Genomic DNA, 71,075 nt, shown 5'->3' on the forward strand with positions numbered 1-71,075 from the left:
CTGCCTCACGGATCTGGCTGCTGCTTGCACTGACCCCTGGAGCCTCTGCCAACTGCATCTACTCAGACCCCAAGAGTTTTTCTGTTCCCATTTTTCCAGAACAGACTGTGGGAGAGAAGCACATTGAAACCATTTGCCTGGCTATAGAACTTTTTATCATGATTAAACATGATTATGAGTTACCTGTACTCTTAAGCTCCTTAAATACATGGAGGTAGGAAACCACTGCAGAATGAAGGAACACATTTTGAGGTGACCCAGACAATTGGCAACTAGAAGGAGAGGTTATTCCCTGAAGGATACTAGAAGCATCATGATATGCCATGTAAGCATGGATAGAAGAGAAATAAAATCAGTTTTTCTCTATCTGCATCTTTGTCAATGTTTATCTGCATCTCTATCTCTCTGTGCTTCTTTTTTTTTTTTTTTTTTTATAAATTTATTTATTTTAGTTGGGGGCCAATTACTTTACAATATTGTAATAGTTTTTGCCATACATTGACATGAATCAGCCATGGGTTTACATGTGTTCCCCTTCCTGGACCCCCCACCCACCTCCCTCCCCATCCCATCCTTCTGGATCATCCCATTGCCCCGGCCCTGAGCCCTTGTCACATGCATCGAACATGGAATGGTGTTCTGTTTCACATATGATAATATACATGTTTCAATGCTATTCTCCCAGAACGTCCCACCCTCACCTTCTCCCTCAGAGTCCATAAAATTGTTCCATGCATCTGTGTCTCTTATTCTGTCTCGCATATAGGGTTATCGTTACCATCTTTCAAATTCCATATATATGCATTAGTATACTGTATTGTTGTTTTTCTTTCTGGCTTACTTCACTCTGTATAATGGGCTCCAGTTTCATCCATCTCAGTAGAACCGATTCAAATGTATTTTTTTTAATGGCTGAGTAATATTCCATTGTGTATATGTACCACAGCTTCCTTATCCATTCGTCTGCTGATGGACATCTAGGTTGCTTCCATGTCCTGGCTATTGTAAACAGTGCTGCGATGAACATTGGGGTACACGCGTCTCTTTCAATTCTGGTTTCCTCGGTGTATATGCCCAGCAGTGGGATTGCTGGGTCATATGGCAGTTCTATTCCCAGTTTTTTAAGGAATCTCCACACTGTTCTCCATAGTGGCTGTATTAGTTTGCATTCCCATCAACAGTGTAAGAGGGTTCCCTTTTCTCCACACCCTCTCCAGCATTTATTGCTTGTAGACTTTTGGATAGCAGCCATTCTGACTGGTGTGAAATGATACCTCATTGTGGTTTTGATTTGCATTTCTCTAATAATGAGTGATGTTGAGCATCTTTTCATGTGTTTGTTAGCCATCTGTATGTCTTCTTTGGAGAAATGTCTGTTTAGTTCTTTGGCCCATTTTTTGATTGGGTCGTTTATTTTTCGGGAATTCAGCTGCAGAAGTTGCTTGTATATTTTTGATATTAATTGTTTGTCTGTTGCTTCATTTACTATTATTTTCTCCCATTCTGAAGGCTGTCTTTTCACCTTGTTTATAGTTTCCTTTGTTGTGCAAAAGCTTTTAATTTTAATTAGGTCCCATTTGTTTATTTTTGCTTTTATTTCCAATATTCTGGGAGGTGGGTCATGGAGGATCCTGCTGTGATTTATGTCAGAGAGTGTTTTGCCTATGTTTTCCTCTAGGAGTTTTATTGTTTCTGGTCTTACGTTTAGATCTTTAATCCATTTTGAGTTTATTTTTGTGTACGGTGTTAGGAAGTGTTCTAGTTTCATTCTTTTACAAGTGGTTGACCAGTTTTCCCAGCACCACTTGTTAAAGAGATTGTCTTTTCTCCATTGTATATTCTTGCCTCCTTTGTCGAAGATAAGGTGTCCATATGTGCGTGGGTTGATCTCTGGGCTTTCTATTTTGTTCCATTGATCTATATTTCTATCTTTGTGCCAGTACCATACTGTCTTGATGACTGTGGCTTTGTAGTAGAGCCTGCAGTCAGGCAGGTTGATTCCTCCAGTTCCATTCTTCTTCCTCAAGATTGCTTTGGCTATTCGAGGTTTCTTATATTTCCATACAAATTGTGAGATGATTTGTTCCAGTTCTGTGAAAAATACCATTGGTAGCTTGATAGGGATTGCATTGAATCTATAGATTGCTTTGGGTAGTATACTCATTTTCACTATATTAATTCTTCCAATCCATGAACACGGTATATTTCTCCATCTGTTTGTGTCCTCTTTGATTTCTTTCATCAGTGTTTTATAGTTTTCTATATATAAGTCTTTTGTTTCTTTAGGTAGATATATTCCTAAATATTTTATTCTTTTTGTTGCAATGGTGAATGGTATTGTTTCCTTAATTTCTCTTTCTGTTTTCTCATTATTGGAGTATAGGAATGCAAGGGATTTCTGTGTGTTAATTTTATATCCTGCCACTTGACTATATTCATTGATCAACTCTAGTAATTTTCTAGTAGAGTCTTTAGGGTTTTCTATGTAGAGGATCATGTCATCTGCAAACAGTGAGAGTTTTACTTCTTCTTTTCCTATCTGTATTCCTTTTATTTCTTTTTCAGCTCTGATTGCTGTGGCCCAAACTTCCAAGACTATGTTGAATAGTAGTGGTGAAAGTGGGCATCCTTGTCTTGTTCCTGACTTTAGGGGAAATGCTTTCAATTTTTCACCATTGAGGATAATGTTTGCTGTGGGTTTGTCATATATAGCTTTTATTATGTTGAGATATGTTCCTTCTATTCCTGCTTTCTGGAGGGTTTTAATCATAAATGGATGCTGAATTTTGTCAAAGGCTTTTTCTGCATCTATTGAGATAACCATATGGTTTTTTTCTTTCAATTTGTTAATGTGGTGTATTACATTGATTGATTTGCGGATGTTAAAAAAACCTTGCATTCCTGGGATAAAGCCCATTTGGTCATGATGTATGATCTTTTTAATATGATGTTGGATTCTGTTTGCTAGAATTTTATTAAGGATTTTTGCATCTATGTTCATCAGTGATATTGGTCTGTAGTTTTCCTTTTTTGTGACATCTTTGTCTGGTTTTGGAATTAGGGTGATGGTGGCCTCATAGAATGAGTTTGGAAGTTTACCATCTTCTGCAATTTTCTGGAAGAGTTTGAGTAGGATAGGTGTTAGCTCTTCTCTAAATTTTTGGTAGAATTCCGCTGTGAAGCCGTCTGGTCCTGGGCTTTTGTTTGCTGGAAGATTTCTGATTACAGTTTCGATTTCCGTGCTTGTGATGGGTCTGTTAAGATCTTCTATTTCTTCCTGGTTCAGTTTTGGGAAGTTATACTTTTCTAAGAATTTGTCCATTTCTTCCAAGTTGTCCATTTTATTGGCATATAGCTGTTGGTAGTAGTCTCTTATGATCCTTTGTATTTCTGTGGAGTCTGTTGTGATCTCTCCATTTTCATTTCTAATTTTGTTGATCTGATTCTTCTCCCTTTGTTTCTTGATGAGTCTGGCTAATGGCTTGTCAATTTTGTTTATCTTCTCGAAAAACCAGCTTTTAGTTTTGTTGATTTTTGCTATGGTCTCTTTTGTTTCTTTTGCATTTATCTCTGCCCTAATTTTTAAGATTTCTTTCCTTCTACTGACCCTGGGGTTTTTCATTTCTTCCTTCTCTAGTTGCTTTAGGTGTAGAGTTAGTTGATTTATTTGATTTTTTTCTTGTTTCTTGAGGTACGCCTGTATTGCTATGAACCTTCCCCTTAGTATTGCTTTTACAGTGTCCCATAGGTTTTGGGTTGTTGTGTTTTCATTTTCATTCGTTTCTATGCATAATTTTATTTCTTTTTTGATTTCTTCTGTGATTTGTTGGTTATTCAGAAGCGTGTTGTTTAGCCTCCATATGTTGGAACTTTTAATAGTTTTTTTCCTGTAATTGAGGTCTAATCTTACTGCATTGTGGTCAGAGAAGATGGCTGGGATGATTTCAATTTTTTTGAATTTACCAAGGCTAGATTTATGGCCCAGGATGTGATCTATCCTGGAGAAAGTTCCATGTGCACTTGAGAAAAAGGTAAAATTGATTGTTTTGGGGTGGAAACTCCTGTAAATATCAATTAAATCTAATTTGTCTATTGTATCATTTAAAGTTTGTGTTTCCTTGTTAATTTTCTGTTTAGTTGATCTATCCATATGCGTGAGTGGAGTATTAAAGTCTCCCACTATTATTGTGTTATTGTTAATTTCCCCTTTCATACTTGTTAGTATTTGCCTTATATATTGTGGTGCTCCTATGTTGGGTGCATATATATTTATGATTGTTACGTCTTCTTCTTGAATTGATCCTTTGATCTTTATGTAGTGTCCTTCTTTGTCCCTTTTCACATCCTTTATTTTGAAGTCTATTTTATCTGAAATGAGTATTGCGACTCCTGCTTTCTTTTGGTCTCCGTTTGCATGGAATATGTTTTTCCATCCTTTCACTTTCAGCCTGTGTGTGTCTCTAGTTTTGAGGTGGGTCTCTTGTAGACAGCATACATAGGGGTCTTGTTTTTGTATCCATTCAGCAACCCTTTGTCTTTTGGTTGGGGCATTCAACCCATTTACATTTAAGGTAATTATTGATAAGTATGATCCCGTTGCCATTTACTTTGTTGTTTTGAGTTCGTGTTGAAACATCCTTTCTGTGTTTCCTGTTTAGAGAAGATCCTTTAGCATTTGCTGGAGAGCTGGTTTGGTGGTGCTGAATTCCCTCAGCTCTTGCTTGTCTGTAAAGCTTTTGAATTCTCCTTCATATCTGAATGAGATCCTTGCTGGGTACAGTAATCTGGGTTGTAGATTGTTCTCTTTCATTACTTTAAGTATGTCCTGCCATTCCCTTCTAGCCTGAAGGGTTTCTATTGAAAGATCAGCTGTTATCCTTATGGGGATCCCCTTGTGTGTTATTTGTTGTTTTTCCCTTGCTGCTTTTAATATTTGTTCTTTGTGTTTGATCTTTGTTAATTTGATTAATATGTGTCTTGGGGTGTTTCGCCTTGGGTTTATCCTGTTTGGAACTCTCTGGGTTTCTTGGACTTCTGTGACTATTTCTTTCCTCAATTTAGGGAAATTCTCAACTATTATCTCCTCGAGTATTTTTTCATGGCCTTTCCTTTTATCTTCTTCTTCTGGGACTCCTATGATTCGAATGTTGGGGCGTTTCATATTGTCCCAGAGGTCCCAGAGGTTTTCCTCATTTCTTTTGATTCTTTTTTCTTTTTTCCTCTCTGCTTCGTTTATTTCCATCATTCTATCTTCTACCTCACTTATCCTATCTTCTGCCTCCGTTATTCTACTGTTGGTTCCCTCCAGAGTGTCTTTTATCTCCTTTATTTCATTATTCATTCTATATTGATTCCTTTTTATTTCTTCTAAGTCCTTGATAAACATTTCTTGCATCTTCTCAATCTTTGTCTCCAGGCTATTTATCTGTAACTCCATTTTGCTTTCAAGATTTTGGATCATTTTTATTATCCTTATTCTAAATTCTTTTTCAGATAGATTCCCTATCTCCTCCTCTTTTGTTTGGCTTTGTGGGCATTTCTCATTTTCCTTTACTTGCTGAGTATTTCTCTGCCTTTTCATCTTGTTTAGATTGCTGTGTTAGGCGTGGCCCTTCTGTATTCTGGTAGTATGAAGTTCCTCTTTGTTGTGGAGGTTCCTCACTGCGGTTGGGGTTGGACAGTTGGCTTGTCAAGGCTTCCTGGTTGGGGGAGCTTGTGTTGGTGTTCTGGTGGGTGGAGCTGGATTTCTGCTCTCTAGAGTGCAATGGAGTGACCAGTATTAATTTTTGAGATGTCTATGGATTTGGTGTGCCTCTGGGCAGCCTGTATATTGATGCTCAGGTCTATGTTCCTGCGTTGCTGGAGAATTTGCGTGGTATGTCTTGCTCTGGAACTTATTGTCTCTTGGGTGGAGCTTGGTTTCAGTGAATATATGGAGGCTATTGGATGGTCTCTTATTAATTAATCTTTCCCCTGGCTTTCAGTCTTATTCTTGCAGTAGCCTGAAGACTTCTCCTTCCATACAGCCTCAATAATAAAACTTTTAGGTTAATGGTGAAAAGATTCTCCACAGTGAGGGATACCCAGAAAGGTTCACTGAGTTACATGGAGAGATGAGGTGGGGGGGGGGGGTGGATTGAGGTGACCAGGAGGGGAAGAGGGGAATTCAAATGTGGAGAGAGCAATCTAGCCAGTAAGCACTTCCCTCTGTGCTTTCCACAGTTTGGAACCCTCAGAGTGATTCACAGAGATACATAGAGAGGGGGGAGGAAGGTAACAGAGGTGAGCATGAGTAGAAAGGGAGGAATTAAGAGGGGAGAGAGAGATCTGGGCAGTATCCTGTTCCTGAAGTGTTCTCCGGTACCCAGAACACCCTCAGAGATTCACAGAATTGGGTTGAGAAGAGAAGGAGGAGGGTGGGAGATAGAGGTTCCCTGAGGGAGAAGAAAGAGCATCAATAAGGGGAGAGAGTGATCAGGCCAGTGATCACACTCCTGAGTAAAAATGGGTCCTAAAGATTGGGTTCTTAAATGTACAAAGTTGATATCAAATATGTAAAACAAAGATTAAAAATCTAGAGTAGAGGTTAGACTCTTATAAAACTTACAATCTAAAAAAAAAAAAGGAAACAGTGTAAAAAAAAAAAAACAGTAAAACAGTAAAAAAAGAAACAGTAAAAAAATGTAGAACAGGAAAAAAAAATTAAAAAAAAGAAAACACAAAAGGTATAAGATATATGTATGTAGTTTGCTTCAAAAATAGGGTTGTTTTTTTTTTTTTGCAAGTTAATAGTGGGTTATGAAAATGAAAGTTAAAGGTGTAATAGAGGACTTGAAGAAAAAGGAAAGAAGAGAGAAAAAAAATTTTTTTTTTAATTAAAAAAAACAAAAATTAAAAAAAAAAAAATAGTAAAAAATATATATATCCCGGACTTTCTCTGGAGCTGTTGTGAGCAGTGTGGGATCTGCTCAGTTTTAGATAGATCCTTATTCCTGCTTATACTTTTCAAGATCTATAGGTCCTTTTCAATGCAGTCGGTATTAACTACAGGGATCTTAATCTGTTGGCCTGTCCCTTCCAAAGCGCTTCCCTCTGTTTATTTGGCTTCTGTTTGGAGATCTCTTCAGTATCTAATTTCCGCCCTGCAACAAAGCGGTGGAGGTGTTCTCTTTAGGTTCGCTTGTTCAATCGTGCTGTGGGGAGGAAGGAACACTGCAATTCTGGCGTGTGTGTGGTAAGCTCGCAGTGTCTCAGCCGCACTGGGTTCGCCCCCGTTCACGGCGTGTGTGCTTTCCCCGTCTACCCTGCTCAGGCTTCAGGTTACTCGGCGGGGGAGCGGGCCCTGAGCTGCGAGCACTTCCCAGGTCTAAGCCGCTCAGATTCAGGCTCCCGGTTACTCCACAAAGGCGCAGACTCGGTTTCGCCCGCGGCTTGTGCCGTTCCCGGTCGGAGCTGCCCAGGCGGCCAGGAGTTTGGCGAGGGCGCTCTCCCCTATTGGGGCGGTGCGGCTTATCACCTCCCTGGTCCCCGCCTCGGTTTACGGGCGCGCCCGGCTCCGGTGTGCTTTGTGTCGGTTCTGGGGAGCTGGTCTCTGGCTGCGACCCTCCCGGCGGCTGTCGACCCTCCGGGATCTCAGGTAGTCTTTGCTTAGAAACTGGGAGCCTGTTTGTAGTTTGGTAGGGGGTGCCCTCTCTGGAGCGGAGTTTGCCCCTTTCCGGCTCTGGCGGGCCCCGCCTGCCCGCTGTGTCCGGCGGGGGATGGGGCGGTCCGCAGCCGGCTGGCTCTCCTCTGGTATCGCTCAGTCCTTTGTTCTGTGAGCGGGCCGGCAGTGCCTTAGAGTTGGGCTTTTCGCGGGATAGTTCTTTCTCTCTCGCTGTCCCACAGTTTAGGTTACTATCTCACGTTAGCTCCCTCAGATTGCCCTCGGGGCACTCGGGCCCGGTCCTTACCCTAGGCAGTGCCGCCCGCTCCTCTCCGTTCAGCCCCCACTTGCTGGTGGCGGATGATGCGAGCGTCTGGGGTTCTTTGCTGGGAGTTGCTTTAGGCACGTAATCTGTGGATTTTATTTATTTTTTCCTCCCAGTTACGTTGCCCTCCGAGATAAAAAATCCTCCCCCACACCCGCCGGTGAGAGGGTTTCCTGGTGCTTGGAAATTCCTCCTCTTTTACGACTCCCTCCCCGGGACGGGTCTCCGTCCCTAACTCTTTTGTCTCTCTTTTTATCTTTTATAATTTCTCCTACCTCTATTGAAGATAATGCGCAGTTTTTGTGGAAGCCTGACGTCCTCAGCCAGCCTTCAGAAGTAGTTTTGTGAAGTTTGGTCAGCGTTCAGATGTTCTTTGGATAAATTTGTGGAGGAGACAGTGGTCTCCCCGTCCTATTCCTTCGCCATCTTAGCCCCGCCTCCTCTCTGTGCTTCTTTCTGCATCTCTATTTTGTGCATCTTTCTCATTACCTCACAGCTTATCTGTGTGTATGATCCCATCTCTATTGTATGTTTCTAGAGTGTCTACCAGAGTTTTAATCATTTTAGGAAAGGTTCTGGGTGGCTCAGCCTGGGTAACACACACACCTCTCAGAAACATCATCTTGCGCATGGCATGCAGAAATCTGGCATTTGCCCAACCCCTTTATTGGGAACAGGGGCTGGATTTCCCAGATCCTTGTTACTGAAAATGAATTCCCAGCATGGAGATGTCACATGGAGCATCCCAGTCTCCAAAGCCCCTCAGTGTGGAGTGGCATAAAGGGCACTTTGTTCTTGTGGACCGCACAAGGATGAATGGCAAAGGTCCCTCTGGCTTAAGGGTCCCTCACTGAGTGCCATCTCACAACTCTCCCAACACTTGTCTCCTGCATGGTCGCCTGATGGCATTACCGAGCTGGAATTCTCGGAAGATGGAGCGAGCTCCTCTTGTCTGTGAACATAATCACCTATTGATTCATGATGACACTCTCTTCCCAGGTGTTAAGGACATCATCACTATACATTGTGACTCCTTAGACATTGACCCAGTCCAGAAAAATGGTCTTCATCCCAGTCTCTGGGATTTGTTTTTTAAGATGAGTGGCTGGGAGCTTATCTTTGAGGTCATGATGGCTATGCCACTGAGGAGCAAGCATCCTCTTTTCCCTGTTCTCTCAGCCACACACTGTACCTGAGGAAGTAGGCTTTCTTGGGACCTTTATCTCCCAGGCTGTACTGCACGTCATTATCCAGGGATGTTGTGCAGTGTGAAGACTCCAGTTTTTGCTCCCCAAGGTCATAGTCTGAATCTTTCCAGAGCAAGATGCTGAGTGGAGTCAGAAGTTTTGTGCTGACTTTGTCACTTTCCTCAAGGTAGGCATTGCCACTCACAATAGGAGTAAAGAGAGAGTGACATCATGGGGAAATTGGGAGGGCTTGTGCTGGGTGTCCAGGGAACCCTTGCCCTATATGTAACTCTTTGATTTTGACCCTGCAAAGACAAGAGGCAGGACTGGTGATTGAATCAGGTTCAGAGTTTAGGGAAACATCAAGATCTGACTTTTCTAGTTGAAATATAAGACTTATTATAGGAGTGAAAGGTCAGGCATATTCTATGATATTCTTATAGTGCAACATTGTCTCACAGACCCAGTGCTCAAAGATTCCTTCTTAATGAGAGGTTAAAGTTTTCTTTCCATCCTTCCAGTGCCCCCAGATTTCACTGGGAAATATAATCCTTTACTGAGAATTTAGTTAAAAATAACAAGTACGTCTTTTATAAACAAGTTTACTCACAAAACCCTCAAGTCTTAGTAGCCAAGTACCTTAAAGTGTATGGGTGTACTAGAAAACAACTTGCTTGTCACGAGCACTTGATCTTACCTTCAGTCATATCAGCCAAGGACAGTAGTGTTCACCAATATTCCATAAGCTTCTGTATATTTCCCAGCCTCCTCTGAAGTTGGGTTGGAGTCATGTGACTGGCACCAGCCAAAGAAACTTAAAAGTGAGTATAAGCTCTGCCTGCTTTCCCTACTACTGCAAGCCTGGAAACCATTGTTGAGATGATGGTGTTGCAAGGTGTTAAAAACTCCATAAACTCAATCTCTTGAATGACTGTGGAACTGAGTTGCCTTTAGTGAGTTAAGCCACTGAGATTAAACTTCTACTGCAGTTTAAGATGAGATGGTTGGATGGCATCACCGACTCAATGGGCATGGGTTTGGATAGACTCCAGCAGTTGGTGACTGACAGGGAGGCCTGGCGTGCTGTGGTTCATGGAGTCACAAAGAGTCGGACATGACTGAGTGACTGAACTGAACTGAACTGAAGATTTTACTGCAACATCAGTCCTTCCTGACTATACTTAAATGTTTAACTGAAGGAACAGAGTTCACAAGTTGAAAGATGAGTCAGTGGAGTTAATGGAAGTTAAGAGGTGATGAATTTTTAAAAATGTTTATTTATTTGTTTGTTTTTTTCCACCTGACAATATAAGTATTCCCAATGACTAGAACAGTGCTTCTGCAGGGCATGCTGTCCTGATCCACCTAGTCTCTGGGAATGTTGGGAATGTTTCTGTCTGACAGCCCTCAGTTGTTCGTTCTCCTTTGGAATTACCTGAGGGGAGAAGAGCTTTCCTGGTAGCTCAGATGGTAAAAGAACCTGCTTGCAATGCAGGAGACCTGGGTTCAATCCCTGGGTCGGGAAGATCTCCTGGAGAGGGAAATGGCAACCCACTGCAGTATTCTAGAAAACTCCATGAACAGAGGAGCCTGGCAGGCTACAGTCCATGGGGTCACAACGAGTTGGATACGACTGAGCGACTAACACTCACTCACTCAAGGTGAGGAGAACTGTCTCATCCAGTTTCATTCCCCTTCCCAGGGGAATTCACCTTCAATGATTGCTCATTGCAGGACTATAAAGGTCCTGAGCCCTGCTAGGAATTGGGTCAACTCTGGAGGGCTCTTGCAGTGTCAGAACTCCTTGTGGGTTATACTTTGGACATTTTTGTGACTGCATAACAGCCCAACTTCTAAAATCATGAGTCATGTAATTCTTCTTTCAGTTTTTATTGTAATTTAAATATATTTGTTTTTGTGTCTTCTTCCCTTCAATGTGGACAATGTTTCTCATCCCCCTTCTTAGAAGATGAAGATATTGGCATAACTATCCTTCCTTTTTCCTCCTTTATTTTTCCACTTGTCAAATGAAGGTGTCTGCACTTTCTAAAATATTGACATTCTACTGTAGCAATGATTGTCTCTGGGCCTTGCTATTAGCTTAATCCTAAAAGTTGCAAGTTTTTTTTTTTTAAATCACTTTATAATCATTTATGTGGTCTAGTATCTTGGGCTTCCTGTGGAGTTGCTTGCGGTAGTAGGGTCTCTTCAGTAACATCCTGGATTGAATCCACTGTTTCTTGGTTTCCCCTTCTTTCTATTTCCTGAACAAAAATTTCACTTTACTAAGTCAAATTTTTAATTAACATCAGTAAAATTATGTGTTTTAGGTAATTTATATCCTTTCATGTCTAACAGTATTTTTATTCTTTCTTCATGCCTATTAAGATTTTGAAAAAGGTATATGTTTATTAATTGAAGATAATTTTCAGTTAGAACCTTCTGATCTTTCTCATTATCTTAATGATAGAAGTATCTGGCAGTCTGACTTTTTGTCTGTTGTCAGTTTGTTTTATTTTTTTGCCTCCACTAGGATATTTTATGGCCTTCTGTTAAAGCTTGAGCTTTTGAAAAAATTTTAATTATGTATTTAGGAAATGAGGTTTTTCTTTTTTTTCCCATTAACTTTGCTATATATCTGACAGTCCTCTTTCATGTAAAGAGTTAATTCCTTTATATCTGGAAAATTTCCCCTTATTATTTGCTTTGGTGATATTCCCCTTTAATTTTCTGTTTCTGTCTCTAGCTTTGTTACTTGATGTAACAACAACAATAGATTTCATGGGTCTATTCTCTATGTCTTATCTTTTCTACCATACATTACATTTCTTTGACTTTTTAAGAAGAATTTCAGAGAGATTGTCTTAATTTAATTTTCTAAGTTTTCTACTAATTTTTTCATTTTAACCGTCATTATTGCTTTTATACATGCAATAACTTTTCCCTTCTAATACTTCTAATGAGAAAGACTTTAAAGTTTAAACAAGTTTATTTGCTCTTACACGAACCTCCTCTACTAAGTCTATGATAATTTTCATTTCATTCTCATTTTCTCTTTCATATTGCAAGATTTTCTCAAACATTTGCTCTGCCCTCCTTACCCTTGTTCTCCATATACTATACACTATCTTATTTCATCTCAAGATAGATTTCTTCAAATCTTCCCTAAACCCTGCCAAATTATACCTGGTGTCTGTGCAATACTCTCTTGTGTTATCTTTTTATTTTCCATTGTAAATTCTTCAGAGCTTGTGATTATGCCTTTGTGGAATTATTTTATATATGTACATTTCCTCCCACTGGACTGTGCATTCTTTGAAGACAATGAATGTGTCTGTTTTTACATTATTTTAATACACTGAGAACATAGTGGGGTATGTATTGCAGCACAGGTACTTGGCCATTTTTGCATTATTTATTGAATTAATTATTATATTGACAAAGTTTGGGGATTAATCCAGCCAATAATAAAGGAAATGTTACTTTGCTTTCTTTTGCTATTATTCCTTACTGCATACATATTCTTTAGGGTTACATTTCTGAGAGTTTCCTATAGTTTGGATTAGCATTTGTATACTCGAGGTATCCTCAGTGTTGTAAACCTGAGGAAAAACTTTAAAAGCCAATATAACTTCAAAGAGTGTGCTTCTCTGCCTACTTTTTTTTTTTTACTTTCCCAGAATAATCTTTAAAAAAACTTTGTATTATGGAAAATTTCAACTCTGTTCAGTGGTAGGGAGAAAAGTATTCTGTATCAATAGTCCAGTTTTAAAATTATCAAGGCACTTCCCTGGTGGTGCAGTGGGTAAGAATCTGCCTGCCAGTACAGGGGACATGGGTTCAATTCCTGATCTAGGAAGATTCTACTTGCCATGGAGCAATTAAGCCCTGGCAAGGCCTGTGTGCCACAACTACTGAGCCCATGCTCTAGAGCCTGGGAGCTGCAACCACTGAGTCCTCATACTGCAACTACTGAAGCCTGAGCATTTAGAGCCTGTGCTCTGCAACGAGAGAAGCCACCACAATGAGAAGCCTGAGCACCGCGGTGAAGGGTAACCCCCATTTGCTGCAACTACTGAAAGCCCACCCAAAGCAATGAAGATCTCGTGCAGCCCAAAAATAAATAAATAGAATTATCAAGTCATGAGAAATTTTGTAAACCCATCTACTTAATCTCACATGCAAACTGGATTATTTGGAAGATAATCTCAAAGTTGTATCATTTCATTCATAATATTTTATTATGAAAATATGAAATAAAATGACTTTTTAGAAACACAACTATAATAATGTCATCATTGCACCTAGAATCAGATAAATAATTCCTTAATATGTTCAGTGTTCAACTTTTCTGACTGTCTCACAATAATTTTTTAACAGTTGTTTTGTTTAAATATGAATATGAAACCCTAGCATTTAGTTGATATATTTCATTATTTTAATGTGTAGTTTCTCTGATCTTTATTTTTCCTTTCTAATTATTTGCTAAAGAAGTGCAGTTGTTTGTCCAGCTGTACTTCCCTTATGCTGGATTTTGTAGGCTGCATCCCTGTGATGTAATTCACCATGAGATTTGTGGTTTGGATTCTAGAAAATGACAGTAACACCAGTTGTTAGCACCTGTTAACTGCTTATTTGGGTTTCCCAGGTGGCTCAGTGGTAAAGAATTTGCCTGCCAATGCAGAGACATAGGGTCGTGAGTTCTGTCCCTGGGTTGGGAAGATCCCCTGGAGGAGGAAATGGCAACCCACTCCAGTATTCTTGCTTGGAAAATCCCATGGACAGAGGAACCTGGTGGTCTACAGTCCTTGAGGTCTCATAGAGTTGAACATGACTGAGTATGCACACACTGACTGCTTACTTTGTGCCAGGCTGTGTGTAAAGTGCTTGATTTGTAAAATTAAATCCTTCAAAATCCTTGTTTTGTATGTAGTAGCTACAAACCTGAAATATTGTATGTAATTTTCAATTATGTAAATTGAAAATAGAAGCATATTAAATAATAATAGTCATACTTCATGCATGCAATCTGAAATAATTTAAATAATACATATAATTGTTCAAAAATCACAAATTTAAACCATGAGGACTGATTATGAGCTTTTTTACAGTAATGTCATGTGGTGATACCACTTTTAACTTTTGATTGACAAAATTAAATATTTGCTGTTATCTTTTAGAATTAGTTTTAGTTTTGCTATTTTAAACTTGGGCTTCCCTGATAGCTCAGTTGGTAAAGAATCTGCCTGCAATGAAGGAGACCCCAGTTCGATTCCTGGGTTGGAAAGATCTGTTGGAGAAGGGATAGGCTGCCCACTCCAGTATTCTTGGGCATCCCTGGTTGCTCAGCTGGTAAAGAATCTGCTTGCAATGCGAGAGACTTGGGTTCGATCCCTGGGTTGGGAAGATCCCCTGGAGAAGGGAAAGGCTACCCATTCCAATATTCTGGCTTGGAGAATTCCATGGATTACAGTCCATGGGATTGCAGAGTCAGACACGACTGAGTGACTTTCACTTTCTTGCTATTTTAAAACTTATGTGAAGACTTCTTGAATAAATCTCTTTTATAAAATGCACTTACCAAAAATTTGCTTTTCTTAGTACATCCTGGGGAAGGAGTCTGTGAAGGACAGCACTTGTATATTTCTGGGACACTGGTAATAGTGATATTCAATATAACTTTATATTAATATAACACATATACATAAATATACAATGCCATCTCCAAAATTATGGGTTCTTACCTCATGAGTCATTGCCATTTACAAAACATTTATTTGAAATTCTATTGCCAAAAAAATTCTGAGCACATTTATGTATTTTTAGGTAACCCACATTTTTTTCATGCTAAAATTTTTATTTTACACATTTTGGATCATGATTGATAATCTTTTATATTATTGTTTTAAATATACTTATTTTAGAGCAGTTTTAGGTATTTAGCAAAATTAGATGGAAGATACAGAGATTTCCCACATATCCCCTGCTTTACTATGCATAACTTCGCCTCTTATCAACATCTCCTAACAGAGAATGTGGTATATTTGTTACAATTGATGGACCTACATTGACACATCATTATCACTTAAAGTCTGTAGTTTACATTAGGGTTCACTCTTGATGTTATACATTCTATGGGTTTGGAAAAATGTATAATGACATGGATCCAGCACTGTGGTATCATACAGAATGATTTTACTGTCCTAAAATCCTCTGTGCTCTTTTACCTACATTTTCATGTTGACCTCTGGTTCACGTTCCTTGTGTTTACTAATTCTTAGTCTGTATTTTAAATTATTCTCTTGCTTCTGCCTCATAGGAAGCTTTTAATCTTCCACCTGTTTTTCAAAGTAAGCATGGATAAAGATCTGTTTTATAAAGCATATAAAATAGCTTAACTAAATAATAACATAAAATAGCTTGGCTAAAACTTTATAAGCATAAGGAAAGTACATATATTTTATTAGAGAGTAAAAATTCAAAATAAAGTATTACAACTTGCCCTAAGAGTTCTTTTAACAACCCCTCGACCAATGATATATCACTGACCACTATATGCTATCTATTCTCTCAGCCTCTCTCATTCTGGAGAGGAAAAAATTCTCCAATAACATATGAAAAGAAATTAATCTTTATTTCCATGTTTGAATCTCAGAAGTCATTAAAGGACTCAGAGAAACAAAAATACGTTTCATGTAATCCATTATTTTAAATAAATTAATTATAACTGGCAATTTTTAAAATGTGTTTGTATACTATGTGTAAAAGATTTCCTACATAACAAGATTATTTAAATCCTGTTAATAACTCTGCAAAGAAAGTATCAATATTATCATTCCCACTTTATGGATATGAAAAAAATAAGACTCATGTTAGATACTTTGCCAGTGTTTTTAAATACTAACTATAAAGCACTGAGTCCTGGGTTTGGATTTAGGTTTCTTTGCTCCAAACTCTGGGCTTCTCAGGTGGCACTAGTGGTAAAGAACCCGCCTGTCAATGCAGGAGATGCAGGAGTAGTGGGTTCAGGTCCTGGGTTGGGAAGATCCCCTGGAGGAGGACACGGCAACCCACTCCAGTATTCTTGCCTGGAGAATCCCATGGACGGAGGAGCCTGGCAGACTACAGTCTATCAGGTTGCAAAGGGTTGGACACGACTGAAGCAACTTAGTATGCATGCAGCATGTCCCAAACTCTGCTGTGTCAGTTACTGTGTTCATATTGTGTCTTTAGTTCCCACTTAACATTTTAAGCTCACTGATACAGATGACGTGGGCAGATACAATCTCATACATTTCATAGCTGTTTTCACAATACCATCTGCAATGCAAAATATGGAATTAGTAACTGCAGAATGGAAAGACTGAGGCAAGTGCCTATAACATTTTCAAGGGCAAAAATGACTTCAAGCCAAGTCACATACACTTCCAAGAGTGAGGTCTTGGACACACGCAGGAGAGTCAGAGAATGGAGTTTCACTAAGAGGCAGCGACTCTAGAGGAGGATACAGTGCCCATAGCTGCTGCTACATTGCTTCAACTGTATTGTCCCTCCCTGGATTTCTCCCTTGTATGTTTATGTTTCCCTTAGCCAGGAGGGGTGAGGGGCAGGGGCTGGGGATATTGGGGTGTTTTGTTGCTCTTCAGGTGCACAGCAATGGACAGAGATTCAGTGAACTAGGCTTAGGTTATCTTCCTAGAAACATTCTGCAGCCATATTCACGCTACTGTCCTGCGCGTGCCATGTCTGGAAAGTCCATGTGGTTTTCTAGCAGGAATTCATGTAAGAGATGAAGCAAACTATACTTGTGTTCTTAAATATGTCTGTGGTCTCTACCCCATCCCTTTTCCTGTTGTTACTAACCCTAACTAAGGACAAAATATTTGGTCCTTCTCAAATACCTGCTTTATTGTATTATTCTAATGTTTTCCTAACAAACTTGCATTTGTTTGCCTGCCTAGATAATTCTTATCTTTTCAAGTGTGAGGAGAGGAGAAGAAAATTTCTCCTGTCACTATTCATTAGTTAAAAATTAAAAGTTTTGGAAACTAACTTTGACTCTTGATACTTTTGAGATTTAAAATTCATTTCTCCTAACATTCTTCTATCATAACTTTAAAAGTAATATTAAAATGAGTACAAATGAACTTAATGGTTTTTGATTTCTAACAAATCTACACCAAAGGTAGAGGGTATATATTACTTTCACTGATGCCCAAATTGGGGGGGGTGGTGGCAGTGACCAAGAATGGGAACAAAAGGAAGACAGAAATATTAACCTCAGATAAGATAGCAAAATGGGCTTCTCTGGTGGTTCAGTAGTAAAGAATTCACCTGCCAATGCAGGAGACACAAGTTCAATTCCTGGATTGAGAAGATCCCCTGGAGAAGGAGATGGCAACCCACCCTAGTATTCCTGCCTGGGAAATTCCATGGACAGAGGAGCCTGGTAAATGGAGTTGCAAAGAATTGGACATGACTTAGTGACTAAACAACAACAGCAACAAGATAGCTAAATGTTATCAGTCTATACAGGTCACTCCTCTGTTACTGGGTATGCAACATAATCTGGGAAATGAGATTAAACAAGCTTAAAGCGTAAGAGGCCATGGTCCTAGTCAGCCCAGAGATGAGAGATAGAAAAAAAAATAGCTAAAGACCCAAGGGATTTATTGCTTCCATAGATACATTAGCTAAAGGCCATTGGAGAATTAGGCTGCTGAGTGGGGTATCTTAGGGATCCCATAGTAGGTAATACTTGAAAAAAGAAAAAGTACTAGAAGGTCACAGAGAGAATTCTGAGGGTATGTGAGATGATATAGCATCTTAACTCCCAGAGGAAAAAAGTGCGAGGAGGAGTGTAGGAGGAGAGAAGGTATATGATGAATTTGGCCCCAAAATAGTTCTAGGTCATCTGGCGTATCCACTCTTCTGGCATATCCACATAGACGGGCAGTGTATCTGCAATAAGACAGATATGAGATCAAGATTGGTGGATCCTATGTGGCTTCTGTGCCATCATCTTGCCCTATCCCTATTCTACAACTTTTCAACCACATTTGTGTCCACAACCTGCTCTCACTTTCCTTCCTCATGTACAGTCTCCAGTTCTTAAAAGATCTGAATTCTTACCTGCTCTTCTGGAGTGTGACTCACAAGGGCCCCTGGTGTCTGGAAGGATGACTTGAGCGCAGGCCTTGGATGATGAAGATGGTGCCCACTATGATGCCCACGAGGCCCATGGTCAACCCCAGGGCACAGACCACAGTCTCTGTCAGCTCTGACATAGGGGCTGGAATCTCAGGCTCTGCAAAAGTGAAGTTTTGTGGAAGTCACAATACAGACTGTTTCTGAGTGTGTATGAGGGATGAGGTGAAGAGGGATTGGTTCTACAGACTTGGGGCATGGAGCTTAGGGAAGAGAGTGAGGTCTATCATTAGAATCCCTCAAAGTTTAAGGCCATGAGGATTAGGGGATAACAAACATGATGTTCTGGACCTGACAGAGAAAAGAAGGTACCAAAAGGGATGGAATCTCTACATACCCCAGTGTTTCAGAAGTGGCTCATCCAGGCCCCAGTGCTCCACTTTGCAGTCATAAACATCATCATCAGAAGGGAGGAAGGTGAGATAATTGATCTTGAGGAAAGAATAATCACTCTTGATGAGAAAGCTGGTCTCAGAAACACCCACTGTGACTGAGTGCCCATTCCTCAACCATGTGATGTTGATCACAGGGGGAAAGATGTTGTCCACATGACAGATGAGGGTGTTAGGCTGGCCCAGCGTCACAGGAGACTTGGAAAACACAGTCACCTCAGGAACCTCTATGGTGAAGAAACAGCATGGATGTGAAATAGGAATAGCTCTGCCGTGATTCTGCATTGCATCCTGGGGGAGCCCTCCCACTAACGTTTTCCAATCTGATAGTGCAGGAGTTCTTGTTTCCCTTCTGCTGGGAGCCAGTATGCACTGCCTCTGATTTATCCCCGTCCTCTTCTTTTTGAGGACTTGCCTCTGGGGTAGAAACTCTATGGGACCTCTCTTTGAAAGAGTCAAAGATTGCATTATGGGAGCAGGGATCATAGAAATATATATTGCACTGGCCAAAAGGTTCATTTGATTTTTTTTCTGTACCATGGTTCTAGTAGTGCTCAGTTGTCTCTAACTTCAGTCAGAACAATTTTGTTAGATTGTATCGTGACAGCTGTCATTGTTGTTGTCCAGTCCCTAAGTCGTATCCGACTCTCTGCAATCCCATGGACTGCAGCACACCAGGGTTCTCTGTCCTTCACCATCTCCCAGAGTTTGCTCAAACTCATATCCATTGAGTCGGTGATGCCATCCCATCACCACATCCTCTGTCATCCCCTTTCTCCTCCTGCCCTCAATCTTTCCCAGCATCAAGGTCTTTTCCACTGAGTCCGCTCTTTGCATCAGGTGGCCAAAGTATTTGAGCTTCAGCTTCAGCATCAATCCTTCAAATGAATATTGAGGGTTGATTTCCTTTAGGATTTACTGGTTTGATCTCCTCACTGTTCAAGGGATTCTCAAGAGCTGTCATATCAGTGTGCATTTAAAAAACTTATCAAAATTGTTGAATTTTTGTGTAGCCATTTTGATAATGAAGATGGAAGGAAAAAAGCAACATTTTTAATGTATTATGCTTGATTATTTCAAGAATGGTAAAAACACAACTGAAATATTTGTGCAGCATATGGAGAAGGTACTGTGATTGAACATGTCAAAAGTGGTTTGCAAAGTTTTGTACTGGAGATTTCTCAGTGGACAATGTTCCACAATTGGGTAGACCAGTTGAAGTTGATAGCGATCAAATCAAGATATTAATTGAGAACAATCAACATTATACCATTTGAGAGATAACCAATATACCAGAAATATCCAAATCAAGCTTTGAAAATAATTTGCACCAGCTTGGTTATGTCATTTGTTGCTTTTGATGTTTGGGTTCCATATAAGCTAAAAAAAAATCTTGACCATATTTCCGCAAGTGATTCTCTATTTAAATGTAATGAAAACATTCTGTTTTTAAAACAAATTGTGATGGGTAGTAAAAAGTGGGTACTGTATAATAATGTGGAATGGAAGAGGTTGTGGGACAAGTGAAATGAACCATCACCAACCACACCAAAGGCCAGTCTTCATCCAAAGAAGGTGATGTTTTGTATATAATGGGATTGGAAGATAGTTCTCTATTATGAGCTCCTTCTGGAAAACCAGAGAATTAATCCCAACAAGTACTGCTCCCAACTAGACCAACTAAATTCAGTATTCGAGGAAAACCAACCAAAATTAGTCAACAGAAAAATGCATAATCTTCCATCAGAATAATACAAGACTGAATGTTCCTTTGATGACCAGGCAAAAACTGTTACAGCTTGGCTAAGAAGTTCTGATTCATCTGCCATATTCACCAGACATTGTATCTTAAAATGTCCATTTATTTCAGTTTTTACAAAATTCTTTTAATGGAAAAATTTCAGTTCCCTGGAAAACTGTAAAGGATACTTGGAACAGTTCTTTGCTCAAAAATAAAAAGCTCTGGGAAGATGGAATTATGAAGTTTTCCTGAAAAATGGCAGAAGGTAGTGCAACAGAATGGAGAACATGCTATTCAATAAAGTTTTTGGTGCAAATGAAATAAATGTCTTTTATTTTTACTTAAAACACTGAAGGAACCTTTTGGCCAGCCTAATGATTTGTAAAATAGGAGAAGATGAGGTTCAGCAATTACTGTGAGAAAATCTAGAGACTCCTTGGAAAGGAGTAAAGGATATCTATCCTTAAGGAAGAAGGGAGTGAGGCCTGATATGAAGTGGTAGATCAACAAAGAGGGGCAGAATGGTGAACACGTACTATTGGTAGCAGCAGTAGAGTTGGAGAATTTAGTCAGGAAGTCCACGTGGCGTTTCATGATAGCTATGTTTCTCAGCGCACCCTGTGGGTCAAAACTTAACATTCTGCTAAATAGGGGCAGCTTCCAGACAGTCTCCTTCTTCTCCAGGTCCACATAGAACTGTTCATCTCCATCAAATTCATGGGTGTACTGGCCAGAGGGACCATAAGACTGATATATGCTTATGCCATAGGAGCCAACATGGTCAGCCGATTCGGGGTGAGGAGCAGGAAAGTGGAAAAACAGAGAGAAAAAAACCTTATTAAACAAAGTGACAGGAGAAATTGACTTTCAAACACTGGGCTTCATCTGTGGCACATTCTCTAGATAAAATCCCAGCACCTGCTTCCTCCCTGCTCAGTGTTGGTAGTTGTTTACTTAGTTAAAAGGCCTTGCAATGAAGCCTCCTTATCTCTGCAATTCACCTTCTTGACTCCTTTTTCAGACAGTAATATGTATGTAATATGGGTTTCCCAGGTGGCTCAGACAGTAAAGAATCCATTTGAAATGTGGGAGACCTGGGTTCAATCCATGGGTTGGGAAGATCCCTTGGAGGAGGGCTGGCAACCCACTAAAGTATTCTTGCCTGGAGAATCCCCATGGATGGAGGATCCTAGCAGGCTGAAGTCCATGGGGTTGCAAAGAGTTGGACATGACTGAGAGAATAAGCATGAGCACATATGTAATATCCTTTCTGTCTGGTACTTGTCCTGGGTTGCCAGCTGTTGCTAAAGAGCATCTCATCACTGGGTCAACTGGAACTAAGTCACTTTTAGTTTCAGCCTCAGCTGGATCCACTGTCCTGCTCAGCAATGGTCCTTCTGCTTCCTGCACCATTTCTATCACTAATCTGTGCATCCTGTAGGGGACAGAAAGCACATTTTTTATCTTTGAAAGTGAAAGTAGCTCAGTCTTTTCCGACTCTCTGTGACCTCATGAACTGTAGCCCGGCAGGCTCCTCTGTCCATGGAGTTCTCCAGGCAAGAATACTGGAGTGGGTTGCTATTCTCTTCTCCAGGGAATCTTCCTGACCTAGGGATCGAACCCAGGTCTATTGCATTGCAGGCAGATTCTTTACCATCTGAGGCACTAGAGAAGTCTCTTTTATCTTTGAATCCCTCAAATTTAGTTTTCTCTGTGCTATGGCTTTTCCAGTAGTCATGTATAGAGGTGAGAGTTGGACCATAAAGAAAGCTGAGTGCCGAAGAATTGATATTTTTGAACTGTGGTGTTGGAGAAGACCCTTGAGAGTCCCTGGGACTGCAAGGAGATCCAACCAGTCCATCCTTAAGGAAATCAGTCTTGAATATTCATTGGAAGGACTGATGCTGAAGCTGAAGCTCCAATACTTTGGCCACCTGATGTGAAGAAATGATTCACTGGAAAATAGCCTGATGCTGGGAAAGATTAAAGGCAGGAGGAGAAGGGGACGACAGAGGATGAGATGGTTGGATGGCATCGCTGACTCAATGGACATGAGTTTGAGCAAGCTCCGGGAGTTGGTGATGGACAGGGAATCCTGGCATGCTGGCATGCAGTCCATGGGGTCGCAAAGAGTCAGACACGACTGAGCGACTGAACTGAGCTGAACTGTGTGCTCAAAAATGTGTATTGAATGTCAAATGATGTTCTCAAGAATTACAGAGATTTGGGGAAAATCTGACAGACATAAAAGTAGTAGAACCATAAGAAATTCAGAATCAGTGGGGACCAGAGGGGCATTATGATTTGTGAGCCCTAAGCACTATTGTTTTTGCTAAGTCCCTACTTTTATAAAAATATTAAAAATGTGTTTTAAAACCATATTGGTACAAAGAAAAATATAATTTAGGTTGCATTAAAAACTAAAATATTTCCCCCAAGCCTAAAGCTTTTTCTTCTAATTTTAAGAGAAAAATAAATTTATGGGGCCCTATAAGCAATGCAGGCTCTCGGCACTGTGCCTATTGTGCCTAAAGTGTAAGTCAAGTCTGACAAGGGCACTTTTGTGTGATGCTGAGGAAATGTGGAAGTGCTCTGGAGAAGCAGGTGAAGCCTTCACTACCACAAAAGTTAGAATGGGAGCTGCCATGATTAGTAAAGTTGTTGAAGATTAAACTCCATTTCCTTTTCCTTTTGAATGACCTGGCTTTTTACTTTGGTCTTTTACAAACCCACTCTTCCTGTCTATGAAACAACAGAGGTATGAGCCAGGGATGGATCCTGGAAGGAAAGGAGAATAAAGGAATAGAAGAAGAGAAGGTGGAAAGAGGGGGACAGCAAAGGCAGAGGGGCCTAAGTCAGGTCAGTCGCTCAGTCGTGTCCAGCTCTTTGCGACCCCATGGACTGCTGCATGCCAGGCGTCCCTGTCTGTCAACAACTCCCACAGCTTGCTCGAACTCATGTCCATCGAGTTGGTGATGCCATCCAACCATCTCATCGTCTGTCATCCCCTTCTCCTCCCACCTTCAATCTTTCCCAGCAGCAGGGTCTTTTCCAAAGAGTCAGTTCTTTGCTTCAGGTGGCCAAAGTATTGGAGTTTCAGTTTCAGCATCAGTCCTTCTAATGAATATTCGACTAATTTCCTTTAGGATGGACTGGTTGGATCTCCTTGCAGTCCAAGGGGCTCTCAAGAGTCTTCTCCCACACCACAGTTCAAAAGAATCAATTCTTCGGCGCTCAGTTTTCTTTATAGTCTAACTCTCACATCCATACATGACTAATGGAAAAACCATAGCTTTGACTAGAGAGGCTTAAGGAACTATGTAATTAACTTGTTCTTAATCGGTTTCCCTCTTACAGGTCTTCCTTAAATGAATTGAAAGATAAGTAATTTGAGTTGACAATTTGAGAATAATATAATTTAATTCACCAAGTTTTCATCATAAAGTTCTCAATTTTAAAATAAAAATAGAGATATTCTCTACTTTGTTAAAGAAAAATATGAAGATACACTTGTGATACTAGCAATTTAAAAATAAGAATAGTCATTGATGTTTATGTCTTTAATACTTAGAAAGCATTTCTACACACCTATTTTATTCGATTATTTGTGAGGTGACATATGTAAACTAACGAAGATTAAATGATGACTGTGTGGTAAAATGCCTTATGTGAAGGCACTCAGCTGGCCCCACTCACCCATCCCCACCTGTGCCAGATGTCAGCATGGAAACGTATGTAGATCTGAGACTAAGAAAAGGTCACCCTTCTTTGTATCTGCACAGTATTCATAATTCATGAAATTATTTACCTCAGATAAACTCTAGGAGAAATATACAAAAAGCTTCAAAAGTTGTTCAGAGAAATTTAGGAGCAACAGCTCATGAACTTTTTGTAACAGAGCATCTACTTGTGGAAATATCTTTAGTGTTGGAGGTAATTGTGAACTCTCCAGGACATATTCACTGGATCCAATATCAGAAACTGAGTAATGACCTTGGTGAACTCTGCAACAGCACAGATAGCAAAGAGAGTGGATCTGGACTCTGATCTCCTGAAGGAGGAATGACTATAATTTTTAGATTTACTTAATAGTGAGAATACTTTAGGAGTCTCTACTATTTCTAGGCCAATCTCTTTTTTCCTCTGATTCCCTGTTCCACATCTCTAGTCCCCACATCCTTCAACCATGCACTCACCCACAATGTCTTCACCTCCACTGGGGCTCATCATGGTGGTCAGGGCTAGGGTCCCCAGAATCAGAGCTCTGTTCAGGACCATCCTCTACTCAGGGTAGTCTCAGTTGTTGTTCTGAGTTGCAGAGCAATGATGAGGGCTGACCTGAGAAGGAACTCTAAAGCGCACAAACCACACTCGGCCGGGATCAGGTTTTGGCCAATCAGAAAAATCCCCTATGTTGACACCTCAGTTGTCTATTGAAGACTTTGTACTAAGGGGCTGAAGGGACTGGGAAATCCCCTGGTTCTGACACAGCCTCCACTCAGAGTGGATGTGAGGGATTTTTATATGAAAGGAGGGAAGATGTTAAATCAGAGTCTTCTCACATGTGTGTATGACTGGAGATGACAGAGAACAGAATCCGTGAACTTGTGAATAGAGGAATAGAGTTTACTCAGTTTGAACAATAGACAGAAACTAGACCAAAAATATAAACAAAGACACTGAATCTTATCAAATAATAACAAAAGATCTAACATTTTAATCATGAGAGATGAAAAAGAGTCTAAGGTTGAAAAGTATTCCAAGAAATAATGAATGAAAAATTCCTAAATTTGAATAAAGACATAAAAATCTTACAGTTTCAAGAATCTGAGAAAAACCCAAATAGGATAAACCAAAAGAATTTCACAACAAGAGACACAGATTATTAAGCTTGTGAAATGCAAGGGGTAAAATGTCTTAAAGCCAGCCAGAGAAAAATGATACATGATGATAAAAGTGAAGTTACTCGGTCATGTCCAACTCTTTGCGATGCCATTGACTGTTGCCTGCCAGACTCCTCCATCCATGGGATTCTCCAGGCAAGAATACTTGAGTGGGTTGCCATTTTCTTTTGTAGACCTTGTATTTTCACCCTGTGAATTATTGTCTAGATCAATGTCAAGGATCTTACCACCCCTGCTATCTTCTAGGAATTTTATGGTTTCAGGACTTTAATCTGTTTTGAATTAATTTTTGAGTATGATGTTCAGTTTTTGCAATACTTTATTGTTGAGTCTCTGATTTCCCAGTGTATATGTTTGGCTCCCTTTCTTGTAAATTAATTGACCCATAGAAGCATCAGTTTAATTCTGGATTTTCTGTTCTGTTTCATTAATCTGGGTGTCTATTTGTATGCCAGTATCATATATTTTGATTAACTACAGCAACTAGTCAAGAAGAACTATACTACGAATACAGTTTTTAAAAAATATTTATTTACTTATTTGACTACGTTGGGTCTTTATTGTGTGACACATGATATTTTGTTGCAGCTTATGGACTCTTTAGTTGTGACCTAAGGGACCAGCAGAGTGGCATAAAGGCTTAGTTGCTCGGAAGCATGTGGGATCTTAGTTCCCTGACCAGGGATTGAATTTAAGGCCTCAGCATTAAAGGTGGATTCTTAACCACTGGACCACCAGGGAAGTCCCTATAAATATACTAATAGTTTTGAAATATAGTTTGAAATTAGGAGCATATGATGCCTCTAGCTTTGTTCTTCTTTCTTTAGATTGCTTTGACTATTTGGGGTCTTTTACAGTTCTGCACAAATTTTAGAATTATTTCTTCTATATGTATGAAAAATGCCATTAGAATTTTGATAGGGATTGCATTGAATCAGGTAGATTGCTTTGGGTAGTATGCACACTTTAACTATATTAATTCTTCCAATCCATGAACATAAAATATTTTCCATTTATCTGTGTCTTCATCAATTTCTTTTGTTGTTGTGAAAGTCACCCAGTCGTGTCCGACTCTTTACCACCCCAAGGACTATACAGTCCGTGGAATTCTCTAGGCCAGAATACTGGAGTGGGTAGCCTTTCCCTTTGCCAGGGAATCTTCCCAACCCAGGGATCAAACCCAGGTCTCTTGCATTGCAGGCAGATTCTTTACCAGCTGAGTCACAAGGGAAACCCAAGAATACTGGAATGGGTAGCCTATCCCTTCTCCAGCAGATCTTCCTGACCCAGGAATCGAACTGGGGTCTCATGCATTGCAGGCGGATTCTTTACCAACTGCAGCGTATGAGTCATCCAACTCCTTGGTTAAATTAATTCCTAGGTTATTTTATTCTTTTGGATGAAGTTATAAGTAGGATTATTTTCTTATTTTCTCTTTCTAATAGTTTTTTGTTATATATTTATATAATATACATTTTTTATTATATATTATGTATATAGAAATACATAGATTTCTGTTTATTGATTGTACAACCTACAACTTTACTGAATTCATTTATTAGTTCTAGTAGCTTTTTGGCAGAGTCCTTACCATTTTCTATATATAATATCTTGTGACATGCAAATTAGCAATGATTTTATTTCTCCCTTTCTTAGTTGAATGGTTTTATTTACTTTTATTGACTAATTGCTCTGGTTACTACTTCCAATACTACGCTAAATAAAAGTCGTGAGAGTACGCATCTTTGTCATATTCCTGATCTTAGAGGAAAAGTTTAAACTTTTTGCCATTGAGTATGAAGTTAGCTGTGGGCTTGTCATAAATGTCTTTATTATGTTGAGGCACATTCCCTCTATATTGACTTTGTTTAGCATTTTTATCAAAAATGGGTGTTGAATTTCGTCAAATGTTTTTTCTGCCTTCTAGTAAAATGATCATGTTTTTATCTTTCATTTTGTTAATGTGGTGTACCACATGGATTGATTTGCAGATGTTGACACTTGCATTCCCTAAATATATACTGTTTATCATGGTATACGATCTTTTTAATTCATTGTTGAATTTGGTTTGCTAATATTCTTTTGAGAGATTTTGGATCTATGCTTACCAGGGATGTTGTCCTGTAATGTTTTTTTCTTGTGTTGTCCTTGTCTGGTTTTGGTATCAATGTAATGGTGGCCTCATTTATATTTTAGAAGTGCTCTCTCTTTTATTTTTTTGGAAGAGGTTGATAGAATTAATACAGATTCTTCATTGAATGTTTAGTGAAATTCATCAGTGGAAGCATCCAGGTCCTGGATTTCTTTTTTTGTTGGGAGGTTTTAAATTACTGAACTAATCCATTTATTCAGTTCAGTTCAGTCGCTCAGTCGTGTCCGACTCTTTGCGACCCCGTGAATCGCAGCACACCAGGCCTCCCTGTCCATCATCAAATCCCAGAGTTTATTACTAATTGTTTTTTCAGGTTTTCAATTCCTTCATAATTCAGGTTTGGAAGATTCTACATTTCTAGGAATTTATGCATTTTTCTATATTGTCCAAACATTGTCATAAAATTGTAGTATTCTCTTATCATCCTTTATGTTCATGGTATTAGTCATAACAATTCCTCTTTCTTTCCTGATTTTATTTATTTGAGGCCTCTCTTTTTCTCTATGAGTCTAGCTAAAGGTTTCTCAGCTTTATTACTTCAAAGAAGTAGTTTTTAGTTTCACTGATCTTTCTATTGTCTTTTAGTCTCTATTTTCCTTATTTCTGCTCTGATCCTTGTTATTTCTAGCAACTTTGTGCTTTGTTTATTCTTCTTTATCTAGTTCCTTGAGGTGTAAAGTTAGGTTGTTTAGATTTTTCTTGTTTCTTGAGGTATGCAGTAAAAATGACTATTAACTTTCCTCTTAAAACTGCTTCTGCTGTATTCCATACATTTTGGTATACTTTATTTCCAGTTTCGTTTGAAAATTTTAAAAATTTCAGTTTTGATTTTCTCATTGATCCACTGGCTGTTCACTAAAATATTATTTAATCTCCACATATATATGTTTTTCTTCCAGTTTTCTTCTTGTTTTTGATTTCTAGTTTTGTACCATTGTGACCAGCAAAAATTCTCTGTTTCTGACTGCTTTGTAGTTTCTCTAATTCTTTCTTGTCTTGTTTTTATTGATTTTGATTCATGACTTTCTTTAGTAGTATGCTTAAATTCATTTATTTTTATCTTTTGTGTATTTACTATAAGTCCTTGCTTTGTGGTTACTATGAAGCTTATATATAACAACTTACATTTGTAACAGCCTATTTAAATTCGATAACAACTTAAATCTGAATGTATTCTAAAGCTCTACCTTTTTATCTCCCTCATGTTTTGTGTTTTTGATGTGACATTTTACATCTTTTAATCTCTTGCTTCTCAACCAATTATTGTAGTTAGTCATTTTTCTTTACTACTTTTGTCTTTTAATCTTTTTCCTTTGGGACTGGTGAATCAACTACTTTTACTGTATATTTGCCTTTACCATTGAGCCTTATACTTGTAAGTTTACACTTGTTTTCTTTTTATTAGTTAGCAAGAAGTCCCTATTTTATATATTTGTATATATATATATGCTTATATACATATACATACATACATATATATATATATTATATGTATATTGTTGTTAAGGCCAGTTTAGTTCTGATGAAATCTTTTAGCTTTCCTTGTCTGGAAAACTCTTTACCACTCTTTCAATCCTGAATGACAGTGGCCAGTAGAGTATTCTTGGCTGAAATTCTTATTTTCTTTCAGCACTTTGAATAACTTTTCCCTTCTAGAAAGTTAGCGCTAAAAAATCTGATTATCTTATGGGGGCTACCTTGTATGTAACTCTTTCTTTCTCTTGCTGCTTCTATGATTCTCTCCTCGTCTTTAACTTTTAACATGTTGATTATATGTGTTTTGATATTGATCTTTTCCCAACCCAGGGATTGAACCCAGGTTTCCCGTATTGCAGATGGATTCTTTACCAGCTGAGCCACCAGAGAAACCCACGGATCTCTAAGGATTGATTTATTTAAACTACCAGGTTCCTAGATCTGGATATCAGTTTCTTCCCCAGGTTAAAGAAATTTTTAGCTATTTTTTCTTCAAACAAAGTTGCTGTCCCATTCTCTCTTTCTCTCCTCCAGGAGTCCTAGAGGCAAATGTTAGTCCACCTGAGGTTGTCCTGTAAGTTCATTAGCTGTCTTCACTGTTTTCCTTTTTTTTTTTTCTCCTTTTGCTTCTCTGATTAGGGGAGTTGCTCTGGTCTTTCTCTCAGTTCACTGATTCTTTCCTGTTTCACCTGTTCTGCTGCTGAACCTCTTGCATGCATTTTTCAACTTAGATATTGTATTTCAGATCTATGTGTTCTGTTTAATTTTCTTCTATATATATTTTTATCTTTTCGTTGAAGTTCTTACTATGTTCATCTATTTAACTCCCAAGTTTATGAGCATCTTTTTTTTTAATGTATTTTAAGATGTGAGAGTATATTTCTGTATTTCTCGTAAGATTATTTTTTTCAGTGAGCAATAACCTCAGATATGCAGATGACACACCCTTATGGCAGAAAGTAAAGAACTAAAGAGCCTCTTGATGAAAGTGAAAGAGGAGAGTGAAAAGTTTGGCTTAAAGCTCAACATTCAGAAAACTAAGATCATGGCATCTGGTCCCATCACTTCATGGCAAATAGATGGGGAAACAGTGCAAACAGTGGCTGACTTTTTTATTTGGGGCTCCAAAATCACTGCAGATGGTGATTGCAGCCATGAAACTAAAAGATGCTTACTCCTTGGAAGGAAAGTTATGACCAACCTAGACAGCATATTAAAAAGCAGAGACATTACTCTGCCAACAAAGGTCCGTCTAGTCAAGGCTATGGTTTTTCCAGGAGTCATGTATGGATGTGAGAGTTGGGCTATAAAGAAAGCTGAGCGCCAAAGAACTGATGCTTTTGAACTGTGGTGTTGGAGAAGACTCTTGAGAGTCCCTTGGACTGCAAGGAGATCCAATCAGTCCATCCTAAAGGAGATCAGTCCTGGGTGTTCATTGGAAGGACTGATGTTGAAGCTGAAACCCCAATTCTTTGGCCACCTGATGCGAAGAGCTGACTCATTTGAAAAGACCCTGATGCTGGGAAAGATTGAGGGCAGGAGGAGAAGGGAATGACAGAGGATGAGATGGTTGGATGGCATCACCGACTCAATGGACATGAGTTTGAGTAAACTCCAGGAGTTGGTGATGGACAGGGAGGCCTGGAGTGCTGCGGTTCATGGGGTCACAGAGTTGGATATGACTGAGCGACTGAACTGAACTGAACTACTTTTTTTTATGAGTTTTTTCCTTTTTCTTTCATTTGGAACACATTCCTCTATTTCTTCATTTTGATTGACTTTCTGTATTGGTTTCTATGTATTAGCTGAAACCGCCACCTCTTCCAGTCTTCAAGTGTTCGCCTTGCGTAGGACATGAACATTAAAGCAATGTCATCACTTTACATAGAAAAATCTCAGTTTCTATTTATTTTGGCTCTCAAATCCTTTTAAAATTGCATTTTGTTTAGTCAAGATTTTAGAATTTTAAGGGCTCTTTTACTAATTTCTCTGGAGGATCAATTCATAAAATTTACAAAATTCAAGCAAAATGTTTTGAAACTATTTATGATATTTATTCCACTCTATATCGAAAGAAGTGTTAGTCGCTCAGTTATGTCTGACTCTTTGTCACCCCATGGACTGTCAAGGCTCCTCTACCTATGGGATTTTCCAGGCAAAAATACCAGAGTGGGTTGCCATTCCCTTCTCCAGGGGATCTTCCTGACCCATGGATCAAACCCAAGTCTCCTTCATTGCAGCCAGATTCTTTACCATCTGAGCCACTAGGGAAGCCAATTTATATTAAAAACATTTAAAACAACTTCTGAAGTTATCTGTGAAGTGTAATTGGCCTGTTTTAATTTTGTCTTTGCAAATACATTTGATATAAAGCTTCATGGAAACTGGAGCTGTTTGTTGACAGAAAGAGTGGAGTTCCAGGGAGCAAGAGAATAGGGCCCATGGGAGAGCAGGAGGGCCCCAGACGTTTGGAGGTCTACGATTCTCAGGCCTCTAATACACTTCCAGATATGAACTTATGTAAACACCAGGAACAGAAAAAAAGTGAAAAGAATTTAGGGTATGTTAATTTTGGTAAATTTACCAAACTGGTCATTGGTACATTGGTTCCTCTGTAAACCAGGTTTTAGTAGATTGGGTTCATCACATTAACCTGGATCTTTTCTGGATCACAGGAAGTAATCTACATGCCCTCTGAAAAGGTAACTTCCAAGGTAGCTCCATGAATAGAAAAGCATTTCATGGCACTCTACTGCTTAAATTCCTTCTGTTTTTCTTGTTAAACTGATGAAAATCCAGGCAACTTCCAATGGTACAATGATCAAATCTCACAGAGCATAGGGTACTTGAATCCCACCCTCTAAACATACCAAACCACAGGTTGTGAATGATCCCTGACTCCTCAGCCCCAGTCTTGCCAAACTTCTGTGTCTGCACTCAGGTTTGTGTCTTTGCCTGGAATGATCACAGCCTATCTTCCGAGCCAGCATTTCCTCTGAGAACTGCATCTGAAAAGCCTTTCTTTCAACCGTTTCATGACCTCTACACCATTAACTCCCCATCCTTATCATCTTGAAAAATTATTATTTGTGAATTAATTCACAAATAATCATCACCTCCTAGGTCTGTGTTGCCAACCCTTTCCAAGAGAAGAGAAAATAACTGAACCAATGGGTATCATTATCTGTAGTTTTAAATGTCCCCTGAAGCTTGAACACCACAGTCTTGTCTTTAGTCAGTAGTATCTGACATTCTCCTTAGTGGCTGTTGCAAACTTTTTTCTCTTTTATTTTTCCCATTTATTTCTCCCCTCCAATGTGTGGACTCCTAGAAGCCAGGATCTATGTATTTTCATCTTTGGAACCCAGGACATTAACTTTGGAGGTGTATAAAAATATTGGTAACTGACAGTAACCACCATCTAGGGTCTGCTGGCTTTTGGGGAAGGAAGACAAAAGTCACTAGAGACCAAACCACATAGAAGCGCCAGAGCTCAGACACAAGGGAACCCCTGATAATGTGGGCTAGGAAAGTAGGGCACTCAGGCATGTGGAACAGGACAGGGTTTAGACATTTGGAAGAAGCTACAGTGAGGAGTGGCCAGTCCCCCTTTCTCTATATCAAATCAAGATGTGTGACATACAACCCTGGACTCTGTCATTAACAGTCTGTGAAACTCACAAAGTTGCATTCACTTTCTTCTTTCATCAATTGTTGTTAGATTCTGTTTTGCACTCAGTTTCCACATTTATGAGCCCACTGAGAAGAAGACCAGGTTCTGAGATCTGAAATTATAGTTAAAATGGCAGTTCTTTGCAAGGGTACTAATGGAGTTCAGAGAGGGAAAATGCGGTGGATTCATGATCAAATATGGCTAATGATCTTTCCTCTCTGTTTTTCTCCATAATGAGGTAAGAGTTAGGGATCTGAAACCACCATGATTCTGTCATCTGAATAGAAATGAGAAATAAGACTTTGTTAATGACCTCAAGAAAGATGAACTGACTACTGTTATGTAAAAAATCAGTGTATATGCACCTCACCACAGTTTGCAGTGCACATCTACAAATTATATCTGTTTTCATGAAGTGGTCCTACGATGTGTGTATTCTTTCTGTCGATGAGGCAAAACTAAGTCTTTCAGAACTGAAATGGCTTATTCATGGTCACTCTGTTACTAATTTGACTCTTCCTTCAGATTCTGTAAAATGTGATTTTAAAGAGATAATTTTGTGCAAGTCCTTTGAGAAAGGACTTTCTATATATCATGGAAAAATTTTATAATGGATTACCTAAGTGTTCATATAGGGGACATATATGAGTAACTTCACAAAGATTTGGAAAAATTTAAGGATAATGGCTTGACAGTTTTATATTAAGGGGAAATAATATTCTGAGGAGAAATAATTCTAATTATCTTACTACTGGCATTAAGGAGGTCATGGAAACTTTCATAATATACAATGAATGTTGCTTCCTGAATTGAATGCAAAATAGGGTCCTGGATGGCCCTTCCGGACAAGATGATTATTACTTTCACAGTTAACCCCACTGACCAAGTACAGATTCCAGTGGATGCTGACAAAAGAAGATGATTTCTCCTTGAATTTTCACAAGGACGTAGTTCACAGTTTTTATCTTCCACTCTGAGGGAACAGAGGATGTACCATGAGAATTTCCCTACCCATAGAGAGTGACCCTGACCCGTATCAATGACTGTTTCTAGATCCCTCCATCTACCCAAGTGGGATACACACTGCCTCATCATAAGCTCCCTTCCTCCACAGGGTTATTCAGGTAAATACTTGGAATCAGACCAGGCCAGGCCAGCAGTGACTGCCCTGAGTAACTCAGCAGAGATACGGACAGTGCAGAGAACTCTAGAAGATGTAGAGAATGTTACCTGGCTTGGGGGAAGCAGCAGGCAGAAGCCCAAATTACAGCCTTGCAGATGAGGTTGTAGCCAATCAGAAAAAGGATTTTAAGCTGACACATGTTGCCAGTTAAAAAGTCTGTGTAAAGAGGCCTGTGAGAACAGGGTAATCCCCAGGTCTGAGGCTGCCTTCACTACACAGCCCCAGAACAGGGTGGAGGGAACTTCCTCCTTAGGACAGGAGGGAGGAGAAGGGCCAGAAGCCTCTGTTTATTCCTAGAGACCCTGTGGTGGGCTTGAGGGAACTGAGACACCTTTGGAATCCCTTTCTGACTGTTCTTTGTTGCCCCACAACCCAGTTACTGGTCTGAGCTTGATGTTCCTATTTTATCCTTTCATCCTACCCTGGAACCATCCTTATTCTGGAGCTACCCTGGTCCTGAGTGTACTACAGCAGGTGGAAGCCCAGTGACAGATTTCCCAGTCTCAGGTGCCCTGGGACTATGCACCTAATTCAGAATATTGAACTAACTCATTGCCTTCATGTGCAACTAAGGGAAACTTCTTGTCGTTGCCTCTTCCCTATTTCTTTTTACCTGGTAAACTCTTTATATTCTGCTTTTAGATCATCTCCTTTCTTCTGAAAGAAGAACCTAAAATTCAGGAAAGACAAAGAAGGAGAGAGAGATTAGAGGAAGAGACACTTATTTTCTTGTTCATTGATATATGCCAGACACTGTTCTAATTGCTCTATAACCATTTTATACTGTCCCTAGACATGGGCAAGACAAGTCTGATAAATAAGATATTTATTTAATAAAGCACATTGATACTTCTGCCATTGAGATTTGATTCTTAGGGCTGGCACGGCTCTCTAAACATCTGCTCCCTCATTAACAGAATTCAAGCCCCAGGAAATGCTTCTTCACAATTTTGCTCTCTGTCCTCAAAACTGAAGTTGACAATATCTTAATGCTTTTAATGTTAGTGGACTGTGCCTTTGCACAAACAGACTGTTTAGGAAGGATTTGAGCAGCTGAAGATATTTTAAGAGAAAAGTCAACTTAACTTTCCAAATACTTTAACACAAAAAGCATAAATGCAATAGATTCTTTTCTTTTTTATAAGTGTGTTAGTTGTTCAGTCATGTCTGACTCTTCGAGACCCCATGGACTGTAGCCCAATAGGCTCCTCTGTTCATAGAATTCTCCAGGCAAGAATACGGGAGTGGGTAGCCATTCCTTTCTCCAAGGGATCTTCCCAACCCAGGGATCAAACTCAGATCTCCTGCATTGCAGGTGGATTCTTTATCGTCCGAGCTACCAGGGAAGCCCTAGATTCTTATGTAATGAAAAATCACTTGAAAGCAGGGCTGGCTGTCAATTTTTTAAAGTTTTGGCTGTGCCCCATGGCATGCAGGATCCCAATTCCCTAGAGATTGAGCCCACACTTTCTGCAGTACAGGGCAGAGTTTTAATCACTGGACTGCCAGGGAGGTTCGGATTGTCAATTTATTTTTGCTTGTTTTCTTGTTCCACATATTAACCTGATATTGCCAATAGTTACACATGGCAGCTGAGGAACATTCTGTAATATTAAACAAGTCATATTACCCTTAAGTTTGTATCTATGAAGGTCTAGATATAAAATGCATGAAACATGATTCACATTTTATAGAGAAGTCTTAGGCAAAAAGGTTCAGTATTTTGTTGACTCTCATAAAGCACATCAACCATAAAACTGCGGCTCAAAACCATTTCCTTCGAGAACTCTGTTCTTCCCACCCACAGCTTAAGGATCTTCAGGGTCTCTAAGACAATAATAGTAAACATCTCTGTGACAATAATTTTCCCTCTCTGAAATATGATCCCCACTTATTTTCCCTTGTGGCTCAAATAGCAAAGAATAATTCTCTTGCAATGCAGGAGACCTGGGTTTGATTCCTGGGTCACGAGGATCCCCTGGAGAAGAGAATGGCAAACCACTTCAGTATTCTTGCCTGGAGAATTCCATAGACAAAGGAGCCTGGCGGGCTACAGTCCATGGGGTCGCAAAGAGTTGGACACGACTCATCAACTAACACTTTCACTTTTATTTTCCCTTACCCCAAATTCCAAGAACAATAGGTTTTAAATAAATATCACAGAAATATCTACTCTTGAATAATTTTTTTCATTCGTTAAACTCCTAAGGCATTCAATATTCAGATATTTTATAACTAAGAGAACATTTTCATCTCAATCCAGTGTAATTTGATTAGGACACAGTGCCAGGCATTAGATTAAGAACCTTCAAAAAAAAATGTCTACCCAGAAACAGATGAAGTTTTTCAGCTCCCCTGCTGATTGGTCCCTTTTCTAGGGACTCTCCAATCCTGCTATACATGGAAGCTCTCATAGGCTTTTATTCTGTGAAGTGGGCTCACAAGATCCACTGGGTTTGAGCTGTGTTGACTACCATTACTTCTTCCTTTGTTCTCTATTATGTCTGGGATGATGGCTCTGGAGATTCCCAGAGGCCTCTGGACAGCAGCTGTGATGGTGACACTGGTGATGCTGAGCACCCCAGGGGCTGAGAGCGGAGACTCGCCACGTAAGTGCAGGGCAGCTGCTCCCTGGAGCCACCACTCTGGGGAGCAGGCTCTGAGGGACCCTTGGGCTGGGGTGTGAGCTCAAGATACTGTCTTTTATCACACATTTCCTTTGGGAATGAGAGCTATGTTATACTCTCATTTCCACCCTCTGAGAAGGACAAGGTGAGGACAATTCCCCTCCCAAAGGTTTAACCCTGGGAATGTTATAACAGGGAGGAGGAGACAGAGTGTGTATCTACTACAAGTGCCAGGACAAAATGAGCATAGGTATTGTTTTTAAAGATGTGAATTTCTCCAAAGAAGGCACAGCAGAATTTATCATCTCAGGGTCCTCCAAGACCTTATCTGGACCTACTACTATGGGTTGGGGACGTGTAGGGCAGCTATGGTCCCTGCAGGCTCAGCATTTGAGGGGAAGACTGTATATTCTTGACTCTCAGTGGAGGGTTTGTGGAAGCAAACTTGTATTTCTTGAGTGGAGCTGCCTGGGTGACCACAGACAATTTTAATCTCAAGTTTCACTGGTTTGTCGTCAACTGGTGACTTGAGTGATATTCAGAAACTTGAGTTGAGGATGGACAGGATTTAGGACAAAGGAGAACATAAAAAGAGAAATATATATACATATATATTTGATTATATATTAGCTCTAATCTAATTTGAAAGTCCATACTCTTGTGGATAAACTGTCATTTTTAGGACTAGGGGGTTGCTGATCCCTTCAAACCACACAGGAGTCGGGTGCGGGTGGCAGAAACTCAAGAGTAAGCCAAGGCGTTGTAAGGACACTTTGCTGGGGACCAAGAGAATACACCTGTCAGGAGGAGGACAAGCTTGATTCTACAGGTCCTTTGTCATCCCGTGAACTCTCCTGCTCTCGTTTGTCTCTGAGGTTCCCAGGAGTTCAGGGTAAAATGGGATTTCATGTGAGAATCTGTAAGTACAGAGATGGATGCAAAATCAACCTACCGCCCCGTTTACTTGGTTCTGAGCCTCTAGGGATCACAGGTCCTAGGGCTCCCTCAGCGACAGGCCTCCTCACATCTCAGGACAAGGCATCCTGGGAGCCCTCAGAGGGGGCGGGAGGCCTGGGGAGGAACCGCTGGAGGACCTGGGTTCGCAGCAGAAGGCGCAGGACCGGGCTGGAGCGGAACCTGGGGTTGAGCAGCGGGTTTCAGGTTTACGGACCCGGCGGGCTGCAGCCGACACCTCCATGTCTGGCCGAGCGGCCGCCGCGTGGGGCTGTGGGGCTGAGCCCTGACACAGCGGCTGTCTCCCCGCAGAGGATTTCGTGTACCAGTTTAAGGGCCTGTGTTACTTCACCAACGGGACGGAGCGGGTGCGGCTCGTGACCAGATACATCTACAACCAGGAAGAGTACGCGCGCTTCGACAGCGACGTGGGCGAGTACTGGGCGGTGACCCCGCTGGGGCGGCCGGACGCCAAGCTCTGGAACAGCCAGAAGGACATCCTGGAGAGCACGCGGGCGGAGGTGGACACGGTGTGCAGAAACAACTACCAGGCGGAGCTCATCACAACCTTGCAGCGGCGAGGTGAGTGCCGGCTGCCCTCCGCGGGGCCCGCCCTCCACCCGCCAGGACTTCGCGCGGGGAGGGGGCTGAGTCCTCCGGGGCGGGGTCCCCAGACCCACGGATGGGATAGAGAGGCGCTGAGGGACTGGGGACCGAGGGCACAGCGTGTGGGGGTGGGGGTCGAATTTGGCAGCCTGGAGCCTTCTCTGTAGAGGTGGCCCGGCCTGCCCGGTGTGGGTCACCTCTCGAAGGCCCCGGCCTGTGCTGTTTCCACTCATTCTGCACCTCCCCGCCTGGTGCCTTGGGCGTATTTGCTTCCTGGAGGCCTGACAGCTCAGTCTGGTGGCCTTAGGGTTACTTGCGGGTGCTCTTAGGGCAACTTGAACTCGTGGTGATGTATTACAGTCATGAAATAATACATTTTCACTTTTTGGTTTCAAATTATTATTCACCGTAATCCTGGTTTCTCAAATGAATATCACTATATCACTGGGCCTGGACTTCTTTCAGCCAAGGGGCTGTCTTAATTATTCCTGACACACTGGCAGGTAGTATGAACTCCATAAAACTTTGTTAAATTAATGAATAAATGTACTCGGTTGCCCATCCACTTAGGCTCAAGAGAAACAGAAAGGTAAATAGGGCTTTAAAAATGACTTCATCAGTTATTCTTTACTATTTTGCTCAATGCTTTAAAGTAAATTCTTATTGACTTGAATGGATTTAGAATTTGTGAATGCAAAATTAACAATTTAGAATTTGTGAATGCAAAGTCTGAGGGAAAAAGTATTTGCTAAAAAAAGCCCCCAACACTTGAATGGTATTGCAAGAGAGAGTTTTAATTTCTTAGAAAAGGTCAACAAATGGCATAGTAGAAAGACTGGTTTTGGGATAAATAACGTAATGCCATTAAATTACTAAATAAACATTATTTCTAGTTTCTTTTGGCCTAAACCCTGCCTTTGCTCTCTTCCCCTCCACCCTCCCAACATTTCCATCCACTTCAGGAATTATACCCATTTAATAAGCAGCTAGTTCTAGGCAATTATCTTACCAAACACCATCTATATTATGCTTCTTCATTTCACAACTACCTTAACAATTAGCATCACCACTTTATATACACTATTCGTTGTTGTTCAGTCACTCTGTTATGTCTGACTCTTTGCGACCCCATGGACTAATATTGGTACATAGTAAACAGCTTAAGTAATTATATCATAGTTATTCCCTAAATCAGAGAAGGCAATGGCACCCCACTCCAGTACTTTTGCCTGGACAATCCCATGGACGGAGGAGCCTGGTAGGCTGCAGTCCAAGGGGTCCCGAAGTGTCGGACACAACTGAGTGACTTCACTTTCACTTTTCATTTTCATGCATTGGAGAAGGAAATGGCAACCCACTCCAGTGTTCTTGCCTGGAGAATCCCAGAGATGGGGGAGCCTGGTGGGCTGCTGTCTATGGGGTCGCACAGAGTTGGGCATGATTGAAACAACTTAGCAGCAGCAGCAGCAGCAAGTTGTGAAGTGTTCCCCAAATACAGAACAGTCATCATGTTCTTTACTACATGTGTATAGCATCTAAAAGAAGCAAAGCCTCCATTAAAGCCAGTTATGACCAGAAGCAGCAGTACGAGTCTGTTTCTGCCTATTTTCAATGCTAGTGGGATGAAATGATATATTCAAGGGGCTGAAGACTCACTGATTAATCCCTAGTTTGACCCCAGTGTTATCTATACATGTTCATATAACTTTTAGCTTACTTTACAGTCTTGCCTTCTTCATCCTAATGTCACTGCGTACTTATATTGAGGGCAAAGGGTGAAATGGTTGGATGGCATCACTGACTCAATGGACATGAGTTTGAGCAAATTCTGGAAGATAGGAAAGGATTAACTGAAGCCTGGCGTGCTGCAGTCCATGGGGTCACAGAGTTGTACACGACTTAGTGACTGAACAACAACTTATATTTTTGTTATTTCAGTTCTTTTTCATAAAAATTATTCTAACATTTTTCTATTGAACTTGTGCCCTCTACTTTTACTCCCAATCTGTTTAAGTTGAACAGATATTATAAGTCCACATAGCTGATTATGACTTCAGTCAGAGCCCAGGAAGAAGAGCCTGATCAAGAGTCAAGACCAAACCAAAAGCATGCTTCCTTCCAGATGATGGCTCGTGAGTGACATGTAATTGGGGTAATGAGATGGCCTGCTGACCTCAGCAAGTCACAGTTACATGTTTCTATAACATTCTCATTAACTCAGGCCAACTACTGCAAGAATCTCAGAATATTTTCTATAGAAAATACATGCAATAATGTCTGATTTCAGAACAAGACAGTTATTCTTAATAGCAGGGGAATGGAGTAGCATAGGGAGCCAGCAGTTAGACTCACTTGAATATTAAAAGAAAAATAGGGAAAAAAGATGAAATGAGAGAACATAACATGTTATCAAATAACTAAACCACACGTGAAATATTTATATGGTTTCAGGCTAAGAGAATGAGGGAGATTCAGTACAATGTCTAGAGAAATAAAGGATAAGATGTGTTAAAGAATTTTGGAGGTATGTTGCATTTGATGATGAGCAGCGATCTAAGAAGATAAAGGAATTGAGACATAGTCAAACATTTTATCATTGTTACTTGTTTTAAAGTTCCCTTTCCTTTACTTCAAAAATTACAAACTTTTGAAATAACATTCTCTTTTTGTTTGTTTCTGTTACTAAATTGCAAGTTCTGTGAAGTCGGGGGCCATGTTCTTGTATATCATTGGATTCCCTGTTCTTGTCAAATTTATGTTTGTTGATTGGATTAATAAATGAATCAAGGAATGAATAAAATATAGGTGGCATATATAATGTGGAGATGGAAGTTTATATATCATTTAAAATTATATATGTAGCTTATTTTATTTATTTATCATTATTATTTTTGGCTGCACTGAGTCTTCATTGCAGCGCTTGGGCTGCAAGTGAGATTTTAGTTGTCGCACCTGTGACCCCTGTATTTGGGAGTGTTGAGTCATCCACTGGACCACCAGGGAAGTCCCTGGAAGTTTATGTATCTTAATGCAATTTGTGTGTGTGAGAAGTTCACTGTAGTATGGCATCTGAGCTAAGATTAGGCTAAAAGCTGAGAGAGGTGTTTTGTTGACTGGCAACATGTAAGAAGTGCTCTTGCTCTCAAATTTTGTTAATATTGCAGGCTAAGAATTATAGAATATAGCTTGTTTGAGAAGCATTACTTGTAGGAAGGATGGAATGGTCATTGTTGTCCTACTTTACTGGACATAGAAATGTCTATACTTTCTTAATTCTCAGTCCGTGTTGCTGTTACTGAGGCCATGACTAATGTTGATCATCTCAGCCAGCAGGTGGGAGTCAAAGCTGCTGGATTTTCTCTACTGTGGGGAGCACAGGGACTAACAGAAAACAGTATCACTGTCCCAGCACAAGTCACCAGTGCTGATCCTAATGGTCACCTTTAATAGGTGGCGGAGAAAACAAGTCCAGGTGCTTTTAAAAAAAAATTTTTTTTTTAATTTCACAAATAGTGGTATAATACAGCAATTTATAATTTTAAAATGCTCCACTATCAATTAGTATTGATAGAATAACTCCCATAGAGTGATTACAATGATCTCTTGAGACTGAAAAGGAAACTGACCAATGTGTTTATTCAAGCTAATGAAGTGACCCAGCATGGATCTAAATCCAAGGCTTGGAATCCAAGGATCTTTCCACTCTGGTACCAAGGAATGACTGCTGCCCGTGGGAGACATGCTGTGTGGTCTCACGCCTCATTGTATCTTTTCCTGTCTGTTTATCCCTCAGTGGAACCTACAGTGACCATCTCCCCATCCAGGACAGAGGCTCTAAACCACCACAACCTGCTGGTCTGCTCGGTGACAGATTTCTATCCAGGCCAGATCAAGGTTCGGTGGTTCCGGAATGACCAGGAGGAGACAGCCGGGGTTGTGGCCACCCCTCTTATTCGGAACGGGGACTGGACCTTCCAGCTGCTCGTGATGCTGGAAATGACCCCCCAGCAAGGAGATGTCTATACCTGCCGCGTGGAGCACCCCAGCCTCCAGAGCCCCATCATGGTGGAGTGGCGTAAGGGCACTTGGTTTCCTTTCACTGTGGGCCCTACAGGACAGGGCAGACAGAGCTTCCCTGGTCCATGCCCTCTCATCCCTTGTCCCCAGCCTCACTACTAAACTGGAAATCACAGGACACAAGAGTGCTCATGCCTTCTAGCACAGGCATCAGAAGAGCCAAATCACATTGTCTTTTCATATACAGGCAGCTCACTCTACACATCATGGCCCCAGAACCCAGCCTGGTAGCTCTGTAGAACTGACTGGTGACCACAGTCTTAAGGTCTAAGGTTATGGAAGTGTCCCTGAGAGCAGGGATCCACTTTCACCTTCTCTCACCTGCCCACTGTGTCCAAAGATCCGTTGGTAAGTCCCTCCCCTGAGGGTGGTCAGAATGGAGAGCCAGGTTCCCCTGACACCTCCACCTCCTGTACCTCAGAGCAGACCTCAAGCTTCCTAAAGGGACACCGTGAGATGTGAGGACAAACACTGACACTCAGGCTCTGCTCCCCAGGGGCACAGTCTGAATCTGCCCGGAGCAAGATGCTGAGTGGTGTTGGAGGCTTCGTGCTGGGGCTGATCTTCCTCGGGCTGGGCCTCATTGTCCATCACAGGAGCCAGAAGGGTAAGGAACTCTGGGGAAATGGGGAAGATGGGCTGTGACTGAGACCCTCTGTTCAGGGCAGCCTCTGCCTCTGGATGTAGCTCTTTCCTCCTGACCCTGAAAGGAAGGAGGCGAGGCTGGGGTTGGGAAGAAATGAACAACCTAGGGAAACATTGGAGTCTGACTTTACTGGTTGAAAGGGTAGCCCTGCCAAGGAGATGACAGGTGGAATTTATTCTAAGGCTTCCTTAAAGTTCATCATTGTCTCATGGGCTCCTTTCTGAAAACTTCCTCCATTGAGAGGATCAGAGCACTGGTTTCCTTTCCTTTCAGTGGCAGTTTCATTCATTTTGGGGAATCGTAGCTTAGGGCAGTTAAGGCCTTGTGGTTGATGGATAAGAAAGAAATACATTTTCCCTTAAGTTGCTTATCTCATTTCCCTTTGGGGTGAGTAAGGCAGTGGCTGTTTGTGTCATGAGATCTTTTGCAGGACACTGTGGGCCCCCACCAGCAGGTGCTCTACTTCTGTTCTGTGTCAGTGGGGACTGTGGGGACAGGTAAAGGAGGGAAGGGTGTGAGGTGAGTGTACCTGGGCGCAGTGTCTCATTCATGACCTGTTCCCTGCTATGGAATCAAGAGTTAGGGAAGAAGTTTCTATAGGAAGTTCTGTAGAAAGCTCCTGAAGTTGTTCCCCAGAACCAGGCCATAACTTTGATGGCATCTTTCTGTGAAACATGGAGCCAGAGCTCTGGTTTGAAAGATAGACACCAGGATGTTGCCCACTTTGTGCCACATGTTGGTGGTTACTGCCTGTGGGCATTTATAAGTGATTGAATGTTGTGGAGAGAAGGTGAGCTATCATTAAATCTACTAAAAAATTGAAATCTTCATATCTCCCAGAAGGGCAAGAGCTGCTCCCCTGCTTCCCCTGCCTGCTTGTCAGGTTGAAGTGTGGGTCCTGTGTGCTGATCACTCTCTCTCTTCTACAGGGCTCATGCGCTGACTCCTGAGGATATTTTGGGATTGGTGTTTGCTCTTCTATAATGCGTGTCTGTCCTTGCCCGGAATTCCCAGATGCCTGTCAGCCTGTCCCGCTCTGAGATCAGAGTCAGTCACCAGATCATTTCCCATGGCCATCCCCCAACCAAGGATCTGGCTGTGATGCTGCTTCCTCCACTGACCCTGGAGCCTCTGCCTGTGCATTGTCAGCTGCATCTACTCAGACCCCAAGAGCTTCCTCTGCTCCCATTTTTACCCAACAGAGTGTGCAAAAGAAGCACATTGAAATCATTTACTGGGCTGTAGAGTTTTTTTTTCTTTAATCATAATTAAACATGATTATGAGTTGTCTGTACGTTGAACCTCCTTAAATGAGTAGAGGTAGGAACCACTGCAGAATGAAGGAAACTATTTTGAGGTGAACCAGCCAACTGAGGACCAGAAGGAGACTAGAAGTACCAGTGTGTGCCATGTATGAGTGGGTGGACAGAAGAGAAAGAGAATCAAGTTTTCTCTGTCTACACCTTTGTCATTCTGTATCTGCATCTCTCTATTTTCTGCATCTTTCTTTCTTACCACCTCACTTCATATCGCTGTTTCTCTGTGTGTATGACCCTATCTCTGTTGTATGTTTCTGGATTGTCTTCCAGAGTTTTAATTATTCTAGGAAAGATTCTGTCTGGCCCAGCCTAGGTTAACATACACACCTTTCAGAAACTTCACCCTGTACATGGCATGCAGACTCCCAGCATTGTGCCCATCCCCCTGATTAGGAAATGACTTCCCAACATGGAGATGTTTGCATCTATCTGTCAAATGGAGTATTCCAGTCTACAGAGCCTCCTTAGCGTGGAGTGGCTTAAGGGGAGTTTGTTTCTTGTGGACCCCAAAAGACAAATGACAGAGTTCCCTCTGGCTCTAGGGTCTCTCATTGGAGGTACTGAATCACATTAATCCCAACCCGCATGTCCTGCACAGTCATCTGATGGCACTGCTGAGGTGAAATTCTCAGAAGATAGAGCTCCCCTGTCAATTCGTGACGATACTTTCTTCTCAGGTCACTGTACCTGGTGGCTCTGAAAACATTGATCCAGCCCTAAAAGCTAGTCTTCATCTCCCTGAGATTAATCACTAAGATGCATGGCTGGGTGCTTATCTTTGAGGTTATGGACAGCTATGCCTCTGAGACATCCCCTTTTCCCTGATCCCTCATCCACTCACTGTACCTGAGGAAGGAGTGGCAGGTCATTCCCTCTCCTGGGAAGTCCAGGCTTTCTTGATATCTTCATCTCTTGTACCCCAGGATGCACTCCAGGTCATCACCCAGGGACACGATGGAGTAGGGGGACTCCAGATTCTTCTTCCCAAGGAGGTCATAGTCTGAATCTGCCCAGAGCAAGATGCTGAGTGGAGTCAGAGGTTTTGTGCTGACTTTGCATCTTCCTTAGGGTGGATGTTGCCATTCACAATAGGAGTAAACAGAGAATGATATCATGGAGAAATTGGGAGGGCTTGTGTGGGGTGTCCAGGGAGACTTGGGCTCAGTATGTAGCTCTTAGATTTTGATCCTGCAAAGGCAAGAGGCAGGACTGGAGATTGAACCAGATTCACAGTTTAGGGAGACGTTGAGATCTGACTTTTCTAGCTGAAACATAAGACCTATTACAGGAGTGAAAAGATGAATGTATTCTGTGACATTCTTACAGTTCAACTTTGTCACACAGGCCCCATGCAGGAAGATTCCTTCTTAATGAGAGGTTCATATCTTCTTTAGTTCCTGTTTGTGACAGTTTCATAGAAATTATTTTATTTTTTTGCATCCAGATTTCATTAGGAAATGTAATCCTTTATTGATCATTTAATTTAAAATAACAAGTATGTTTTTAGGGAGGTGAAGTAGAAAAGAATAGTTTTACTGCTTTACCAGGCAAAGGGGCCACAGCAGGCTTCTGCCTTTGAAACAAGTACATCTTTTATAAACAAGTTTGCTGGCCAAAAAAACTCAAGTCTTAGCAAACATGTAGCTTGGAGAACAGTGCATGTACTAGAGAACAACCTGTTTGTCATGAGCATTTGGCCTTACCATCAATTACATCAGTATGTCTTTCACGGACAGTGGTGTTCAACAATATTCCATAAGCTTCTGTACATTTCCCAGCCTCCTCTGCAGTTAGGTTGGTGTCATGTGACTGGCACCAGCCAATGAAACTTAAAAGTAAGTGTAAGTTCTGCCTGCTCTCCCTGTTATTGCAAGCCTGGAAGCCATTTTTTAGGTGATGGAGTACAAGATGTTGGAAACTCTATAACCTGAATCCCTTGAATGACTGTAGAATGGAGTCTCTTTTAGTGACATAAACCATTGAGATTAAATTTTTACTGCAGTTTAAGGTCTTACTGTAACATAACTTTGCTTTTCTATAATGGAATGCTTAACTGAAGAATAAAGTTCATAAGTTAGAAGATGAGCCAGTGGAGTTAATGGACGTTAAGAGATGATGAATTTTTAAAAACATTTATTTGTCTGTTTGTTTTCTTCTACCTGACAGTTAAAGTATTCCCAGTGACTAGAACAGTGCTTCTGCAGGGCATGCCGTTGAGAGGGTAACAGGCAGGAAGTCCAGGGGTCTCCAAACAGAGGAAACAGGCTACAAATGTCTCTTGAAATTCTATGTTGCCATGATGACACCTGGTTCCACCAGAACTTAGCTTTTTCTCAAACATTGGGCTGATAATAACTCAACAAACCAGTATTCATATTAATTATTTTATGGCTGGGGGATGACACACCTCGTGCCATCCTATCTCAAAAATGCATATTGTGGGAGAGGGGCCTGGTGAAACTCCGTCGACCTTGAGGTGTCTCTCTTATCTGATTAATAGCTTTCTAACAGACATAAAAGATCTGGCTAAAGACTAGTGGTGGGGGGCACTCTCTGCCCCCCTTCTGATGTCTATGTCATGAGCTTTCTCTGTCCCTTTTCATACTTTAATAAAACTCTGCTATGCAAGAGATCTTGAGTGATCAAGCCTGGCCCCTGGTCCCAAAGCTAAATCTTCTTCAGAGATCAAGAATCCCACACCGTTCACTGTAAGCTAGCACTGTCCTGATCCACCTAGTCTCCACCCTTTGGGAATGAAGGGTTTATTCCCTCAGTTGTTGGGAATGTTCCTGACTGATAGCTCTCAGCTGTTTGTCCTCCTTTGGAATTACTTTAGGTGAGGAGAGCTGTCTCATCCAGTTTTATTCCACTTCCCAAGAGAATTCACCTCCAATGGCAGCTCATTGCAGGGCTATAAAGGCCCCGAGTCTTGCCTTAACTGTGTCAACTCTGAAGGACTCTTACAGCTTTGGAACTCCCTGGGGTTAAGCTGAGGACATTTTCTTCACTGCATAATAGCCCAACTTCTAAAATCGAGTCATCTTATGTAATTCTTTTTTTAGTTTCTATTATAATTTAAATATATTTATTTTTGTGTCTTCTTCCCTTCAATATGACCAGTGTTTTTATCACTCTTCTTAGAAGATGAAGGTATTGGTGTCACTCTGCTTTCCTTCACCTCTTCTTTATGCTTCCCCTTGCCACATTGTGGTGTCGCATCATTTAAAAAATATATTGTCAAAGCTGAAAATATTGGCATTCTTCTGTAATAGTAATTGTCTTTGGTCTTTGCTCATAGCTTAATTTTAAAAGTTGGGGGGAAGTTCTTTATCACTTTTAAAACAACTTTATGTAATTATCTTAAGCTTGCCTTGGAGCTGCAGTAGTATGATTTCTTTTCAGTGATGTTCTAGGATGAATCCACTGTTTCTTGGATTCCTTGCTTTCCTATTTTCTGAAAAACAGCCTCACTTTTCTAAGTCATATTCTTAATCAACAAGTCCTGATCTTAATCAACAATCAGTAAAACTATGTGCAGTAGGCAAATTTATATCCTTTCATGTCTAGCACTATATTTGTTCTTTCTTCATGCCTGATCATGATTTTGAAAAGGTACACATTTGTTAATAGAAAACGTTTCCTTTAGAACTTCCATATCTTTCTAATTATCTTAATTATAGTTAATTATATAATTATAGCAGTATAGTATAATTAATTATACTAGTATCTGGCAATCTGATTCTTTTCTGTTGTAAGTTTGCTTCATTTTTTCCACCATCAGGATGCTTTATGGTCTTCTTTTAAGCCTTGAGGTCCTGAAAATTTTTAAATGATGTATTTAGGAATGAGTCTTTTTTCACTAATTTTGCTAAATATATGATAGTCCCCTTCCATGTAAAGAGTTAGGTTCTTCATATCTGGAAAATTTCCCATTGCTATTTGTTTTGGTAATATTATATCTTAATTTTCTTTTCTTCTCTCTAGCTCTGTTACTTGATGTAACAATAGACTTTCCTGAATGTATTCTCTATGTCTTATCTTTTCTTCCATACATTTCTTTGTCTTCTTCTTTTTTTAATTTCAGAGAGATTTTCTTTGTTAATTTTGCAAGCTTTATGTTAAATTTTTCATTTTTAGCCCCCATTATTACTTTTATATTGGTAAAGAACCCACTTGCCAGTGCAGGAGACATAACAGACATGGGTTGGATCCCTGTATCGGGAAGATCCCCTGAAGTAGGAAATGGCAACCGACTCCAGTATTCTTGCCTGGAGAATTTCATGAACAGAGGAGCCTGGTGGACCACAGTCAATGGGGTCGCAAACAGTCAGACATGACTGAGCACACACAAGCAAGCAAGCATTACTTTTATGAGATGTGATATCTTTTTTCCTTCTGATAATTCTAATTAGAAAAGTTTTAAAGTTTGTTTAAAGTTTTGTTTGATTTTTTTTTCAGTATATTTACTCTTACATTGAACTTTCTTTGCTATGTGATGATTTTTATTCTCATCTTTTATTTCATGTTGTAAGATTTTCTTAAACATTTGCTCTGCCCTCCTTAAATTTGTTCTTTACCTACTATGCACCATCTTATTTCATCTCAAGTTACATTTCTTCAATTCTCTTCTAAACTCTACCAAATTTTACAAGGTGTCTGTGCAATACTCTTTTGTGTTGCCTTTTATTTTTCATTAAATTTTTCAGAGCTTCTGATTATGCTGCTGCTAAGTTGCTTCAGTCGCGTCCGACTCTGTGCGACCCCATAGATGGCAGCCCACCAGGTTACCGCGTCCCTGGGGTTCTCCAGGCAAGAACACTAGAGTGGGTTGCCATTTCCTTCTCCAATGCATGAAAGTGAAAAGTGAAAGTGAAGTCAGTCAGCCGTCTCTGACTCTTGGCGACCCCATGGACTGCAGCCTACCAGGCTCCTCTGTCCATGGGAGTTTCCAGGCAAGAGTACTGGAGTGGGTTGCCATTGCCTTCTCCACTTCTGATTATATTTTTGTGGAATTATTTCATGTGTGTATATTTCCTCCCCTGGAGTGTAAATTCTTTGAAGACAATGAATATATCTCTTTTCACATTATTTTAATATACTGAGAACATAGAATGGTATGTATGAAAACATTGGTACTCAATAACCATTTTTGCATTACTAATTAAATTAATCATCATGTTACCAAAGTTTGGGGATTAATCCAGCCAATAATAAAGGGAAAACTACTTTGCTTACCTTTACTATTATTCTTTGTTGCATGTATATATATCTTTAGGGTTACATTTCTGAGAGGTTCCTGTAGTCTGGATTAGCATTTGTATACTCAAAGTTTCCTAAGTATGATAAAACTGAAGAAAACTTCAAAAAATGACGTAACTTTAAATAGAATGCCCCTCTACCTACTTTTTTTTTGCTTTCACTGAATATTCTTTTTAAAAAACTTTGAATTATGGAAAATTTCAACTATATACCATAGTAGGGAGCATAGTACCATGTATCAGCAATCCAGCTCTAATAATTATTGACTCATGGGGAATTTTGTAAACCCATCTACTTAATCTTACATGCAGACTTGGAAAATAATCTCAGAATCATATCATTTCATTCATAAATATTTTACTACAGAAATATAAAATGTAATGAGTTTTTAGAAATAATAATGTCATGAGCACACCTAAAATTAGATACATAATTCCTTAGTGTGTTTAGTGTCCAGTTTTTCTGACTGTCTCACAAGAATTTTTTAAGTTATTTTATTTATGTGTGAATCCAAACAAAGCCTAGCATTTGGTCCATATATTTCTTTTTTTAATGTATAGTTTCTCTGTTCTTTATTTTTCCTAGCAAATTGTTTGCTGAAGAAATGGAATTATTTGTCCAGTAGAACTTCCCATGTGCTGAATCTTGTTGGTTGCATCCTTCTGATATAATTTACCATGAGATTTATGGTTTGGGTTCCAGAAAATAACAATAACACAAACTGTTAACATTTGTATGTGCCAACATTAGTATGTGCCAACTATGTGTGAAGTGCCTGATTTGTATATTAAATCCTTCAAAATCCTTGTCTGTATGTGTAAGTACAAACTTGATATATTTTTATGTGATTTTCAGTTTGTAAATTTAAAATAGCATATTAAATATTAAAGTCTTATTTTATGCATGTACTCTGAAATAATTCAAATAATTGTTCAAGAATCATGTAATTTGACATCATGAGGACTGATTTCCATCTTTGTTTATAGTAATGTCATATGGTGGCTGATAAACATAAATATTTGCTCGTATTTTTTGGAATTAATTTTATTTCTGCTAAACTTACACAAAGACTTGATGAATGAATCTCTTTAATAAAATGCAACTACCATGAAATTTTCTCTCCTTATTATCTCATGGGGAAGGAGTACAGCATTTGTCTTTTTCCAGGACACTGATAGTAATGCTATACAATATAACCCTATATTATGATAACACATATAATGTAAACACACACACTACCTCCAATATTCTGGGTTGTTAGCTGATGAATCATTATATTTACATAACATTTACTTGAAATTCTATTACCAAGAAATTCTTAGCATATTTATTTATTTTTAGGTGACCTACATTTCTTTCCATATTAAAATTGTTATTTTATACATTTGGGATGATAATTACCAATCTAATTTTATTTAATCACTCATTTTAGAGTAGTTTTAGTTTCATAGCAAAATTAAATGGAAGATGAAGAGATTTCCACATATCTCCTGCCCTTACTATAACTTCCCTATTATAAACCTCTCCTAATAGTGGTACATTTCTTACAAATGATGAACCTACATTGACACATCGTTAGCATGCAAAGTCAATAGTTTACATTAGGATTCACTCTTAATGTACATTCTGTGGCTTTGTATGACGTGTATGTCTAGTGTAGCATCATACAGAGTAGTCTCATTGCCCTAAAATCTGTTATGCTCTGTTACCTATATTTTCATGATCAGCTCTGGTTCAGATTCCCTGCATTTACTAATTCCTTGTCTGGACTTTAAATTATTCTCTTGCTTCTACCTCACAGGCAGCTTTTAATTCTACTCCCCACTTCTCCTCAAAATAAGCATGGATAAAGATCTGTTGCATATACCATAGCTTGACTAAAAATTCATAGGCCATAAGAAGGAGACATATTTTCTATTAGACAATAAAAACACAAAGTCAAATATTACAACTTGCCCTGAGTTCTCTCAGCAACCCCTTCACCGGTGATGTGTCACTAACCACTATACCCTGTCTATTCTCTACGTCTAACCCAATCCCACTCCCACCTTATTTTGGAGAGGAAAAAGATCCTCCAAAAACATATGAAAAGAAATTCATCTATAGCTCCAAGTTTGAATCTCCTAAATCATTAAAGGGCTCAGAAAAACAATTTTCATATAACATAATCCATTCTTTTAAATAAAATATGGATATAACTAGCAATGTTTTCTTATGTATTTCTATACTATGTATAAAGAACTTTCTATATAACAAGATTATTCAAATTCTGTCAATAACTCTGCAAAGAAAGTATTACCACCCCCACTTTATGAATAGGAAAATAAGATTCAGAAATGCTAGATACTTTGCCTAATGTTATAATTTAAAATCCTAGCTGTAAATTGCTGAGTCTTGTATTTGGATTTAGGTTTCTTTGCACTAAAGTCTACTCTATCAGCTGCTGTGTTCATATTGTGTCTTTTTTCCCCAGACACACTTTTTCTATTTTTTGGATTTAAACATATTAAAAAAAAATCTTTACAAGGTAAGTCAGAAAGAGAAAAACAAATATAGTATATTAACATACATATGGAATCGAGAAAAATGATATGATGAACCTATTTGCAGGGAAAGAATGAAGACACATTCTCTCAGGGAAGGGATTTGTGTTCCAATCACATTTTAAGCTCACTGATGCAGATGGCCTGGGCAAGGACAGTTTCATACATTTCACAGTTGTTCCATAAAGTAATCTGCAATGCAATGTATGGACATAGTAATTGCAGAGTGGAAAGACTGAGGCAATGAACCTAAATAATTTTCAAGGGCAAAATGACTCCAAGTCAAGTCACATACATTCCCAAGAGTGAGGCCTTGGACACGCTGAGGAGAGCCAGAGAATCTCATCTGTTGATCCATCCCCACTACAGGGACTTCCACTAGGAGACACTGAGTCTAGAGGAGGATATGGCACCCATAACTGCTGCCACATTATCTCATCTATGCTGTTCCTCGAGAGATTTCTCTCTTGTAAGCTTATGTTTTCCTTTGCCAGGAGGGGTGAGGGGCAGGAGCTGAGGATACTGATCGGTTATTTCCAGGGCAAACAGGGATGCACAGAGATTCAGTGAGCCTGACTTAGGCTTATCTGCCTAGGAGCATCCTGGAGCCATATTCACTCTATTGTTCCACACATGCCATGTCAGGAAATGCCTACATGGTTTTCTAGCAGGGATTCACATAAGACATGAAGCAAACTACAGCTGTGTTCTTAACTATGTCTGTGGTTTCTACTTTTATCCATTTTCCCATTGTTTCTAACCCTAAATAAGGACAAAGTATTTGGTCCTTCTCAGATACCTGCTTTATTGTCTTATTTTAATGTTTTCCTAACAAACACGTTTCTTTTCCTACCTAGGTAGTTCTTATCTCCTCAAGTGTGAGAGTGGGAGAAGAAGGTTTTTCTTATCACCACTAGTTCTTTAAGAATTAAAAGTTCTGAAAACTAATTTTGACTCTTGGTACTTTAGAGATTCAAAATTCCTTTTTCCCAACTTATTTCTCTGTCAAAATTTTAAAAGTGATATTAGAATAAGTATCACTTTACTTCTTGGTTTTTGTATTTTTGTTTTAACAAATCTGCACCAAAGGCAGAGAGTATATATTGCCTTCATTGATGTCTGGATTTTGTGGTGGGTGGCAGTAGCTAAGGATGGAAAATAAAGGAAGACAGAAATATTAACTCCAGTTAAGATAGCAAAATATTATCAGTCTCTACAAGCTGCTCCTGTGTTACTGGGCATGAAACATAACCTGGGAAATGAGGTTAGAAGGGCCTGAAGCAGAAGAGGCCGTGGTTCTAATCAGCCCTGAGATGAAAGATGGGAAAAAGTCAGTGAAGACCTCATAAAGGCATTTATTTCTCCCATGGGTATATTAGTTTAGGGTCATTGGTGGATTAGGTAGCTGAGTGGGATATCTCAGGGATCCCATAATAGGTAACAATTGAGAAAAGAAAAATTAGAAGGTCAGGGGGAGAATCCCAAATGTATGTGAGCTCTGAGATGATACAGCACCTTAAGTCCCAGAGAAGAAGTATGAGGAGGAGGGTAGGAGGAGAAAAGGTACATGATGGACTTGGCCAGAAAATAGTTCTAGGTCATCTAGCAAGTCCATTTTTTCTGTTCTCGAAGATGGACAGTGCACCTGCAACAGGAAAGACATGAGATCAGTGGGTTCCCTATACTATTGTCATGATGTTTCCCAATTCAGCAACTTTCAACCACACTGGTGTCCACAACCTCTTCCCACTTTCCCTTGTCTGTACTATGTCCCCAGATCTAACAGATCTGAATTCTTACCTTCCTACTGGAGTGTGACTCACAAGGGCCCCTGGTGTCTGGAGGCGCCACCTGAGCGCAGACCTCGGATAATGAGGACAGTGCCCACCACGATGCCCACGAGGCCCACGGTCAATCCCAGGGCACAGACCACAGTCTCTGTCAGCTCTGACATAGGGGCTGGAATCTCAGGTTCTGTGAAAGTGAAGTTGTGGAACTCAGAGTATAGAACATTTCTGTGCATGTGTGTGGGATGGGGCAAGGAAGTGTTGGCTCCACAGACTTGGGGTATGGGGCTTAGGGAGGAGAGTGAGGTCTGTCATTATAAACACTTGGAATGTGAAGTTTAGGTCCATGAGGTTTAGTAGATAACAGGCAGGGTGTTCTGGACTTGACAGACAGAGAAAAGAATGTTCCAAAAGGGTGGAACTCGTACATACCCCAGTGTTTTAGCAGTGGCTTATCCAGGCCCCAGTGCTCCACTTTGCAGTCATAAATGTCATCATCAGAAGGGAGGAAGGTGAGGTAACTGATCTTGGAGAAGGAATGATCATCCTTGGAGAGGAAGCTGGTCTCAGAAACACCCTCTATCACTGAGTGCCCGTTCCTCAGCCATGTGATGCTGATCACAGGAGGAAAGATGTTGTCCACGTGACAGATGAGGGTGTTGGGCTGACCCAGCATCACGGGAGACTTGGAAAACACAGTCACCTCAGGAACCTCTATGGTGAGGAAACAGCACAGATGTGAAACGGGAATAGCTCTACCCTGATTCTGCACTGCCTCCTGGGGTAGCCCTCCCACCAACAGTTGCCAGTCTGAGAGAGGAGGAGCTCTTGTTTCCCTTCTGTTTGGGAGGCGCCATATGTTGTTTTGCTTTATCCCTGTCCCCCTGTTTCTGACAACCTGCCTGTCAAGAGGGAGGTCTGTAGGACCTCCCATGAAATATTCAAAGATTGTGTTTTGGGAGTAGGGATCTTTCTATCACATGGAAATACATGAGTTGAAAGAAGGCAGAGGATGAGAGTTCAGCTATTACCATGAGAAAATGTGGTGACTCCTTGGAAAGGAGAGAGTTTTATAAAGTGGTGAAGGGTATCTATCCCTAGGGAAAAAGGGAGTGAGGCCTGGTATGAAGGGGTAGATTAATAAAGAAGAGGCAAAATGGTGAACACATACTGTTGGTGGCAGCAGTAGAATTGGACCTTCGAATCAAGTTCTCCAAATTATGTTTCAACACAGCTATGTTTCTCAGTGCACCCTGAGGGTCAAAACGTCTGAATTCACTAAACACAGGCAGACGCCAGACAGTCTCCTTCTTTTCCAGGTCCACGTAGAACTCTTCATCTCCATCAAATTCATGGGTATAGTGGCCAGAGGGACCATATGAGTGGTAGACGTTTATGCCATAGGCGCCAATGTGGTCAGCTGAGTTGGAGTGAGGAGCAAGAAAGTGAAAAATAGAGAAAAGATTCTTATTAAGTAAAGTGAAAGAAGAAATTGGCTGTCAAACATTGTGGGCTTCATTTGTGGCCCAGTTTCTAGACAAAATTCTCAGTACCTGCTCCTTCTTCTCTCTGTGTTGGTAGTTGTCCGGTTAGTTAAAAAGCCTTGCAACAAAGCCTCCTTATCTTTGCAATGAATCTTGACTCGTTTTTCAGACAGGAATATATGTAATATTCTTTTCATCTGGTACTTGTCCTGGACTACCAACTGTTGCTGAAGAACATCACTCCACTGTGTCAAGTGAACTAATTCACTTTTACAGTTTTAGCCTCAGCTGGATCCATGGTCCTGCTCAGCCGTGGTCCTTCTGCTTTCCTGAACCATTTCTATCCATCACTAATCTGTGTACCCTCTAGGGGACAGAAATCAAGTTTTTTCATCTTTGAATCCCCAAAATTTAGCTTGCTGTGTGCTCAAAAATGTGTATTAAATGTCAATTGTTATTCTTGAGAATTACAGAGATTTGGGGGAAGACTGACAGACATAGGTAGCAGAGCCATACAGAAGTCAGAATCAGCAATGACCAGAGCTGCATTATGACTTGTGAGCCTTAAACATTGTTGCTTTTGTGAGTGACACCTTTTATAAAAATATTAAAAATGTATTTTATAGCCTCATGATACAAAGACAAATATAATTCAGGTTGGATTAAAATTTAAAGCATTTCCCCCTACTCTAAAAGTTTGTTTTTCTTCTAATTTTTATAGAAACAGTTTTATGAGCCCTACAAGCAATGGAGGCCCTCGGCACTGTGCCCACCGTGCCTAATGCGTAAATCAAGCCTGACAAGGATGCTCTGGTGCGATGAGGAAGAGGGGAAAATCGGAAGTGCTCCAGAGAAGCAGGTGAAAGTTGCACTACCACACAAAATTAGAGTGGTAGCTGCCGTGGTTAATAAAGTTGTTGAAGGTTAGAGTAACCTTTCTTTCACCTCCCTTTAAACCCTTGGCTTTTCTACTTTGGTTTTTACAAACCCACTTTTCCTGTCTATGAAACAACAGAGATATGAGCCAGGAATGGATCCTGGAAGGAAAGGAAGTTGAAGAAATGTATGAAGAGAGGGTGGAAAGAGGGGGACAGCAAGGCAGAGGGTCCTAAGGGACCATGTAATTAACTTGTGCTTGCCCAGTTTCCCTACACAGGTCTTCATTACATGAACTGAAAGGTAGGCAATTTGGGCCGACAAATTGAGAATAATATAATTTAATTCTCCAAATTTTTCTTCATAAAGTTCTTAATTTTAAAATAAAAGTGAATATATTCTCTACTTTGTTTTAGAAAAATATGAAGTTATACTTGTGACAGTAATAATTTAAAAATAATAATCATTGATATTTATGTGTCTTCATTACTTGGAAAGCATTTCTACATGCCTTTTTTATTTGATTATTTGTGAGGTGACACAAATGAAGTAACTGAGATTAAGTGAGAACCATGTAATAAAATGCTTTGTCTAGAGACACTCAGCTGGGCTTGCTCACCTACCTGTGCCAGAATGCCAGGATAGAAATGTATGTAGATCTGAGACCAAGTAAAGGTTACCCTTCTTCATATCCACACAGTATTCATAATTCATGGAACTATATACCCCAATATAAACTTTAGGAGAAATACATAAAAAGCTTCAAAAGTTATTCAGAAAATTTGGGAGCAATAGCTCATGAAATTTTTTGTAACAAAACATCTACTTGTGAAAACATCTCTAATCTTTGAGACAATTGTGAATGAATGCCCTAGAGCCCTTCAGAACATATTCACTGGATCCAATAACAGAAACAGAGCATGCAACAGCACAGGTAACAAAGAGAGTGGGTCTGGACTCTGATTTTCTGAAGGTGCAATGATGGTAACTTTTAGATTTGCTTAATATTGAGAATGCTTCCAGAAGTCTCTATTTCTAGGCCAATTCCCCCAACCCCTCCAATTCCCTGCTCCCTAACTTCAGTCTCTGTATCCTTCAACCGTGCACTTACCCACAATGTCTTCACTCCCAGAGGGACCCATCATGGTGGTCAGGGCAAGGGCCCCCAGAATCAGGGCTCTGTTCAGTATCATCCTGTTCTCAAGGTGGTCTCAGCAGTTGCTGTTCTGAGTTGCAGAGCAATGATGTGGGCTGAGTTGAGAGGGAATTCTAAAGATATCCAAGCCACACTCTGTCAGGTTAGGTTTTGGCCAATCAGAAAAATCCTCTATGATGACACCTCAGTTGCCAGGTGAAGACTTTGTACTAAGAGGCCTGGAAGGGACTGGGAAATCCCCAAGTTCTGGTGCAGGCTCTGCTCTGAATAGACTTGAGGGATTTTTCTATGAAAGGAAGGAGAGTATTAAATCAGAGTCTTCTCATATATGTGTGTATGCCTGCTGGTGATGAGGGGTGGGGATTTCTGAGCAGCCTCATGGATAGATGAAGATACAGCTAATTTGATGTCCAACAGTATATTCTGGACTATGGCTTCCAATAAATCTTCCCTGAGTTGGTCCCTCTCCCTGGCAGGTCCCATTCCCTCCCCTTTCCATTGACTCTGTATGTAGGTTAACTGTCTTTCTCTTTGTTTCCATAGCGCATATGCAATTCTCTAAATACTGAGTTGATCCAAGTGATTTCTGCCAAGTGGTAGCCAAGGAATACCTTTGCCTTTTCTACCTGTAGAAATCCTGTTGATTAAGTTATTCTTCTCATGTTCTCAAAAGCTCCAGTATTAGCACTCAGGGGAATAAAAAGACTTATAGGGTCATAGAGTGCTGCCTAAAGTAACTGCATGATCTTTCATTTGAATTTTTCTCCTGCCTTGAGTATTCTTTATGTTCTATGTTGTGGTGAACCTACATACATTTAAAGGAATTTGGGGATCACTGATTACATTAAAGGACATTCTGGTTGACTTGCTATATAATTAAGTATGTCAACTCAAATATTGAGGGTAGAATTCAGGGAATTGTCCTGACTTAGAAAATTAGTATTCTTCCTTTGCTCTATATTTTAGTATTATTTATCCTGCCGCATTAAAACTCCAGATATTTGTGAGGGACTAATGACCGAGCTAAAGTTAAAGACAATTTTTAGAGGGGGAATTTATTTTTTCAAAATAATTTATGTTTGTGTATGTGTTGTGGAAGCCACAGGTTAATGGGGGTTCCATTTGGAATCAGTCACCCTGTCCCTGTTAGATGTTCCTCAGTTTCTCAGCACTATCTTATCTCACAGTGACAAAGACTATAAAGAAGAGTGAGACAGAAAAAGCCCTGGTGTCTAGAGCTGCTTGTAATTAGGCCTTGTTGTTGCCAGGGGCTGGCTTGCTACTCACAACTAGGTTTTGGTGTTTTCTTGTTGAATATGAGCAATGTTGTCCAACAGCATCATTCTGTGACCAGGATGGATCAAAGCAGAAAACAAGGACCCTCAGAAATCATGTCTCAACACAGACAAAACATGAACAGTGCCCAAATCATGAAAATGACCAAGCATACTTCTGTCCTAGATAATATGAATGACCTCTGCTTCTTTACTAATTATAGCTTTAGCTTCAGTACCTTCTAAGTAAGAGTTACTTAGATGCCTGATTATAGAATTACCCCACCCCACCACCTATTACAATTCCTGACAGAATCTAATTGAGAACAAAGTCACTATTTTTAAATCATCCTCAAAATCACCAACACAAGCCTAAATCCTATAATAATTTAAGGGTCAGCTTTATGTGTTGTCAAGGCTGTGGTCCTCAGTTATTCACTCAAATACTTATCTACGCGTTGTTCTGAAGATATCCTGTACATATGATTAAAGTCCATAATCAGTTGACATTAGGTAAGAGAGGAGGTTATTCTAGATAATCTGGGTGAGCCTGGACCAATAAGTTGAAAAGTCTCAAGAACAGAGCGAAATTTCCCTGAGGGAAAAGAGATTCCACTGTGGGCTACAGCATCAGCCTGTGCTGAGAGTTCCTGTGCTGAGAATTCCAGCCTGCCTTTCCTGACAATAGCCCGCCTTACGGTCTTGCACTTCCCTAGTTCACCCTCAGTTCAATTCAGTTCAGTTCAGTTGCTCATTCATGTCTGACTCTTTGCAACCCCATGGACTGCAGCTCACCAGGCTTCCCTGTCCATCACCAACTCCCAAAGCTTGCTCAAACTCATGTCTATCAAGTCAGTGATGCCATCCAAGCATATCATCCTCTGTCATCCCCTTCTCCTCCTGCCTTCCATCTTTCCCAGCATCAGGTTCTTTTCCAATGAGTTGGTTCTTCACACGATCGGTTCACCCTCACATTGTGTAAACTAATTCCTTGCAGTAATTCTCTTAATAGATCTTGCCAACAAATTCTGCTTCTTTCGTTCCAACATTATCCCAAGAAGATATCCCATGATTCTCCATGGTGAGTTTATGAGCAATAAAACCAACTTGTTCATCCATGGATGCATTTCTGATGGACTTTGACTGAAGACATTAACAGCACTTCATTATATTGTTGTGAGGAACATACATATACTGCACCTGGAATGAAAAATTCCCAGGACTTTAAAACTATACTTGTAATACATTAATATTAATATCATCTCCATTTGACAAGGAGGACACTGAATTTCAGAAAAGTGGAAGTATTTGCCCAAGGTCACACAACTGATGAGTGCAGAGCTGAAAAGTGACAAGGGCAAACAATGAGTCTCTGTGAAGGGAGGGAGGGGGTACCTATATGACTTCAGAATACAATGTTCTAACATAATTCAGATAGATATTTGACCCTATAGGTGGTTTTTATCATTCTTTTTAGTCTCTTCTGTTATGGATGGATCAGGAGAGATTTTCAGGTTCTGCTTGAGATATGCTCATTTTACCACACAGCATCCTCCTTTCTATGCAGTAAATAACATATTTCTCTCCCTCTCTCTTTTTTGTTTCTGTATCCAGACTTACTGCTTGATATTTTATATAAATCACTTATGATTTAGCAAATAGTCAGAAGTTTTCTTGATGGTGCATCAGAATTTCACCTACTAATACTACAGTTAAAAAGTACAACTCAAATTAGGAAGTTAGGATGTTAAACCTCAGGATCAGAATTGTATCCTGGGTGGGAAGCTGAAGACCAGTCTCAGATCTCATTCTGTGGGATGCAGGGGAAGTCCAAGCAAGGCAATGTCACTCACTAAGAGAAGATGGGCTCTCTGCATTTAACTTGACTCTGTATTTTCTTTCTCTACTATGACACAATGATTTTGTTCTACTTTCTTCTGTCTTCAGGTCATAATTTTAACATAAAGTAAAATTATTAGTGAATTAGACTCAGATAGAGGAATGGTATACCACTTTGACAAAAATCAATTGCCACCTTTGTCTAAGAGGAAAATAAAAGACCCTTTTCATAAATTAATGGTGGAAATAAAAGTTGCACTTGAAAATATTAAGTTTGTCCATAATTTTCCTAAAAATTTCCTGCTATGGATTTAATACCTAAAATTGGCAATGTAAATGAAATGTGTCATTGTAACTTACATCTTTGGTCTCCCTCTAAGAAATTACTTAGGTAGAACTCATGTTACTTCCAATCAACATTTATAACATTCTCTAAGAAGCTGTGTATTTTCAAATTCTTCAGTTCTGACTTTCAACTGTTTTGTCCTAATCAACCCTAGTTATTATGATTAGTGAAATTTTACTAAAAATCTCAACCTCTACCATCTTGCAGTAAAGATGTGTCACAATAACAACAGAGTTCAGAGTAGTAAGGTAAAAAAGAAGATGGGCTTTATAATCAAATGAATAAGTATTCAATAATACTTTTGATTTTATTACCTGTCATCCTGGGCAAGTCACTCAAAATATAGCCTTAGGGTATTTTATCATAAAAATAGGATTAAAACTATTACATGATAGTTAATATGGATAAAATGAAATAAATACATACAAATAATAAGGTTTAAATACAGCCCAGTGCCTGGAACATAGCAAGTATTCTCAAATGAGAGCCACTATATAATGACAAATATTCTTCAAGAAAATTGGAGATATCAAGGGACATTTCCATGCCAGGATGGGCACAATAAAGGACAGAAATGGTAAGAACCTAACAGAAGCAGAAGAGATTAAGCAGGTGGCAAGAATACACAGAACTATACAAAAAAAAAAAAGTCTTAATGACCCAGATAACCATGATAGTGTGGTCATTCACCTAGGGCCAGACATCCTAGAGTGTGAAGTGAAGTGGGCCTTCGGAAGCATTACCATAAACAAAGCTAGTTGAGGTAATAGAATTCTAGCTGAGCTATTTCAAATCCTAAAAGTTGATGCTGTTAAAGTGCTGCACTCAATATGTCAGCAAATTTGGAAAACTCAGCAGTGGCCACAGGACTGGAAAATGTCAATTTTCATTCCAACCCCATAGGAAGGCAATGCCAAAGGATGTTCAAACTGCCACACAGTTGCACTCATTTCACATGCAAGCAAGTTTATGCTCAAAATCCTTCAAGCTAGGCTTCAACAAGTGTTTCCCAGGTGTTGGTAATGGTAAAGAACCCGCCTGCTAACATAAGAGACATAAGAGAAGCCAGTTTGATCCCTGGGTCGAAAAATCCCCTGGAGTAGGAAATGGCAACCCACTCCAGTATTCTTGCCTGGAGAATCCCCATGGACAGAGAATCCTGGCTACAGTTCATGGGGTCACGAAGAGTCAGACATGACTGAAGCGACTTAGCACACAGCACAGCACAGACTTCAACATTACGTGAAATGAGAGCTTCCAGATATACAAGCTGGTTTTAGAAAAGGCAGATGAACCAGAGATCAAATTGCCAACATCCATTGGATCACAGAAAAAGCAAGGGAATTCCAGAAAAACATCTACTTCTGCTTCATTGACTACGTCAAAGCCTTTGACTGTGTGGATCACAACAAACTGTGGAAAATTCTTAAAGAGATGGGAATACCGGACCACCCTACTTGTCTCCTGAGAAACCTGTTTGAGGGTCAAGAAGCAATAATTAGAACCAGACATGGAACAGCTGACTGATATGGCACATTGTATATTGTCTCCCTGGTTATTTAATTTATATTCAGAGTACATAATGCGAAGTGTAGGGCTGGTTGACTTACAAGCTGGAATCAAGATTGCCAGGAGAAATATCAACAACCTCAGATATGCAGATGATACCACTCTACACTCTAATAGCAGAAAATGAAGAGGAACTAAAGAACCTCTTGATGAGGGTTAAAGAGGAGAGTGAAAAAGCTGGCTTAAAACTCAACATTCAAAAAACTAAGATCATGGCATCCAGTCCCATCACTTCATGGCAAATAGAAGGGGAGAAAGTGGAAGCTGTGACAGATTTTATTTTCTTCGACTCCAAAATCACTGCACACAGTGGCTGCAGCCATGAAATTACAAGACACTTGCTTCTTGGAAGAAAAGCTATGACAAACTTAGACAGTGTATTAAAAACCATAGACATCAGTTTGCTGACAAAGGTCTGGATAGTCAAAGCTATAGTTTTCCCAGTAGTCATTAAGGATTTGAGAGATGGACCATAAAGAAGGCTGAGAGCTAAAGAATTGATGCTTTTGAACTGTGGTGTTGGAGAAGACTCTTGAGAGTCCCTTGAACTGCAAAGAGATCAAATCAGTCAACCCCAAAGGAAATCAATCCTGAATTTTCACTGGAAGGACTGATGCTGAAGCTGAAGCTCCAATATTTTGGCCACCTGAATGGAATACCTGACTCGTTGGAGATGACCCTGATGCTGAGAAAGATTGAAGGCAGGAGGGGAAGGGGATGACAGAGGATGAGATGGTTAGATAGCATTACTGACTCAATGAACATGAGTTTGAGCAAGCTCCAGAAGATTGTGAAGGACAGGGAAGACTGCTGTGCTGTAGTCCATGGGGTAGCAAAGAGTTGGACAGGACTTAGCAGCTGAACAACATCTCCTTGTATGTTGAAATGATAGTATTTTGTATATATTTGATTAAAGTATATTATTACAATAAAAAAGACAACTTAATATTAGCATAAGATTCAGTTCAGTTCAGTTGCTCAGTCATGTCCGACTCTTTGTGACCCCATGGATTGCTACATGCCAGACGTCTTTATCCATCACCAGCTCCTGGAGCTTACTCAGACTCATGTCCATTGAGTTGGTGATGCCATCCAACCATCTCATCTTCTGTTGTCCCCTTCTCATCCAACCTTCAATCTTTCTCAGCATCAGGGTCTTTGCAAATGAGTCAGTTCTTCACATCAGGTGGCCAAATGATTGGAGTTTCAGCTTCAACATCAGTCCTTCCAATGAATATTCAGGACTAATTTCTTTTAGGATGAACTGGTTGGATCTCCTTGCAGTCCAAGGGACTCTCAAGAGTCTTCTCCAACACCACAGTTCAAAGGCATCAATTCTTCAGAGCTAAGCTTTCTTTATAGTCCAACTCTCACATCCATACATGAATACTGGAAAAACCATAGCTTTGACTACACAGATCTCTGTTGGCAAAGTAATGTCTCTGCTTTTTAGTATGCTGTCTAGATTGGTCATAGCTTTTCTTCCAAGGAGCAAGCGCCTTTTAATTTCATGACTGCAGTCACTGGCTGCAGTGATTTTGGAGCCCCCCAAAATAAACCCTCTCACTGTTTTCATTGTTTCCGCATCTATTTGCCATGAAGTGATGGGACTGGATGCCATGATCTTAGTTTTCTGAATGTTGAGATTTAAGCCAACTTTAGACAAATCAAGAAATGGAACAGAACAGTCTAGAAACAGCACTACTCTTACATTGTCAATTGATGTTCAATATAGGTACCTGATAATTTACTAGGGGAAGACTAATCTTCTCAATATACGGTGCTATTGACTATGCCAAAGCCTTTGACTGTGTGGATCACAATAAACTGTGGAAAATTCTGAAAGAGATGGGAATACCAGACCATCTAACCCGTCTCTTGAGAAAACTGTATGCAGGTCAGGAAGCAACAGTTAGAACTGGACATGGAACAACAGACTGGTTCCAAATAGGAAAAGGAGTACGTCAAGGCTGTATATGGTCACCCTGCTTATTTAACTTATATGCAGAGTACATCATGAGAAACGCTGGGCTGGAAGAAACACAAGCTGGAATCAAGATTGCTGGGAGAAATATCAATAACCTCAGATATACAGATGACACCACCCTTATGGCAGAAAGTGAAGAAGAACTAAAGAGCCTCTTGATGAAAGTGAAAGAGGAGAGTGAAAAATTTGGCTTAAAGCTCAACATTCAGAAAACTAAGATCATGGCATGTGGTCCCATCACTTCATGGGAAACAGATGGGGAAACAGTGGAAACAGTGGCAGACTTTATTTTTTGGGGCTCCAAAAATCACTGCTGATGGTGATTGCAGCCATGAAATTAAAAGATGCTTACTCCTTGGAAGGAAAGTTATGACCAACCTAGATAGCATGTTTAAAAGCAGAGACATACTTTGCCAACAAAAGTCCATCTAGTCAAGGCTATGGTTTTTCCAGTGGTCATGTATAGATGTGAGAGTTGGATGGTGAAGAAAGCTGAGCACTGAAGAATTGTTGCTTTTGAGCTGTGGTGTTGGAGAAGACTCTTGAGAGTCCCTTGGGCTTCAAGAAGATCCAACCAGTCCATCTTAAAGGAGATCAGTCCTGGGTGTTCATTGGAAGGACTGATGTTGAAACTGAAACTCCAATATTTTGGCCACCTCATGTGAAGAGTTAACTCATTGGAAAAGACCCTGATGCTGGGAAGGATTGGGGGAAGGAGGAGAAGGGGATGACAGAGGATGAGATGGCTGGATGGCATCAACGACTTGATGGACATGGGTTTGGGTAAACTCCGGGAGTTGGTGATGCACAGGGAGGCCTGGCGTGCTGTGGTTCATGGGGTCGCAAAGAGTCGGACACGACTGAGCCACTGAACTGAACTGAACTGAACTGAAGTTCATATCTGTACAGAAAAATGAATCCTGACTCCTAATGTATACAAAAATTAATTCAAAAGTGACTTGAATTTATTAGCTAAAACTGTGAAATGTGTAGAAGAAAACAGGACAATATCCTTGGGCCTGAGGTGGTCAGTGACTTAGAATGCAAAACCACTAACCATAAAAGATGGATTTTTTAATGGCTGAGTAATATTCCATTGTGTATATGTACCACAGCTTCCTTATCCATTCGTCTTTTAAAAGATTGATTAATTGCATTTCATGGAAATTGAAAACTTCTTAAGAAACACCATTGAAACACAACCTACATAATAGGGGAAAATACTTGCATCATATGTTTGATAAACTGTATCCAAACTATTTCAAGAATTCCAATAATTCAGTGATAAGTAGACAAAGATGTCAATATTAATAAAATGTGAAATATTTCATAAAGACTTTAGGTAACTTGCCAACAGATGAATAACAAATGTTCAACACCGTTAGTCATCAGAGATAAGCAATTGGTATTGTCCCTCCTCCCTTTCCCAGAGTAGTGTACAATATGTTCCTTTCTTGAAAGTGAAAGTGTTAGTAGCTCAGTCATGTCCGACTATTTGCAACCCCATGGACTGTAGCCCACCAGGCTCCTCAGTGCATGGAATTCTCCAGGTAAGAATACCAGAGTGGGTTGCCATATCCTCCTCCAGAGGACTTTCCTGACCCAAAGATCGAACCTGTGTCTCCTGAATTACAGGCAGATTCTTTACCAACTGAACCACTCGGGAAGCCTTCAGTTCAGTTCAGCCGCTCAGTCATGTCCAACTCTTTGCGACCCCATGAATCGTAGCACACCAGGCCTCCCTGTCCATCACCAACCCCCGGAGTCTACCCAAACCCATGTCCATCGAGTCAGTGATGCCATCCAACCATCTCATCCTCTGTCGTCCCCTTCTCCTCCTTCCCCCAATCCTTCCCAGCATCAGGGTCTTTTCCAATGAGTTAACTCTTCACATGAGGTGGCCAAAGTATTGGAGTTTCAGCTTCAACATCAGTCCTTCCAATGAACACCCAGGACTGATCTCCTTTAAGATGGACTGGTTGGATATCCTTGCAGTCCAAGGGACTCTCAAGAGTCTTCTCCAACACCACAGTTCAAAAGCATCAATTCTTCAGTGCTCAACTTTCTTCACCGTCCAACTCTCACATCGACACATAACTACTGGAAAAACCATAGCCTTGACTAGATGGACCTTTGTTGGCAAAGTAATGTCTCTGCTTTTAAATATGCTATCTAGGTTGGTCATAACTTTCCTTCCAAGGAGTAAGCATCTTTTAATTTCATGGCTGCAAGCACCATCCGCAGTGATTCTGGAGCCCAAAAAAATAAAGTCTGCCACTGTTTCCACTGTTTCCCCATCTATTTCCCATGAAGTGATGGGACCACATGCCATGATCTTAGTTTTCTGAATGTTGAGCTTTAAGCCAAATTTTTCACTCTCCTCTTTCACTTTCATCAAGAGGCTCTTTAGTTCTTCTTCACTTTCTGCCATAAGGGTGATGTCATCTGCATATCTGAGGTTATTGATATTTCTCCCAGCAATCTTGATTCCAGCTTGTGTTTCTTCCAGCCCAGCGTTTCTCATGATGTACTCTGCATATAAGTTAAATAAGCAGGGTGACCATATACAGCCTTGACGTACTCCTTTTCCTATTTGGAACCAGTCTGTTGTTCCATGTCCAGTTCTAACTGTTGCTTCCTGACCTGCATACAGTTTTCTCAAGAGACGGGTTAGATGGTCTGGTATTCCCATCTCTTTCAGAATTTTCCACAGTTTGTTGTGGTCCACACAGTCAAAGGCTTTGGCATAGTCAAAGCAGAAATAGATGTTTTTCTGGAACTCATTTGCTTTTTCAATGATCCAGCGGATGTTGGCAATTTGATCTCTGGTTCCTCTGCCTTTTCTAAAACCAGCTTGAACATCTGGAAGTTCACAGTTCACGTATTGCTGAAGCCTGGCTTGGAGAATTTTGAGCATTATTTTACTAGCGTGTGAGATGAGTGCAACTGTTGCGGTAGTTTGAGCATTCTTTGGCATTGCCTTTCTTTGGGATTGGAATGAAAACTGACCTTTTCCAGTCCTGTAGTCACTGCTGAGCTTTCCAGATTTGCTGGCATATTGAGTGCAGCACTTTCACAGCATCTTTCAGGATTTGCAGACTAATGCAGATAATTATTTGCTCTGAGTTTCTGGAACAAACGAATTAGGGAGAGGATTTGTTGAGGTGTTATTTTTAGTATTTTGGAATTAGACTTTGTGATCAAGCTGTCTGTGTCAGCCACCTTAGTCTGAGGTCAGGGTTCCGATCCATCTTTTTTCCTATAGTTCTGTCTTTGACTTTGCATCTGCACTAACACCAGATGCCTCACCCTTTGTATTTCCTAATGTGCTCACTTGGAATCCAAAATCTGTAGCTCAGCAGTCTTTCCTCCCATCTGATTGTGACTGATTGTAAAGTAGACTGATTGTAAAGCTTTAGTGCAGTGGTTCTCAGCCAGCTGGATGTAAGAATTACCTGGGAGATTTTAAAATATGCTTGAGCTCTACTCTCAGATATTCTCATTTAACTTGCTAGGAAGGAGGCCGAGCATGAGATGATTTTTATGTGCAGTTCTGTTTGAGACCACTACTCTGAAGGAGGGTTTCTAGAACTTTATCATACATCCAAATCATTTGGGGGTATTGTTCAAGTATGGGTTCTTATTCACTAGGTCTGGATAGGTCTTGAGATTTGGCTTTTCCAACAGTCTCCCAAAGTCTACAGATCTCTCTTTCAAGGGCAAAGCTCTACAACAGGATTTCTCGACCTCTGCTCTATTTTATTTAATTAAAATTTAGTTTTAAACATTTATTTTATTAAAACTACTCACTAGGCACAATATAATTCTTTGTTGTTAGGAGGCTGTCTTGTGCATCATAGAAAGTTTAGCAGCATCCCCTAGAGCCATCCAGATCTTTAGATGTTGTCAAAAACCAAAAATGCCTCCAGCATTGTCAAATATTCTCTTGACAGAGAGTGGAGGGGACTTCCTTGAGAATCACTGCTCTATACTAGTATTAGCCCCTGAGTTGGCTGTATCCTGGCATCATCTGGAGACCTTTAAAGATACTGATGTTTGGGTCATAGATCCTCTCTCATAGATTTTGAATTAATTGATCTAGGGTGCATCTGGGCATCACAGGCTGAATCTCCTTTGGATAGTGGAAACTCCAGGATGCTCTTATATTTCATTTTCCTTAAGAGCAGATTCGTGGAGGGATATACTGGTGGTGGCTTGCAAGAGATGATAGTTCTAGTTTGTGTAGTGATAATCAGTCAGTCCTAAAGAAAATCAACCCTGAATATTCATTGGAAAGACTGAACCTGAAGCTCCAATACTTTGGCCACCTGATGAGAAGAGCAGACTCATTGTAAAAGACCCTGATGCTGGGAATGATTGAAGGCAAAAGGAGGAGAGGGTGGCAGAGGATGAGAGGGTTGGATAGCATCACCAACTCAATGGACATGAATTTGAGCAAACTCTGGAAGAGAGTGGAGGACAGCCTGGCATGCTGCAGTCCATGGTGTCACAAACAGTCAGACATGTCTTAGTGACTGAACAACAACTTGATAATCAAGGCACAGTAAGCTTCTTTTATCCAATGCTTCATTGCCTCAAAACTGTTTACTACTTCAAGTTTCCCCTCATAATGAGTAACATAGATTCTCTGGTTTAGTTGATTAGTGGAAGAAATAAGTACAAAATACAGTCTCTGGTCAATAATGTACATGGGTCTGGATCAGTCTAAGAGTTGAGGAATCTGTCTCCAATATATATGAATGTATCAGTGTGGACTATTAAGAGATGCCTTGCATTTCACAACACCTAGGGTGTGGCTGGAGTTCAGGTGAACTCTGATTCTTTACCGGTAGACTGATGGCAACCAGAGTGGGTTGGGGGTGGGTGAGTGGGGTGAGTGGGTGGGGAGGATGTTAGTCAAGCTGTTGAAGTTCAAAATAAGATATTAGTAGCCTATGAAAATGATGTGTCTGATATTTTTGGGAAGTTTGTCAAGTGAACTGTAATCACTTTACTTGTAGAGTCATCTAGATACTTACACATAGAGGCTGTGCTTTAGGACTTATAGATCTAATTTTTGTTACATGGGCAAAGTCTGGACAAGAGACATGCACAAGTCTAGAGTCTAGATTCAACTAACCATGTCTATCAAGTACAGTTTTCCTTCTCCTACTCCTGCCAACTTGGTTTTCTTCTTTCTGAGTCTAGAAAGTCAAGTCACCTGTAAGTCATGAGCTTCTAGGACATGGTAGTGAACGGCCCAATTAGCAATGAGTCAGGATCCTTAGCGCCATAATCCCGTTAAAAAGATGATGTTGCTACTACTCTTCTATAATATGTAAACTGGTTTTCTCACTCTCCATCCCATGGATTACTATAGTGAATAAAAAGACCATGTGTTTTCCTTACAGCCGTTCAGATCTTTGGGGCTGAAAAGGAGAGATTCTTGGTCCTTCAAAAAACTGAATATGAGCTGTCATAAACCAGGAAAAGTTTACTTCTTTAAAATACCTTGGTGGGACTTCCCTGGTGGTCCAGTGGTTAAGACTTCACTTTCCAATGCAGGGGGTATGGGTTCGATCCCTTGTTGGGGAGCTAAGATCCTACATGCCTCATGGCCAAAAAACCAAAACATAAAGCAATATAGTAACAAATTCAATAAAGATTTTTACAAAAATGGTCCACATCAAAAAAAATTCTTAAACTGCCCCCCCCCCCAGCAATGGAGTCTGAAAGACTTACGAGACAAGTTTTTAAAGGTGACAGCCTGAACATCTGGTATGGAAAGGGTGGATATATTTGTGAAGGTCCCTCCTCCAGGCTGCAAGCATATGAAGCAATCATAGACTTAGAAAAATGCATTTATGTATTAGACTGTGTGGGATCGTCACTACTTCATGTGTGATCTTTTGTTGTGATGCATGGACTCTCTAGCTGTGGCACAAGGGTTGTGGAGTGCATGGACTCAGTAGTTGTGGTTCATGGGCTTAGCTGCTTCATGGCATGTGGGATCTTAATTCCCCTTCCAGTGATCGAACCTATGTCCCCTGAATTGCAAGGTGGAGTCTTTACCACTGGACCATCAGGGAAATCGCAAGCATAGACTTTTGAGAAGGCTTTTTTCCAGCCTTGTATTTCTCAAATATCTTGCATATACCACTGACATTACTAGTTGGCTGTGAGGTGACAAGAGATTGTCAATTTACAGTCAGAACGAAGGTGGAATTCACTACTCAAGTGTCCAGCTCACTTCCATGATAAATGCAGACACTATGAAGTCCCATCTGCCTTTGTTTTATCGTGTAGGGCTGGAGAGTTAGTTCATACTTGTGTGTCCCTTCCAACTACTGACTTTAGGAAAAATTTCACCCTCTCAAAATACAGAAATATTTGAGAAATTATTGTCTCCTTAAGAAAAGAGAATGCATGCTTAAAAAAGAAAGATTTTTGAAAATTAGACAGTGTAGGTGAGAAGAGGGTAATTACAAACCAAATGGTGAAGTTAATAGTGTTCATTGGTCTTACCTAGTTATCATGCCTACTCACTTTTAGAATTACATTGTTAATTTTACAGTTTCATGTGGCATTTGATTTATATTGTATCTCCTCAGCTCTTCATGTTACATTAAATACATTAGTAAAGTTCTGTTACATTCTTTGCTTCTTACATATTACATTGTGTTGTTATTGTGAAGACAGACACTTTTTCTGCACACGGTAGCTCTATTACTTTAAGTTCTCTGGGTAACTTCGTTTTCCAGAGACAAGTGATGTTGCCCTACACTTGATCCTCATTGGCTGGAGAGAACATGTTCAGTGCCACATTGCTGTTCCACTTAAACAC

At 40.2% G+C, this 71,075-nt stretch overlaps 4 protein-coding genes across 7 annotated transcripts in view; 2 read left to right on the plus strand and 2 right to left on the minus strand.

The window, feature by feature from the left end:
• Positions 1-366, plus strand: part of LOC145516257 (boLa class II histocompatibility antigen, DQB*0101 beta chain-like) — a 13,952-nt gene extending 13,586 nt beyond the window's left edge. For both annotated transcript variants that reach the window (XM_081517392.1, XM_081517391.1), the window contains exon 5: positions 1-366. This exon is cut by the window's left edge. The gene's annotated coding sequence lies outside the window, so the exon portion shown is untranslated.
• A 14,546-nt stretch (positions 367-14,912) lies between these two features.
• Positions 14,913-24,804, minus strand: LOC145516259 (HLA class II histocompatibility antigen, DQ alpha 2 chain-like). Its single transcript, XM_081517394.1, has 5 exons — positions 24,694-24,804; positions 21,031-21,282; positions 18,699-18,980; positions 18,287-18,461; positions 14,913-18,115 (listed from the first exon to the last, which is right to left on the minus strand). Exons 1-4 carry the CDS (start codon positions 24,770-24,772, stop codon positions 18,307-18,309), a joined length of 768 nt encoding a protein of 255 aa, XP_081373520.1. The 5' UTR covers positions 24,773-24,804; the 3' UTR covers positions 14,913-18,115; positions 18,287-18,306.
• An 11,525-nt stretch (positions 24,805-36,329) lies between these two features.
• Positions 36,330-44,086, plus strand: LOC145516260 (boLa class II histocompatibility antigen, DQB*0101 beta chain). Of its 2 annotated transcripts, XM_081517396.1 has the most exons (5): positions 36,330-36,491; positions 37,776-38,045; positions 41,863-42,144; positions 42,643-42,753; positions 43,722-44,086. In XM_081517396.1, exons 1-5 carry the CDS (start codon positions 36,383-36,385, stop codon positions 43,733-43,735), a joined length of 786 nt encoding a protein of 261 aa, XP_081373522.1. In that variant the 5' UTR covers positions 36,330-36,382; the 3' UTR covers positions 43,736-44,086. The 2 variants fall into 2 exon arrangements, with proteins under 2 accessions (XP_081373522.1, XP_081373521.1); XM_081517395.1 differs by lacking the exon at positions 43,722-44,086 and having other exon boundaries at positions 42,643-42,791.
• Positions 44,087-50,441: 6,355 nt separating this feature from the next.
• Positions 50,442-57,310, minus strand: LOC145516261 (SLA class II histocompatibility antigen, DQ haplotype D alpha chain-like). 2 transcript variants are annotated; one of them, XM_081517398.1, is made up of 5 exons: positions 57,187-57,310; positions 54,872-55,120; positions 54,133-54,414; positions 53,714-53,887; positions 50,442-53,558 (listed from the first exon to the last, which is right to left on the minus strand). In XM_081517398.1, exons 1-4 carry the CDS (start codon positions 57,251-57,253, stop codon positions 53,733-53,735), a joined length of 753 nt encoding a protein of 250 aa, XP_081373524.1. In that variant the 5' UTR covers positions 57,254-57,310; the 3' UTR covers positions 50,442-53,558; positions 53,714-53,732. The 2 variants fall into 2 exon arrangements, with proteins under 2 accessions (XP_081373524.1, XP_081373523.1); XM_081517397.1 differs by having other exon boundaries at positions 57,172-57,310.
• Between the last annotated feature and the right edge of the window lie 13,765 nt (positions 57,311-71,075).

The sequence above is a fragment of the Giraffa tippelskirchi genome, chromosome 8 (genome assembly GCF_054371585.1).
Source record: "Giraffa tippelskirchi isolate mGirTip1 chromosome 8, T2T-mGirTip1v1.2.pri, whole genome shotgun sequence".
Lineage (NCBI taxonomy): Eukaryota > Metazoa > Chordata > Mammalia > Artiodactyla > Giraffidae > Giraffa > Giraffa tippelskirchi.

Coding starts and splice junctions, on each gene's coding strand:
- LOC145516259 (XM_081517394.1), bottom strand. CDS start 24,772: ATGGTCCTGAACAGAGCTCTGATTCTGGGGACCCTAGCCCTGACCACC. Junction 21,283..24,693: donor CAGTGGAGGTGAAGACATTG/TGGGTGAGTGCA, acceptor CTCACCCCGAAT/CGGCTGACCATGTTGGCTCC. Junction 18,981..21,030: donor CTCTACTGCTGCTACCAATA/GTACGTGTTCAC, acceptor TCTTCACCATAG/AGGTTCCTGAGGTGACTGTG.
- LOC145516260 (XM_081517395.1), top strand. CDS start 36,383: ATGTCTGGGATGATGGCTCTGGAGATTCCCAGAGGCCTCTGGACAGCA. Junction 36,492..37,775: donor TGAGAGCGGAGACTCGCCAC/GTAAGTGCAGGG, acceptor GTCTCCCCGCAG/AGGATTTCGTGTACCAGTTT. Junction 38,046..41,862: donor CACAACCTTGCAGCGGCGAG/GTGAGTGCCGGC, acceptor TTTATCCCTCAG/TGGAACCTACAGTGACCATC.
- LOC145516261 (XM_081517397.1), bottom strand. CDS start 57,253: ATGATACTGAACAGAGCCCTGATTCTGGGGGCCCTTGCCCTGACCACC. Junction 55,121..57,171: donor TGGGAGTGAAGACATTGTGG/GTAAGTGCACGG, acceptor ACTCCAACTCAG/CTGACCACATTGGCGCCTAT. Junction 54,415..54,871: donor TTCTACTGCTGCCACCAACA/GTATGTGTTCAC, acceptor TCCTCACCATAG/AGGTTCCTGAGGTGACTGTG.